Source organism: Salvelinus alpinus, chromosome 36 (assembly GCF_045679555.1).
Source record: "Salvelinus alpinus chromosome 36, SLU_Salpinus.1, whole genome shotgun sequence".
In the NCBI taxonomy this organism is placed as follows: domain Eukaryota; kingdom Metazoa; phylum Chordata; class Actinopteri; order Salmoniformes; family Salmonidae; genus Salvelinus; species Salvelinus alpinus.
This window is the reverse complement of record NC_092121.1, coordinates 5100698-5153553: the sequence shown is the minus strand read 5'-3', so window position 1 is coordinate 5153553 and position 52856 is coordinate 5100698. Positions and strand designations below refer to the sequence as shown.

General features: G+C 44.5%; 2 protein-coding genes across 4 annotated transcripts in view; one reads left to right on the top strand and one right to left on the bottom strand.

Moving 5' to 3' along the window:
* Positions 1-5022, top strand: part of LOC139564930 (WAS/WASL-interacting protein family member 2-like) — a 7215-nt gene extending 2193 nt beyond the window's left edge. The window contains exons 3-9 of one of the 2 annotated variants that reach the window (XM_071384856.1): positions 1-83; positions 348-455; positions 924-1601; positions 1986-2183; positions 2305-2406; positions 2572-2608; positions 2924-5022. The exon at positions 1-83 is cut by the window's left edge and continues 50 nt beyond it. In XM_071384856.1, the coding sequence (XP_071240957.1) occupies positions 1-83; positions 348-455; positions 924-1601; positions 1986-2183; positions 2305-2406; positions 2572-2608; positions 2924-2951 (1234 nt within the window). In that variant the 3' untranslated portion in view covers positions 2952-5022. Of the gene's footprint in view, positions 84-347; positions 456-923; positions 1602-1985; positions 2184-2304; positions 2407-2571 lie in introns of both variants that reach the window. The other variant, XM_071384858.1, reaches the window with a different exon arrangement.
* A 7026-nt stretch (positions 5023-12048) lies between these two features.
* LOC139565538 (rap guanine nucleotide exchange factor-like 1) lies at positions 12049-42495 on the bottom strand. 2 transcript variants are annotated; one of them, XM_071385981.1, is made up of 15 exons: positions 41862-42495; positions 29823-29901; positions 26754-26904; positions 25956-26053; positions 23987-24099; positions 23546-23713; positions 23089-23186; positions 22764-22886; positions 22434-22612; positions 22105-22195; positions 21753-21803; positions 21442-21529; positions 17089-17153; positions 16867-16921; positions 12049-14256 (listed from the first exon to the last, which is right to left on the bottom strand). In XM_071385981.1, the coding sequence occupies exons 1-15, from the start codon at positions 42241-42243 to the stop codon at positions 14132-14134; spliced, it is 1866 nt and encodes a 621-aa protein (XP_071242082.1). In that variant the 5' UTR covers positions 42244-42495; the 3' UTR covers positions 12049-14131. The 2 variants fall into 2 exon arrangements, with proteins under 2 accessions (XP_071242082.1, XP_071242081.1); XM_071385980.1 differs by having other exon boundaries at positions 23987-24102; positions 41862-42379.
* Positions 42496-52856: the final 10361 nt, after the last annotated feature.

Here is a 52856-nt window from a genome sequence, read left to right as displayed (position 1 = left end):
AGCCCTGCTCGGTGACATCCACAAAGGGGCCAAGCTGAAGAAGGTCGGCGTGGTAAATGACAGGAGCGCACCCATCTTAGAAAGTAAGGCCACAGCGCACCGCTAAGGTTCACCCTTGTCTCAGATCTACTATTCTGGTGGTGTTCTACTGACTAATCTGATTGGATGGAAGTAAGAAGCACAGAACTGATGATGCTAGGGTACTGCATGGAGCACACACTCTGGGGGGGGTGGGGGGTCAATGCTTATTTCACAGGAGTGGAATGGGAGACCATGAGGGTAATTATACATACAATAGGTTACTATTGTAATGCATGTCATTTAACCTTGTTTTCTTCCTTGTCCAGAGCCTAAAGGAGATGGTGTTAGTAATGTAGGCGGAGGAGGCTCGTCAGGGGTCATTCAGCCGATGGGTGGTCTTTTCCAGGCAGGTGTGCCTAAATTGCGACCAGTCGGCAAGTATTTAATGTCTTAACTGTTTTTACTAATGGTGTCTCTTACAAAGATTTCCAAAAACAATCTGGACCGCTGAATGAGTGGTCTGTCAAAAGTTTGGGAGCGAGCTTCTTTGTCAAAGCACGATTGCAATTGGTTGAAAAATGAGCACTGGTCTTTGACTGCTTAGACGGGGCAGAAGGTCAGGTTTCAGTGTTGTCAGAGGGCAGGGCTGAAGGAGATTTTCTGATTCACAATAATGAGTTCCCTAACCTGCACGTCTGCATTAGTCTTAGATTTCATCATATGAAAGGCCTTACCCTCTGTCAGGGGAGAGAATATTAGAAAAATGGATTATGATGAATAAAACAACCAACAACAATACATTTCTGTTCTGTAGTAACTCTGGACTGAAATGTCCTAATGTTTCTCTGTTCATGTATAAATTCATCTTCATATTTATATATATATATATTTTTTTGGTGCAGATGGTTCGGTTGGCAGGTCAGCCCTGACGCCTCCTGGCGGGCGCCCCGCTGCTCCTCGTCCCCCCGGACCCCCTGTTCGCCAGGACAACACAGACTGCTCAGCCCTACAGGCCTCTCCCCCGGAGCACTCCCGATCCCAGAGGCCCTCCCTCCCCGACCTCTCCCGCCCCCTCAGCGGAGGCAGCCCTAACAGTGGCATGAAGCACAGCTCCTCCGCCCCTCCACCTCCTCCCCCTTTCTCTCGCCGGGGCAACGCACCCCCTGCCCCGACTCAGAAGGCGCCACCACCCGCCCCCTCCTACAACCGGGAGAAGCCCCTCCCTCCCACGCCAGGACAGAGGGGGACTTCCCCGGTGCCGACCCGCAACAGTGCCCCTCCACCCCCTTCTCCCAACAACAACCGGCGGCCCCTGACGTCAGGGGGCTCCTCTGCATCCTCCTCTTCCTCCTCTCTGGGTCCTCCCCCGTACCGCCAGCCCATGACCAACGGCCCCTCCAGCCCGGTTAACGAATCCGCCCCGGAGCTACCTCAGAGACACAACTCCCTCAGCAAGAAGCCGTCGCCCGGACCTGGACACACTCCAACCCGTGGGCAAGCGCCACCCCCGCCTCCCTCCCCCTCTCCGCCAGGCGGCCGCCCACCCCCTCCAGTCCGTGAGCCCCCCGGTAGAGGAGCAGGTATGTTGCTACTAGTGCTCTTCTTGTTCCTCTACCTGTAATGGAGCTGGGTTAGGGACAGTCCCATTTCAAGTCCATTAAGTTCTAAATATTTTTCTCCCTGTGCTGTGTCACAATTCTTGTTTTGCCTCGATCTCCTCTTGTCAATCACCTACCATAATGTGAGGCGAGGAGAGGTGATTGTTTATTAGTGTAGACATTTTAAACGAGTGTAGAAGAAGTAGTGTGGCAAGGCGTGGCGCTACAGTCAGGAAGGTGGCGTGTCTTGACAGGCCTACAGTGTTTTTCTAGCGTTCCTGTCTTGCTGTTGTTTTGTAATGACTGATGGTTAGCCAGTGTGGCTGCTCTATTAGTCCTTAATGACCGTACCGTTTGTCTGTACAGCTCCACCCCCGCCTGGGTCGACTCAACGAAACGGTGGTCGGGATGCCCCCCCTCCACCACCCCCCTACAGAGGTAGCCCTTCAGAGCCTCATAGCCGTGGCAAGCCCCCCCCTCCTCCCTCCCGTACCCCTGCCGGACCCCCGCCCCCTCCCCCACCTATCCGCAATGGACACACCTCCATTTCCCGCTCCTTCGTAGGTGAGTCGTCTTCCCCATACTGCATCACCTGACCTCAAATTTGTTTTCCCTTTACATTGACTAACAAAATGAGAGTTGGTTATTGGAATGTATAATCTTCCTAACCTTCTCTCCCTTACAGATGACTTTGAGTCCAAGTATTCTTTCCACCCTCTGGATGACTTCCCTGCTCCAGAGGAGTACCGGCACTTTACCAAGATCTACCCCAGCAAAGCCAACAGAGGTGAGGGCTCACTTATCAGTGTGACGCAACATGCCAATAAGTAACGTACACACAGATTTTCTGGTGCAGAGTAAAAAAAAAAAAATACATGAAAGGAATATCAATATTTTCCCCGTAGGCATATAGTTTATTGTAACCGCTTTTCATTGTTTTGACTTTTGGCAGTGATGAGGGGAGCTCCTCCTGCACCACCTGTGGGAAGGTGAACACTGAGACTACGTCACTTCTAGTGTACAGGAGACAAGGGACACACACACACACACACAACTTTCTCACATGGAACCTACAGCATATAACATATACATGCTTCTCATTTGACAACATTTCACTTAAGCTCCATAACCATTCACTCACTCGCTCGCCCTTAAATTGCCCAGGAATTTTTTCTATGGCAGTCTCACTCCATTTGGAGGTGGAGTTTGGCAGCTTACTTATGCCATTCCCAGCCTGTGTCCGTGTGGGTGAACTTGCCCTGTTTTATCACAAAGGCATACTTACCCATTCATAGTGTTTCCAGGCTCGTGTGTGGATGGGGAACACTTTGACACCGGTATGAAAGACATTCATCTCCATACCACGTCAGAGTATGCACTGTGATGAGCCCACATCACGATGAAACGGGAGAACACCAGTCAGTCGTCTACCTGTAAGAAGAAACCAGTGACTCTACAGCCTGGTCCTAACAGCAGTGACTCTACAGCCTGGTCCTAACAGCAGTGACTCTACAGCCTGGTCCTAACAGCAGTGACTCTACAGCCTGGTCCTAACAGCAGTGACTCTACAGCCTGGTCCTAACAGCAGTGACTCTACAGCCTGGTCCTAACAGCAGTGACTCTACAGCCTGGTTCTAAGTGTCTAAAGGTGATTGACTTTTGGGGACCACTGTACCCCTTGCTGATGGAGGGAACTGCAACTGTTTGAAAGTTCTCTCAGGTATATGGTTTGTGGAACAGAGAACTGGAGAAGACGATAAGAGGTTCTTTCCAAAAGTGCCAACTGAGTCGGAACTGAACTGGGAACAGCTCATATTCCCCCCCCCCATCCTGTCTCCCTGCTGCAAGGCTGTCATGGGGTTCTCTTATGACTGGTTGGAATGATGGCCTGACAAAAGCAATAGTTCCATTCGTTCTCGGTGATGGTTGGCAGTAATCAACACCTGTGACAATCGTTGGTTTGTGGGAGAAGTCTTCCTGTTGAGAATGATATTGCACATGTATGGGATCTTGGCAGCAAGGAATCTCTCCCTCCCTGCTCTGCGCATGTTGTTTTTCTTTTTCAGTGTGTCTTGACAAAATGCATGAGGGTGAGCTTGTTAGTTGTCCTAAATGCAAAGCAGAATGTTATTATGCCTTTTAACACTAGTCTGGGTCACTGAAACCATTTCCCAACTAACTCATACGAACACTACAACCCTCACTAGCTTAAAAATGACAGAGCTTTTCAAATGCATCGCATGTTACAGGATGCTGCACCATTACATTGACACTAAAATACTTAACCTGAACCCAGGCAATGAGTCGGAAGCAGTCCAAGAATTTATTGTTCAAAATTGATGGGGGGGGGGATTATGTTGAGGGTTAAGTAACTGGATACAAACCTTATCCTGCTGATTTCATATGTTGATACCCATAATAGCCACTTGGTGGCAGTATTTTATGTTTTTCCATAGGGAGACGTGGGAGTTACATGCTTGTGATGCAGTACCCCTTCAATTTGTAATAAATAAAAACAGTTGTGTATTATGGATTTGGCCAGTGTTGAGCGAGAGGGCAGTGCAGATCTGTGTCTGTGTACCAATTTTGAGCTCTTCTGCTGAGGGTTGAATGGACAAACTAGTGATTTAACAGCCATGTTGTTCATCTCAGTCATAGTTGTCCACATTCTGTCTTTGAAAGAAATCTCCTTGATTTCCAGAATAACATTTATGTAATGTAGTCCCTACATTTTCTTTGCTTAATGCACTTGACCACAAGCCTGAAACAAATGCACATTGTTACACAAGGGAGTGAAACTTTAAGGCTGGTACCTGTGATTGGTTCCTATTGTTTGTTGTCAGGTTAGTCTTATTCCTCATTGTAAAACGGCCCTGCACCGTGACAGAACCCCCTTGAACCGTCACTCGCTGTTCTCTTTTTATTTCAACCCTTTGCTGGTCTTTTGCCTTATTATAAGCATTCGCTGTAAGTCAATTCAGGATTTGTAAAAAAAGAAAGCAAAGCTAAGTCATTAAGTGTATACACCTCATGGGTAATACGGTAGTCATAGCTATTATACTTTTTAATATGTATAAAGCTTGTAATATAGTGAATAAAACTGGGATAGATAACGGCAGGCTTTTGTCAGAAACCAGTGACTAACTGTTAGTATTTCCATATGTCTTTCTCTTGCCTTCTGTCGTTATTTAGATATTCCCTCTCTGTGTCAGAGGGCCTGTGTTGCCATTTTAACAGGAGCAGTATGCACTCACATTGAGAGAACCTCCTTGTTCATGTCTTCTCATCCCTCCATTTCATACTTAGCTTAATCCAGGCCCTGTTTCCTTCTGTACATTTCACCCTTTTGCGTCAGACATGTTGTACCAAATCAATTAAAATGTCACTGATGGAAACATGTCAACTTTTCCTGTCTCTGTCCAGTCCCTTGTCTGTTATTAGTGACATTATGCAATAATGTGCCACAGGCTTTGGTTAAAAGGATAGTTCACCCACATTACACAATTACATTTGTTTTCTTTAAGGGGGTAGATTGATGGAAGCTACAATGTAATTGTCTGCATAATTTAAAGAATGTTTCTTTTTATGTTCCCCAAATTGGTGTAAACTAATAGACAATAACACTTAGCTTTAACACTATATACACAAGTATGTGGAGACCCCGTCTAATTAGTGGCTTCGGCTATTTCAGCCACACCTAATATCGAGCGCACAGCCATGCAATCTCCAGACAAGCAGTAGAATGGCATACTGAAGAGCTCATAGGATGCCACCTTTCTGCCCTGCTAGAGCTGCCCCGGTCAACTAAGCTCTGTTATTGTGAAGTCGAAATGTCTAGGAGCAACAACGGCTCACCTGCGAACTGGTAGGCCACACAAGCTCACAGAACGGGACTGCCAAGTGCTGAAGCGCATAAAATAGTCTATACTCAGTTGCAACACTCACTACCGAGTTCCAAACTGACTCTGGAAGTAACGTCAGCACAAGAACTATCTGTCGAGAACATTGCTGAGGAGCCACACACAAGCTAAGATCACCATGCGCAATGCCAAGCGTCGGCTGGAGTGGTGTAAAGCTCGCCACCAATGGACTCTGGAGCAGTGGAAACACGTTCTCTGGAGCAGTGGAAACACGTTCTCTGGTGTGATGAAGCACGTTTCATCTGGCTGTCCGATGGACAAATCTGGGTTTGGCAGATGCCAGGAGAACGCTACCTGCACCAATGCATAGCGCCAACTAAAGTTTGGTGGAGGAGAAATAATGGTCTGGGGCTGTTTTTCATGGTTCAGGCTAGGCCCCTTAGTTCCAGTGAAGGGAAATCTTAACATTGTGCTTCTAACTTTGTGGGAACATTTTGGGGAAGGCCCTTAACCTTTTCAGCATGACAATGCCCCCGTGCACAAAGCGAGGTCCATACAGAAATGGTTTGTTGAGATCGGTGTGGAAGAACTTGGCTGGCCTGCACAGAGCCCTGACCTCAACCCAATCGAACACCTTTGGGATCAATTGGAACGCAGACTGCGAGCCAAGCCTAATCGCCCAACATCAATGCCTGACCTCACTAATGCTCTTGTGGCTGAATGGAAGCAAGTCCCCACAGCACGGTTCCAACATCCAGTGGAAAATCTTCTCAGAAGAGTGGAGGCAAAGGAGGCTCGACTTCATATTAATGCCAATGATTTTGGAATGAGATGTTCGACAAGCAGGTGTCTACATACTTTTGGTCATGTAGTGTACATACTATGTACAATTTATGAACACAATGTATTTTACATGAGTTATCTTATATTTAGTCCCACCCTTCAACCCCTCCCCATCTCTCTTAACACCATCCAGTTTTGATTTCTATTTTCCATATATTTTAACTGTGCTGTGATGTTTCACAAAAGTTGTGAACCTTTTCTATTCTCATAGTTTCTACAGATTGTAAATTTAAAGAAACATTTTAGCTAAAGGTATTATTAATCGATTGACTATGACTTTTCAAATCACCCAGCAGTGCTATTTTCAGAGTTCCCTCCATGTAAATTTTGCAATTCTTCAGCCATTTTTGAACCGGTGTCCAAAAACAAGGTACATATGGACAGTACCAAAACAACTGATCGAATGATTCTGTCTCTGCAGCTAAATCTGCAGAGCTGGGATGGTTGTATCCCCCATAATACAGTGCATTCAGAAAGTGTTCAGACCCCCTTGATTTCCCCCCACATTTTGTTACGTTAAAGCCTTATTTTAAAATTGAATAAATAAATTATTTACAAGGCTGTATTTTAATTTATTTCCACAATTAATGAATAATATGTGTAATATTGTTACCTATAACCAGGATTGCCATTACAAGCAATTATTGTGATTCATCCTATATTGTCCTTAACATCATTACTCCATAGCAACAGATGTGGGGGGGACACACGCACACACACACACACACACAAAAACAAAACGGGTAGGAGCGTTGAGTGCTGGATCGAATCCCTAAGCTGACAAGGTAAAAATCTGTCAGTCTGCCCCTGAACAGGCAGTTAACCCACTGTTCCCCGTGCGCAGAAAACATGGATGTCGATTAGGGCAGCACCCCGCACTTCTCTGATTCAGAGGGGTTGGGTTAAATGCGGAAGACATATTTCAGTTGAATGCAGTCAGTCGTACAACTGACTATGTATCCCCCTTTCCCACAAACAACCACAAGCTCAGATGTTCAACAGTTGTTCCATCCCCGAGTGCAACTCAAGAAAAGACTTGATGTGCGAATGCATAAACAGTTGTAGCTGTTTGAGAGGCATGCAAAATTGAGCAAGAATGGGGAGATTTGATTAACCAATGTCAAGTCCTAGATGATGGCGCTCAGATAACAAGGTTGATGAGATCAGGGCAAGGGTTTCTTTCCAGAGACATCAGGGATTGTAACATACTCTGTTTCACGGAAACATGGCTCTCCCGTGATATACTGTCGGTGTCGGTTCAGCCATCTGGATTCTCAGTCCATCTCGCCGACAGGAGTAAACATCTCTCCGGGAAGAAGGGCGGAGGTGTATGTTTCATGATTAACAACTCATGGTGTAATTGTAATAACATTCTGTACAGGAACTCAAGTCATTTTGTTCACCCAAACTAGAATACCTCACAATCAAATACCAAGACGGTCATCAAGGAACTTCACTGGACTTTATGCAAACTAGAAACCATATATCCTGAGGCTGCATTTATTGTAGTCGGGATTTTAACAAAGCAAATTTGAGGAAAAGGCTTCCTAAATTCTATCAGCATATAAACTGTAGTACTCACGCTGGAGTGAGTACTACGAGACATATGTGGCAGGGTCTACAGATAATCACGGACTACAAAAGGAAAACCAGCTACGTCGGGGACACTGACACCTTGCTCCCAGACAAGCTAAACACGTTCTTTGCTCGCTTTGAGGATAACACAGTGACACCGAAGCGGCCAGCTACCAAGGACTGCTGGCTCTTCTTCTCCGTGCCATACACTACTGGTCAACATGAGCTACCAAAATGATTCCGATGTGTGCCAGGCCTTGCAAATGTAGGAAAGCAATAAACATTTCAGAACAACTACTAGTCGAATAAGACATGGGAGAGATTACGAATTTTGGAAAATATTTTTATTTATAGACTAATACACTTTAAACAAATAGCCAAACCGAAAACTGCAGACATTACTAGTGCCTCCCCCGCGATCAAACCGGAATCTAAATAAAATTAAACACAGCCTAACGTGATCAGAAATCTCAACTAGCAAACAAGTCGCTGCAATGAAGAATTGAGTGCGTGCGCGTTCACGCGAAGGGGGGGGATTCTGACAGTGGGGAGATTTTCGGCACAACACCCGCCCGTATGCGGCCCGCGACCTGATTCAATACCGCCTGCGGAATCATGCTCAGATCACATGAAGAATTTGCGGTAGTAAAGTTTTGAAAAACGTATTTGTTATTCAAATTAAAAGCCTAATGAATACTCGCCTTTGTGTAATGATTTAACTCTCACAGCTTGTGGGACATTTATTTTGAAGGCACGTATAAATAACAACTGCACGAGAACGGACAGTGACTGACAGGCTGACACACACGTCACATTTACAAATAGTAGCTAGCTAGAAATTGCGCAAAAATTTGTTTTTCAAAGAAAATAAAAATAGACAATGAATGTAGGGTGTGTTTTGGCCTTTTTGTACATCAGATGCAGATGTATAGCCTTGTCAAAGCCTTCAAGGGAAAATTACTCCTCCTGACCCGCCAAGTAGAAGCCAACAATCTCACCCACCTCCCGACACTACCAGTCTGTTCCCTATCAGATGACCAGCGGGAGAGGTATACATCGCTGCTGCGTGCTTTCGTCGTTTTTGAGGATTTCAAAATGTTGGAAAATGACATGCTGTTGGTTTCCTTTCCTTTCACCTTCAATGTGGATAACGCTCCCACTGACCTGCAACTTGAGCTTATCGATTTTCAGTCTGATGCAGTGATTGGAGAGCTATTCAAAACAACGTCACTGACGAGGTTCTATGCATCTCTCGATGAACAAAACTTTCCAAAGATTAGGAGTCATGCTCAGAAGATGTTTGTATTGTTTGGGTCAACCTATGTATGTGAACAGACATTTTCAGTGATGAAATATAACAAGTCAAGGCACAGATCATCTCTTAACTGACTCTCACCTCTCAGCAATCCTGCGCCTAGCGACGTCAGAAACTATACCTGACTTCACTGCTCTAGTCAATGCCCATCAGAGACTTACACTGATTGAGTAGTTTAAATGTAATGTTGAGCTCTTTCTCTTTCTTGTGTTTTTGTGCATACCCGTTAACAAGAGTTCCGTCCGTGGTTAACAAGAGTTCTGTCCGTGGTGCTGAATGCACCGTGTACGTTTCCTCCGTGTAGTTAGTTCATTGCATGCTTAGTAATGAAAATACCTACCAAAAGGTGAACATGGATGTGTTTTTTTCCGGGGCATGTTAAAAAAGTCAAGTAGCATATCTGGATGTGATTTACAGTAGATATATCTGTCAACACAGTCATACACATGTATAATCCTGTAATATGATTCTGGCCTGCGATGGCAAAAATATATTTGAATGTGGCCTTCCATTGAAAATAATTGCCCAGGCCTGCCCTAAACCCACTCCAATTTGCTTACCTCCAAAATAGATCCACAGACGATGCAATCGCCATCACACTGCACGCTGCCCTATCCCATCTGGACAAGATGAATACCTATTTAAGAATGCTGTTCATTGACAATAGCTCAGCGTTCAACACTATAGTACCCTCCAAACTCATTAAGCTCGAGGCCCTGGGTCTGAACCCTGACCTGTGCAATAGGGTTCTGGACTTCCTGACGGGTCGCCTCCAGGTGGGGCCACACAAGGGTGCGTGCTCAGCCCTCTCCTGTACTCCTTGTTCACCCATGACTGCGTGACCATGCACACCTCCAACTCAATCATCAAGTTTGCAGAAGACAAAAATAGTAGGTTTGATTACCAACAATTACGAGACAGCCTACAGAGAGGAGGTGAGGGCTCTGGGAGTGTGGTGTCAGGAAAATAACCTCTCACTCAATGTCAACAAAACAAAGGAGATGATCGTGGACTTCAGGAAACAGCAGAGGGAGCACCCCCTGATCCACATCGACAGGACACCAGTGGAGAAGCTGAGAAGTTAAGTTCCTCGGCGTACACATCACCAACAAACTGAAATGGACCATCTACACAGTGTGGCGAAGAAGGTGCAACAGAGCCTCTTCAACGTCAGGAGGCTGAAGAAATGTGGCTTGTCACCTAAAACCCTCACAAACCTTTATAGATGCACAATTGAGAGCATCCAGTTGGGTTGTATCACTGCCTGGTACGGCAACTACACCGCCCACAACCGTAGGGCTCTCCAGAGGGTGGTGCGGTCTTTACAACACATCACTGGGGGCAAACTATCTGCCCTCCAGTACACCTATAGCACCCGATGTCACAGGAAGGCCAAAATGATCATCAAGGACAACAACCACTTGAGCCACTGCCTGTTCACCCCGCTATCATCCAGAAGGTGAGGTCAGTACAGGTGCATCAAAGCTAGGACAGAGAGGCTGAAAAACAGCTTCTATCTCAAGGCCATTAGACTGTTAAATAGCCATCACTAGCACAGAGAGACTGCAGCCTTCATACAGACTTGAAATCATTAGCCACTTTAATAAATGGAACACTAGTCACCTTAATGTCACTTTAATAATGTTTACATATCTTGCATTACTCATCTCATATGTATATACTGCATTCTATACTATCTACTGTATCTCAGTCTATGCCGGCCAGCTCTGACATTGCCCATCCATATATTTATATATTCTTAATTCCATTCCTTTACTTAGATGTGTGTATTAGGTATGTTGTGAAATTGTTAGATATGACTTGTTAGATATTGCTGCACTGTCAGAACTAGAAGCACAAGCATTTCGCTACACCCGCAATAACATCTGCATGTAACAAATTCAAATCAAATTTGTTACACTCCCTTCCCCTGAAACACACACGCTGGTCCCCCGTTGTGACCATTTCCACAAGCATCTCTATGCAGTCAGACCTTTGATTATTTTATGCCACAATAATTTGCCCCCTCTCTGATTGTCCAAGTGTGACCCCTCCCCATGGTTTACTGCAGCTAGTGTTGCCAGCACTGCCACTACCTGGGTGGGGGCACCCCACCGGCTAGGTACAAGGTCGTCAAGGTTCTCATTAGCAGCTGTGAGAAATGTATTTTATGTTCACCCATCCGGGGGCTTTGGCTTTGTAAGACCAACCCTGCCAGGCAGGCTCAGAATCTTGAGGGGGCGGTGCTTCTTTAATGGGTCTCTGACTGCATTTATCTTTTTGCCTTGGCTGCATATAGGCTTCTTGCCGTAGGCCTATAAAACACATGAGGACTTCTCAGTGTATGGGTCGCTCAGGTGGGTGTCTAGGGTATATGGTCGCGGACCGTTCCATCACGACAGGACAAAATGTATAATAACATTTTCAAATGTATATCCCATATCGGCTCAAAATTAAAAGCCCGCTGTCATATTGGTTTACTTACCCTGTAAGCAGTTTATGGACAAGGTGTGACCATGCTTTGGTTTTGTTTACCCAGCCACTGTATCAAATGCTAACTTTTTAGCATATGTGGCACAAATCCAATGAAAGTTAATGCTACCTATATTAGCATTTTCGGTCTTCATGTCCAAATCCATCCATGATTAACTCAATTAAGTTACTTAAATTAGTTGGAGGAACTGATACATTTGAATTGGTTAAAATGAGCTTTTCTAAACCCATGCTCTGTATGTGTGGCTGCTCTGTGAGCCAATGCTGTATGTTTTAAGTGAAAAATTGAGAAAGAGGCAGTAGCCAAGGTTAAATGACAGAATAAACCAACAGCACACAGGTGTCATCAGAAGAGGCTTTATTTAGGTGCGTGGTAACGGAGGCCAGAGTGAAGGGCCTCCCCATGGTTAAAAAGAGCAGATCGACTCCCAAACCCTCAGCCCCAACCTCCTAAACAGGTGATAGGTGTAAGCAATATAATGTAGTGAAAATTCCATCTAGCCCATCACAGGGCAACGTGGAGGTATTACTACATTACCACCTATCCAATTACTCCAGATCTACACATTGTCTAGGGGTTAAGGGTGGGTTTGATACAACGGCTCTGATATAACCTTGGGCCACGTCTAATGACACATCTGAGTTTCAGGAGAGATGACTGTAAACACTGACTTCTGTACAAAAACAAAACCCCACGCGAGTCAAGATCCCCCCCACCCCACCCCAGCCCACCCGGTCTCGCTTAAGAAAACCAACAAAAAAACAGAAGAAATATGCTGTACAATTCATCAATTCACCTCAACTACAGTAGCAGACTCCATTTCTGTCTTCCATTTACACCCGTTCTCAGATTTACAAAACAAATAAAATAATCTCCTTGCATCTTACATAAAATAGAGTCTCCATATTATTTAGCTATTTACACATAGAATATTTACATTACAGCTTTATCGTACAGGCATTGCCAGGCAGCCCTCCGTGAAGGTCGTGACCCAGGGATCCTGAGAGAGTTGCAGGCGAACAAGTGTTGTCAGCGTCACTGGGTCCAGTTGTTCAACTCAAGCAATCAGCATATTAGAAACTATGGTGCAGTACAAGTGGCCATGATGATGGTACCATGCCTATAGAATAAAACGGGCCTTGGATCTTTTGTTGAGAGTTATGTGACAATGGCTTTGTTAAATTGCGATAAAAATTATACTGAACTGAACTATACTGAACATTTTGTACAATCACAAACAATTCTCATGCTGTACTTATCCTCATTGAAATGTACCCTGAGGTCAGGCAAAAGTGCTTGGTTGATACAAATATGTTGGCTGCCATCATCTGTACTGTACATAAAGAGGGGTTTGTCTTGTGATGGTGAACCTGAGGCCTCAGTCTGAACCCCCCCAAAGGGTGGGATTATCAAGAGCTGTCAATCAACAACTGACTCAGCCAATGCGAGAGATCTTTGATGTGGGGAGCCAATAAGCCTGCAGCACATAATGGGGTTCAGAGACTTTTCATTCCACCATCACCCAGAATACCACATCTTCTTGTGACACGGTGGAAGCTTTTGTTCAGAGGTATAAACTCTGGGTTTATTTTAGCCCAGAAGTACTAGCATAAACTAGTATAGGAGTATATTTTCTATTATCCAACTGTCGCTGACTCGTTGAGGGCTGCCACTGAGCTGTTGGTGGTAAGTGCCCATGTTGGCTGGAGGGGAGGGGTCAAGAGTTAGGTTAGAGGTCACGGGGTTAGATTGTCTCACGTCTGAGTAGTTCACAGAGAAAAGGTGGGACAATAGCAGGAATACAGTCTGTCTGGGGGTCAAATGCCAAAGAGACTTCAGTTCAACTGGTCTAGTAAAACAAAGCCGGCCTTTCCCCATTTGGGCTAACCATCCTGGTTTGGGTAAGTTCAGAAAAGTTCAGTTGGGGAAGGGGGTTTGGTGGCAGTGCAAACTGGACAGGCTTCACTTGGACGTGAAAGCAGAAGCATGACTTGGTGTTGGGGAAACAAAAACAAATCAATCAAAAGTCTACTATTCATTCATCCTCTGCACAAAATGGCTGTCCAATCTGCCACTCAAGTCAGTCCTGAAACCTCCTGCCCTCCTCATACATCAACATGCTCACAAAGTCACACGCACAAGGCTTCAAAGAAAAGAGTTCCAGTCATTTTTCTCAGCCGTTTCCAGCAGTCTGAGTATTGTACACAAAATCAGCGGTGGCTCGTGACAAGCAGACCGGGAAGGATGTGGGAGGAAGCCATGAAAACACAGAGCATAGCAAAGTTACAAAAATGGCTAGCTGATTCATCCAATCAGAGTTGAGGCCATTGAGGAGGGCAGATTTGCAGTGGAGAAGGGGGGGTAGGGTGAGTATGGGGGCGATCTCCCTCTTTCTTGTCCCTCTCCCACTCATTCGCACTTTCTCTCACATGTCTTTGGGCTCCAGCTTGCAGGACATTTCAAAGAGCAGGTTCTGATTGTCGATGACCTGCAGCTGGCGAATGTAGGCCTTGGTCTGGAGGTGAGAGGGGGAAGGCTCTGCATCCAAAGCTACAAGAGAAAGAGGTCAGTTCATTAGTTAATTATACCCCCAACAAAATAATTTAAGCAGTAATTTCACCACCTAGATCAGTGTCCCTCAACTGGCGTCCCGCAGGTCAAATTTGGCCCGCAGGTGGTTTTATTTGCCCCCCCCCCCCAAGTTCTTAGCACAAAAAAATATATATTTTGGTATAATTAAAGTCTGTAAAAACACCAGGAAATAAGCTCCAAGTTATAAAAAGATAATTGAAACCCGTTCAAGTATTCCCACTCATTATAGAGAGGCACGTGATCGTATTCAAATATAGGCAAGGTTTGAAATGATTATGTTTAGTCAAACATATGTTTGGGATACTTTCGGTAAATTTGCAGTCTACATATTATTTGTAATTATATTCCCGCCCCCCGACCAACCGCTCAAAAAAATAAAATAATAATAATTAACCCGCTGCTAGTTCCCTGCGCTATATGGTAGTGTAACCCCCAGAGAAGCTGCTGTGGCGTACAATGTCCTGATCTCACCACCGGGCGGCGGCAGATACCCCACTACTTCCACTTGACCTAACTAGAGGATCGTAGCAGCATCTGCTCACGACGAGCCCACACAATGCAGCAGGCAAAGAAACTGGTTTGAATCAGTTCTAACCAACAGCAAAACACTTTGTCAGGCAGGCTATCAATAGCCTCAACTTGTCCTTTCCCATTCTGGGTGCAGCAAATCCTCCTTTGATGCATTGTTATCCTACTCTGTGCCACCATCACAACAGCAACAGCAATCTATAGGATTAGATGGCCATTTACTACTGAGCCCAAAGGGCCATTTTGAAGCTATTCCGTTTGGGGGGGGGGGGCGTTTGAATGGGTTTGTGGATGTGGTGTATGCCTGAATGTAGCCTATACCTGTCGGAGAACACAGGGTTAAATGTGTGCTCTAGCTCGCTAAGCAGAAGTAACCTATACTTAACGGAATGAGATGACCATCGTCAAAGTCACTCAGGTGGAAAAAAAGAGATGGGGAGAAAGAGATGATGAAAAATAGAGGGATTGAAATGAGGGGGTAATTCAAGAGAGACCCTTGCGGTCATCCAACGAGGCACTTTGTGATACATTCCATACAGTCCATTAGGATACAGCGGTAATCTCAGACAACGTACCGCCGTAACTAAGCCCTCTAGGATTCATGCATCTAAGCACAGATTCATTATAGCACTGTGTACCATATAATACAGCTCTAAAAAGGGTTTCAGCACTCCCTGCAACTGGTCTGAGTATCCTGAATGAAGACTACGGAATATTTCAGAGTGAAAACCAACCCCATTTTGAGAAACCCAGAGTAGAAAGAAACCCTATTTTGCCACTTTCAGGTAGAAGCTATTCAACTTCAGGTTCTACCCACCACAGTTTACGTCAAGTCTCGTTTGTGTTCTTTATACATCAAAGGAGCTTAAGCCTTGGCAGCCAGGTGAATTAACTTGTCATCTAATAGACAGAAGTTGTAACTAGATCTAAAGTCAAATACAACAACAAAAAACATTAACCCAGCCCTGGCTTAGGCAATTATGCACTGATTAAGGTCATGGTATGATGTGAAGCAGTGAGGCTTGGCTCTGGTCTCTATGTTGCAAGTTTTAACATCACGTACACAAGTACAGTGAAATGCCTTTCTTGTAAGCTCCAAACCCACCAGCAGTAAAAATAAGGTACAGTACATTATGTTACTTTAGTGGTGTTTAACATTGTGCGGCGTTTGTCATTAGCAAGTGCACTGTGTCAGTAGTGTTATGAGGAATATTCACATTTTTGCAAATATCTATATGTAGAGTATTTTCCTACATATAATATGCTTGTACATGGGAAAAATCGTCAGCTGGTATAAACCTCTATATGTTGTGTTGTATTGTAGGTAAGCCAAGTTGTTCATCTGCTGTGAAACCTCTCTTTATGCCCCATGTCAAAAAATACGCCAAGATAAGAGGGTGGCGAAAGCCAACGTTCTACTGGGTTACCGGGCGTCTTTGCGTAGTCTTATATTATGTCAGCAATCTCTCGTGCGTGTCGATCGTGTAACAGCGTCGGCTGGATATGTGCCAAACATCAATGATCTTAGGGGATGCTGGCTCTTAAAATAGTGGACCAGGCTGTGAGATATGTTATGTAACAATGATAGTGATATTATTGAGTGTTCAGCATGCTAGACTATGCGACTATGCGAGTGTTTAGCATGTGATGCTACGTGATACTAACGATATTGAACATTTAACATGCTAGGCCGTGTGATAGCCGTATCGCGGCGTTTTGAGCTGTACTCTGCGCAGTGATTTCATGTTAGTGGGCGTTTATGCACACTAGGCTATGTAATGAATGATAATGTCAAAGTGTTTAACTCAACATAATGGAGTGGTTAGCAAGGCGGTTTGTCAGACAGTAATATGTGTGTGTGTGTGTGTGTGTGTGTGTGTGTGTGTGTGTGTGTGTGTGTGTGTGTAGTGGTAGTGAACGGCGGGTGTGTGATTGAACGGCCCCGAGGGCTGTGCTGTTCTAAACAGATGGCAGGGTGGAGCTCGGCTCCTTCAAGACTATTCTTAACAGACAGGTGTGCCTGTGGCCATTAATGCTTACCTAGTTGGGAGCTCCTGTATCGTCTGATGCTCCTCACCATCTCTGCAACTTTATGCTGGAAGAGAGAGGAGACGCGTGTAGTAATGTGTAGTAAGACAGTAGTCAGGGAAATCAGAGGGGGGGGTGGGGTAACTGGTTGACCAGGGAATCACGCTGATTGTGCCGAATAGAAAATACATGTATTTCTTTGGCTATTCTGTCAATGGCTGAACGTACACTCACCATCTTCTCAAAATTGACAAGCTCCCCATGAAACGACTTGCAGCTCTCGTGGAGGAAGGTCAGATCTGAGAGAGGGCGAGACAAGAAAGAGGGAAAGAGAGAGAGAGAAAAAGAAAAGAGACATGGAGAGAGAGAGAGAGAGAGAGAAAAGGTAAACACACAGTGAAGGCAGGGAACAGTTAAGTAATGGCTTGTCGACACCTGCCCCAGCGGCTGCCCTTGTCTACCGGTGCTTTAGCCCATAGACGGAGGACAGGTAGGACCGAGAGAGAGAGAGAGAGACAAGCCAAAGTGTCACAATCCGTGATCCCTCAATAGGAACTGGAATTTGCGGGTGCTGGGTGAAGGGGGGGCATGTTTAATCGAGACGCTACGCCCAGTCAGGAAGAATGTTCTGAATGCTGCTGATGGCGCTAGACCTGGGGAGGGAGGGAGGGTGTTTGTGCGTGTGGTGGAGGGAGGGAGGGAGGGAGGGAGGGAGGGAGGGAGGGAGGGAGGGAGGGAGGGAGGGAGGGAGGGAGGGAGGGAGGGAGGGAGGGAGGGAGGTGATACGCTAATGTGACCTTTTTCACCCCTGGACTAAAGATGCTAGGAGCTGAGCTTTATGAGCTGCACATTGGACAGCAGGCACACTTTCTCTTCCGAACCGACACACATATTTAAAAAACACACATACACAGAGCAGATGCACTTTGCTAACCAACTCTCTATCACACACACAGCAAGCATATGCATCTTCCTCCCTCACTCCCCCACCACACACACAGAGAGAAGTCAGATGCATCTTACTCTTCAACATACACACGCCTGCTTGAACTGTTAGTTATTTAACCACAGAGATGAACGGCCAAAGGCTATCGTTCTGAACCAGCGAGCGTGGTACCAGAAAGCCCTCACTGAGCGGTCAGGTTACGCACAATAATACACTCCTGCTATAACATAACGTCCAATAACATTTTGAAAATGCATCACCTTGCCACCCAGGTCTGTGATATCACAGAGAAGGATATGAGTTTGGAATAGCATTTAGAAGGTGCTACACATAGAATTTCTCAGAATTTCTCCCCCATGTGGAAGCTAGGGGAATTGCAACAGCAATAGGCTGCATTCAAAACAAAATCTCCCACTCTTCCAATTGAGCTTTAGTCTTTTACTTTCGGTTTTGGTCCAAACAGCTGTAAAAACTATTTTTTATAATTGAAAATATATTTCACAGCGATTTAAGTACAATGATTCGCTACAGTATCCAGTGCTTGTTTTCTCAATCTGAAATTGAGCTAACAGTGTAGAATATTAGTAACCAGGACGTGACGGAATGATTTCTACATGGCCACTCGACCTGGTTTCCACTAGATAACACAGCCAAAAATCAGCTTTCCCATTTTGTCAACAGATGCCGCTCCTACGGGAGAAGTCAATAGACGAATATCACAGCCAATCACAACACCGGTGGGTAAGTTCTACTGTAAAAAAACAATCATTCCACTATTACTGCAGACATATTATGGACATTTTCTGATGCTGATTTTTTTTCAAATCCTATGTGTTGCACCATTAAGAAACATTCAGCAATACATATAGCAATGCTTATGCAGTATGGTTGTTAAGCTGCTAGCCAGCAGTTGTGTCCTACCCATAGAGAATGAGAGTACTCTAGTGCCCAAAAGCCTGTTTTAGCATGGGCAGGACTTTCAGCCTTTTGTAGTCAACTGGGTGGGACTTCCTATGGGTTAAAGGGATAGTTCATGGATTGCTGTACCTTGTCCATAGACTGCTTACAGGCTAAAGAAACCAATGTGTTATTTCTTAATTTGGGTGAACTATCCCTTTAAGGAAGGATCACATAATTCTGTCTAGGTCATCAGGAGGGATCAGCCAATTAATTATACTTGTGCACAAACATTCCATAACTGCAGGTGGCAGTAAATCGCCAACCTTGGCTTTATACCTGTTCAAACAACACACTCCAGGTGGCAATATGCACCATTTCAGTTTGTTTACCAACTGATAAAAACAGTACAAGAAAATTGACAACTACAAAATGGAGATGGCCTCAATTGCGCTGCCCGTGCGCTCACAGACGCCATAATGGGACAGACACAAAGATGAGTCCTCTATCATTCTCTATGGTCCTATTATGAAAATGTGGAAGCATCTAGCTGTGAAAGGAGTCGACCTGGTAGCCGTAGGAGTTGTTTTTTTACAGTATGTACATTGTCTTGTACGTTTGTCTTGTTTAAGTTTATGGTCCTCTGTAGCTCAGTTGGTAGAGCTTGGTAATTGCAACACCGGGATAGTGGGTACGATTCCCGGGACCAGCCAAACGTAAGAAATGTACGCACACATGACTAAGTCACTTTGGATAAAAAGCCTCATTATTATTTCACATGAACATTTTAGTCATTTAGCAGACGTTCTTCTCCAAAGCGACTTAGTCATGTGTGCGTACATTTTTTACGTTTGGCTGGTCCTGGGAATCGCACCCACTATCGTACCCACCAAAGCGACTGAGTGGATCGTGTAAAAAAAAAATGTTGGTCCCTCGTGGGAATCAAACCCACAACCCTGGCGCCGTGCTCTACCAACTGAGCCACATATTTCATTTACAGTCCCCAAAACCATTCTGTGATTCTATTGGACCATTGGTGGAAAACAGCCGCATAAAATACTACAATGTTAGATTGAATTGATCTTCAAAAAGGAAGAGACTTGAGAGCTTGCAGCCCTGTATAGGGAACTAGGAGCTGGTGTTATTCTTAGCTTGACATTATATTGGAGCCTGGTATACACAGCATTCAAATATAAAAATATTCCACACATGTTTTTGGTGTCTAAGTGACATTGACAAGAGGTATGACAAGGAGCTTTTATACTCAAGGGGGAAGGAGAAATGGACGGAGAGAGAGAGAGATAACGAGAGAGAGAGAGAGAGAGAGAGAGCGAGAACGAGACAAGCACACACTTAAGTGTAATATACTACACATTAAGGAAATTGCACACACAGTATTATGGTGTAGAATGATGTAAGTACATAACCAATCTATTATCACCGTGATGAATACAGCTAGCCTATATAATAACGGGAGTGATATTTTGTTGATCCAATTCCTGAACAGATCAAATTCTTTGTTAATCTAAAAAATATGAGATATCCCTTGCCTTGAAATGATTAGATTTGAAAGAGGAATGGAGAGAGAAAAAAAGGAGTTGACACAAAGCAGGATACATGGCAACGGCGGAGGGAGGGAGGTCAGGGTGGAAGGAGGGGGGGGGGGGGTAGAGCTCATTACGGAGCTGATCACCTGTGGAGGTGTGTGTTCTCGAAGCAGAGAAATGAATGCCACCTGGTTATGTTGATAGACAGGGTCCCCCATGCTGAGTTAAAAGGGTGTGCGTGGGAGAGAAAGGAAATGAAAGAGAGAGAGAGAGAAAACGTGCTTTTCTTAGATAATGAGGGACTTCAGTTGTGAAGTTGGAGCGGTAGGTTATGAAGTGCCTCAATGCTGATGTGTGTGCCTCAAGCCTGTGTTCATGTTGCATGTGTGTGTGTGTGTGTGTGTGTGTGTGAATATGCTGGATGTCTTTGTATGTCTGGATATGTAAGTGTATGACTGAATGTACAGCAGTCTTTATTCACTCCTCAAGAGGATGTAGAAATATGTTACATGAGGACTCCAGCATCGGCTACATCTAACATGAAACGAGTATGATCGTCACATACTTGTGTTGCCCAGCAAGGAGACAGCATGCTGAGCTTTGTGTGTGTGCAGGGTGGAGGTAGCCTGAGCACCATTCTCTTCAGCTAACATTCCACTGCCATTCCAAATGACAAGGAGTGGAATGTTAGCTAACGAGACTGGTACCCAGGCTAGGGTTGAGGGAGATGGAGAGATTAACTATGGGTGTTAATTAGCAAGGCGGGGCTGAAAGGCTGCCTTCTAATCAGCATTGTGTGTGTGTGTGTGTCTGAGAGATGTTATGAGCTCACATCTGGACAACATCTGGGGGGTAGAGTGAGTGTGTGTTTGAGGGGGGTTGTAGAGGTTTGTGCCCCTGTTTTCAGCACCACACACAAACAGTGTAGCGTTTCCTCAGCTGTGGTTTGTGTGCGTGTCCATGGCCAGAGAAAGACCCTGAGTAGCGGCCCGGCGTCACTTATTTAGTCTGTGGTTTGAGCCAATGGCAGCCTGTGTGGATGGGGTGTGTGAGGGTGTGTTCTGTATTAGTAAAGATGCATCTTTGTGGCGATGAACATATGCATTTGGGTAGTGGAGAGAGAGAACTACAGTGTTTGTGTGAATTTACTTGCTGTGTGTATAGTGTACAGTGAGTGTGTATGTCTGTCTGTCTCACCTTTGAGCAGCAGCGGTGTGAAGGGGATGAGAGGGGGCCTGAGGCTGCCCATCAGGTCTCTGTAGGACTTATGGTTCCTGGATGGATCCTGAAAAACAACAACACGTTCACTCACTCACCCTTCACTAAATGTGCCTTTATAAATGAACCCGTGGCCACATACGGATTGGGGTAAATTACTTTGAGGTCAGAAGACCCATTTTATAATTGTTGACTGACAAATGGAACTGAGCCCAACCCTGATATACAGTAAGCCCATATTATAGGGGCTCCATTAACTGTCCCCTTGGAGACCCCGAACAGCCACTCACCGCAATGCTCTCAAACTGCTGGAACTGCTTCCTGAACTTCCCAGGTAGGCCCTGCCACAAACCACAGACAAATAGTCCCCAGAGTTATAAACAAATCCCTACGCCAGTGTGTTTGCTGACGTGTCAGCCTTATGTGCATGTTGACTGTCTGCATAGAGGGGTATGTGATCATAGGAGGTTGGTGGCACCTTAACTGGGGGAGGACAGGCCTGTGGTAATGGCAGGAGTGGAATGGTATCAAATACGTCATTCCATTTACTCCTTTCCAGCCATTATTTGCCGTCTCCCCTCAGCAGCCTCCACTGGTGTGTGTGTGTGTGTGTGTGTGTGTGTGTGTGTGTGTGTGTTTTACCTCCCAGGTGAGGCGAAGACGGCTGACTGCAGGGTTGTCCAACCCCAGAACAACAGCTAGGAAGGACAGCAGGTCCTGCTGCTGCTTACACCTGGAGTACACACACACACACACGTTAGATAAGACTAGACAATAACACACACTTCACCATAAACTAAACGCCATAAAACATACTGTTAGGAATGATCAAATAATAACACTACTTGGCACTATTTTAAACTATTATTGTGGCCACACACACACACACACACCATTAAAACGCATATCATCAATACAGCACACCTAGTTGTAATACAATTCAATAGGTCTGACAGACACCCAGAACTCACAGAGCTGCGATCTTGATGAACTTGCGGAGGAGCTGCACCCTCTTGGGCAGCGACTGGCACTGCAGGATCTCGGTGGCGACCCAATGCTGCACCTCGCTGCATCGCTGCAGTACCAGCTCGAGGTTGAGGGGGCGCCAGCGAGCCTGCTCGCCGTGGAACACATAGCACACAAACTCCACCTGGACATACCAATGAAGAAACGTACAATAAGTCTACAGCATCGAAAATGTAGGTAGACCACACACAGCATGTCCTTATCATGGAGAACTTTTTTTTGCAATTATTTGGCAGAGGTTCCGCCCAGTACTAACAGCTCCACCAATCACTGACCTCATGCACGCAGCTGAAGAGCTCCCAGTCAAACACCACCAGCTGAGTGGCTACCTCCTCAGCACTCATGTCATGGAGTTTACTGTCGCCGGGCGACCAGTGGATCTCCTCAGGTAAGGGAAGCTAAAGAGAAACAACAACAAAAAAGTCTTACCAGAGAAGCTTTGGACTAAAGCGACTTCATTGTTTCATCTCCTTAGCATGTTTTTGATAACTTTATGAGAACAATAATGACTCAAATGTGAACAATGTTGTTTAGAGCTATCCAAAATGGCCACCAGCCAGGGCTCCATTGTTAAGTGATGACTCGTGCTCTAGGACTCACCAGGCTCTCCAGCTCGGAGGGCTCGCAGGCAAACAGGTGAGTGTTGACTCCCAGGGTGGTGAAGACCGCCTCGTCGCTAGGCCGGAAAGCGGTCTTCTCTGAGAACACAACAACACAGATGAGACCACACATCAGCACGCACGCAATGGGTTAGTAGAGATTCCAGCAACACACCAGAACATCAACAAACTGTTTTCATCTCCATAGAGTCAAATCACTTTGGCAGCTTATCTCCGAGCAGTGGTGGGTAGTCATTTGTGGATTTAAATCTAAACCTCTTTGTGGATGTAAGCATCGCTGTTCAAACAATCATGTCAAAGCTTGCATTGTCTGATTGGGTGTTTTGGTTGTTGATGTGTTTTGTTTCCTGCAGAACGCCAATCAAAAGTAGGTATGGCGAGAAGTAATCGTAGGTTTAAAGTATACTGTATCCGTGTGTGTGTGTGGGTGGTCCTACCCCCGGCGGAGGTGACAGCCACCAGCAGCAGGTTGCCAGGTTGGGTTGGCTGGTCTTCGCTGTACTGCAGCTTCTCCCTGACTAGCGCCAGGATCTCCCCCACACGGCACGACAGACGGCTGCGGATCGTCACATACGAGTGGTCCGGCGTGTACACCCTGCAAAAGACTACGCACACACACACACACAGCCTTTTTAACTTCACTGACATGGCTTTAGTGTGTACAACATCTGTGCCATATCCTCATATCGGTTGGCCTATATCTGAAGACCTTAAAAGGATAATACCACTCAAAAACAATCTTTGGGTATTTTTCATTCTTCATTAGTCCACTGTTGATACAGTCCCAAAATGTTTTGCATGTGAGAAATGCAGTTTTTTTTCAAGATATAGAACTTTCAAAATACAGAAAGTGTCACAGTATGATGTGTCTCACTCACTCTCATCTGAGCCCCGGAAGGCCTCTCTGGGCTGCAGACAGGCATCGATGCGACGGAAGTGGCGGAAAAGAGGGCGGACCTGCTTCTTCCGAATCTCCTTGTCCTCCTCTGAGCTGCTTAGGGAAACACAGTAGATGGTCTTGTCAGTCTTTGCATCCTTTCAAAGGCAGCTAGTTTTGAAATTGGGTGTGACTGCAGTGGGATGGATCCAAAAGGTCTGTATGTACCGTCGCCTGCAAGTAAGTAGATTGTAATTAATAGGGGCCAGAGTTCTTCCTTAGAATGTCAGGGGAAACTCCTAGCCCTATTTATAGGGGAAGGCACCACAATGTGTTAGATAAGCCAGTGTGAGCTAGGAGGCTAAAGGAGAAACCAAGGCCATTAAATCAACCTACAGTGGCTTGCGAAATTATTCACCCCCCTTGGCATTTTTTTATTTATTTTGTTGCCTAACAACCTAGAATTAAAATAGATTTTTGGGGGGTGTTTGTATCATTTGATTTACACAACATGCCCACCATTTTGAAGATGCTAAATATTTTTTTTATTGTGAAACAAACAAGAAATAAGACCAAAAAAAAGAAAACTTGAGCGTGCATAACAATTTACCCCCCCCCCCCCCCCAAAGTCAGTACTTTGTAGAGCCACCTTTTGCAGCAATTACAGCTGCAAGTCTCTTGGGGTATGTCTCTATAAGCTTGGCACATCTAGCGACTGGGATTTTTGCCCATTCTTCAAGGCAAAACTGCTCCAGCTCCTTCAAGTTGGATGGGTTCCACTTGTGTCCTGCAATCTAAGTCATACAACAGATTCTCAATTGGATTGAGGTCTGGGCTTTGACTAGGCCATTCCAAGACATTTCAAATGTTTCCCCTTAAAACCACTCGAGTGTTGCTTTAGCAGTATGCTTGATCATTGGTCATTGTCCTGCTGGAAGGTGAACCTCCGTCCCAAATCTCTGGAAGACAAACAGGTTTGCTTATTTCTTTCTTTAAGCAATGGCTTTTTTTCTGGCCACTCTTCCATAAAGTCCAGCTCTGTGGAGTGTATGGCTTAAAGTGGTCCTATGGACAGCTACTCTAATCTCAGCTGTGGAGCTTTACAGCTCCTTCAGGGTCATCTTTGGGCTCTTTGTTGCCTCTCTGATTAATGCCCTCCTTGCCTAGTTCATGAGTTTTGGTGGGTGGCCCTCTCTTGGCAGGTTTGTTGTGATGCCATATTCTTTCCATTTTTTAATAATGGATTTAATGGTGCGCCGTGGGATGTTCAGCGTTTCGGATATTGTTTTATAACCCAACCCTGATCTGTAGTTCTCCACAACTTTGTCCCTGACCTGTTTGGAGAGCTCCTTGGTCTTCATGGTGCCGCTTGCTTGGTGGTGCCCCTTGCTTAGTGGTGTTGCAGACTCTGGGGCCTTTCAGAACAGGTGTATATATACTGAGATCATGTGACAGATCATGTGGCACTTAAATAAAGTCCACCTGTGTGCAATCTAACTAACTATGTGACTTCTGAAGGTAATTGGTTGCACCAGATCTTATTTAGGGGCTTCATAGCAAAGGGGGTGAATACATAAGCACGCACCACTGTAACTGTGCTTATATTTTTTTGAAATAAGTTATTTTTTTTCCATTTCACCAATTTGGACTATTTTGTGTATGTCAATTACATGAAATCTAAATAATAATCCATTTAAATTACAGGTTGTAATGCAAAAAAATAGGAGAAACGCCAAGGGGGATGAATACTTTTGCAAGCCACTGTATTACACTAATTTGTGAGATAAAAAGGCGTTCAGACTAAACCAAGAGGAGTGACACAGCAACATCCAGCTGCAATGCCTTTCACAGCCCCAGAACACCAGAAAAGCTGTCCCTAGCAGACTGGTGCGAAACGGCAAGACTGTGGGCTCGATGTGTGTGTGTGTACATGTGCGTGTGTATCTGGCTGGGATGAACGTGTGACTTACGGGCATTGGAGGATCTCGGTCCAGCGCTGAAGCTTCAGCACGTCTTCCACGAGCTCGGGGAACTGACTGAGTTCTTGGACTGCACACATATACAGCTCCTGAGGCAGAGGAGAGAAATTACATTCAGAGAGGGAGTGCACTTTGTGCCTCTGTCTGTGTGCTCGTTTGTGTCTACCAGCACTGTGTGGGGCAGTTGCAGTTCGTCACAAGATGTGCTGCTAGACGGACTGCATCTACAGTATTCCAGAAAGGACGGAGAGATCGAGAGGGAGAGAAATAAAGCGAGACAGAACACCAGAGAGATAGGTAGACGACAGTGGAGACAGAACACCAGAGAGATAGGTAGACGACAGTGGAGACAGAACAGAGCAGTGGTAGAGGCCAAGGGGTCTGTGTGAAAGAAACGGACAGAGATGTGTTTTTAATGTGAATATAGAAGGTAGAAGCGCCCAAAAGCCTCACTTCCCAAGGTGTGCTCAGCTGAGTCAGTTCCGTCACCATGACAACCTGGGCGGCCCTAACAGGCTGCTGCCAAAATCAACACTCCACACAGCTCCCACCCAGAGAGAACACCACAGCACACGGCCTTGATGCCAGGCTGCTTGGATGGAAGAGCAGGTGTGTGTGCTTGTAGTGTGTGTTTAACACTGACAAGTCATTAGATCTCACACCATCATCCTGCAGGATGGCTATTGTGTGTGTGTGTGTGTGTGTGTGTACACATACATACATACATACATACATACATACATACATACATACATACATACGTGTTCCATGTGTGTGCTGGACCAGTACCTTGGGGAAGCTGTTGGACCTCTCGCCCTCTTCCTGCAGCAGTTCTCTGTATGTGTCCAGGTAGCGGAAGGCAACACTCAGCACAGCCTGCTTCCTCTCTGCCCCGTCCCAGCTGGGCCAGCCCTCCCCTGCCTTCCCCTCAACACCAAATCTGAACCCAGAGTCAAGGAGAAACACCACAGAGACAGACAGAGAATATCTACTGATGGCTGTCATTAGGAGATTGATAGAGATGGTGGAAGAATCATTTGGAGAAAGCTATTTTCTGGTACTTGTTTACTATACACACACCAAAATGATTTATGTCATACTAGCACAAATTACACTTTGTAATTACATCATAGTTGCACAACATCGGTTGTGAATACCTTCACGCACACACCACACTGACAGAAGGCACACATTAAAATTACCACTCACACAGACACTCAAAAACATCCTGTAGAAACGCAACTAAACTCACTGAAACACACAGCTGGAGAACCATGGTCACCTGACACGCAGATGGAAAAACACAGTATTTCAGTGCAGTGTTCAGAGTCAAACAAGCAACTAGTAATTACAGCTTAGCCAGAGCAGAGAGCCGTGTGGTGAAGGCTCTCAGACACACCCATCATTGCCCACACACACTCTCCTCTTTCCTCCAGCTCCCAGCACAACAGGAGGAGGAGAGCATCTTAGCAAATAAAGCAGTAAAGAGTTTGACGAGCTCTGCACAGCGCAGCACAGTCTTTCCACCAGAATTAGTGTGATATTTGGATTTTTTTTAATTCTGTGACTTGAGGTATGCCATCATGCGTCTGTGTTGGACTCACCACCAAAGAGTAGTCACACATGCACACACCTGGGGAAAATCTGACATCCTATTCTAAATATGAAAAGGGACTATCCACCTGACTTCATGGCTGAACTTAAGGGGACTATCCCCGACACCCTCCTCTATTTCAGACCACAATCCAAGTCCACCACAGGCCTGTGACCTACAAACTCACACACTGAACAGTATTTACCAATGCCTTGAATGACATTCCAGATCTTGTATTTCTATATCTATGATCCCCTATTCGCCTAATTCTCCCAGCTCCAGAAACAGCAGCCTAACCCCAGCTGCTGGGTTTATATTGCACTCCAGTTTCTAATTCTCTCGGTTCTGTTCAATTGGGTTGTGTTCTATTGCTGGTGTGGGAGTTTGGCGCCAGTCCCCACAGGGCTCTTCAACATAGCCGGGGTTCTGGGCTTTGATCGCTCAGCCACTACAAGTGTAGTGTGTATGTGTCTTTCGAGTGTGTGAAGGGTCTGGGATGAGTTGCTCAGGGAGAGTGAAGTGTGAAGTAAAGGGAAGAACTCTCAGTTTTCCTAATGGAATTGGAGGTAGCTTTTGTTTGCATTTCCAGAAGGAAGCCAAACACATTTCCACAACTAAAGATCTGATTAGGCTGAATGAGGGCCAGCGAGACTGAAGGAGAGGTGTGGATGGAGAGAAAAAGAGGGAGAAGAGAAAAAGAAAGGGTGGGAGGAGGAGAAGGTTAAGAGGTACAGTGGAGAACAGGCTGGATCATTGATCACTTGGACTGAACAGACATCACCAACGAAACACAGTGGCAACCTGCCTGAGAGCCCGGCATACTCCCCACACACACACTGGGGCGTCCCACTAGGGCCCAGACAAGCTGCATTAAGGGCAGCGAGGCATGCGGACGGTCTTTCCCAGAATGCCTTTGTGTTGCAGTCTCCGTCGAGACGCCCATTGTCGTCTGGGGGGCCGCTCAGGCCTCTAAAACACACACACACAGCCAGGATCTTCCGTGAGGGAATGTAGGTCAGACACACTGAACAGGGGTTCTGGGATAAAAGGGGATGTAGTGTCTGTCCACCCTCTTAACAAAAACGCACAGACAGACACTATCCCTTACACACAGACGTGCACCGACAAACTCACAAACGCACACAATATCTGGTGGAATACATACCGTCTCATCACGAAAGAGGAATGTCTTCACTTACAGTACATAATGGGTACATAAAGCGAGCTATCATAATGGGGGGAAAGGAAGTTATCATAATGGGGGGAAAGGAAGATTCTAAAACCAGAGATAGGCAGGATAATATCATTGCTCTAAATATGTTCATTGTAGATCGGCAAAAGCCAAATATCATATCCATTGGTCCACTGTAGTGTAATAATATGGGAAACGGAGTTAGCCACTAGGCAGACGTTAAGTAGCAGTGTGGCTCATTGCCAATGAATGCACTACTACTGCGACCCAAATCCCAGCTCTGTGTCGGGGAACGTTGCTCAACTTTACTGAACCCCCTGTGGTGGTGTCAGAACAGAAACACTGTTCGTTGGCTTGGTGCAGACGGGAGCCAGTGGAGTTGTTGTTACTAAGGGGTTTTCTGGTTCTTAAAGCCTTTGGTCGAGCGCTCCTGCCAAGTTACGAGCAACAGCACTGGATAATCTTACTCAAATTGAGCGTCGGCCTGACTGAGTAGCCTAATATGGCTTTGATACTGTAGAAATATCAATATTCATAAAGAATAGGATTTTTATTTATTTTTTATTTTAAATCGGCTAATTTGCAAGAGATTTTATTTGAACACTTGTGTGCATGTTCCATGAAAAACAACCCTTGCTTTTAACACAGCAAATATCATATGCTAGGCTACTTACCATGTTGCTTCAAATGCCAAAGAGAACCCTTTCTAAAGCACAAAAACATGTTGTCCATGTCCAAATAGGTGTCAAGGCTAGTTCAGTGACATTGTTTATATTAGCCTAGCGAAGTAGCGGCGTTGAACAAAACAGCATTATCTTGGCGCCAACGAGCACTTGGACAGGAAACCAGAAGTGGGCCACCCTCGCCTTGCATGGCGGATGGAGTCTTCCTGCATCCCAATTCTTCCTGGGGATGTCTGGGAAGGGTGCGCAGGTGTGTGTGTGTGTGTGTGTGTGTGTGTGTGTGTGTGTGTGTGTGTGTGTGTGTGTGTGTGTGTGTGTGTGTGTGTGTGTGTGTTTACACATTGGGGCTCCCAGGCTAGGCCAGGAAGGAAAGGGAAGGTAAAGGATACTGCTGGAGTAGGACCTGCTGGAACCTGTCCGATGCCAGGAAGATGGGGTGTGTCAACATGAAGTCATCCAGGAGTGTTTCTGTGGAAATCGAGAGAGAGAGAGAGAGAGAGAGAGAGAGAGAGAGAGAGAGAGAGAAGAAAAACAGGCAGGAAAAGAAAGTGAGAGGAAGAGGGAATATTGGAAGAGGAAGAGAGCGGGAGAGAGAGAAAAACGTGTTAAATTATGCATGGCTGTGCTTTTACAGCCGTTGCAGCTGTAGCTCCACTGTACTTGTTTAACCGGTCATGCTCCCAAAAGCTCTAATTTGATTATTGTGTCAGAGATAAAAACGAGTGTCTGAAATCCCTTAACGTCACCTTTGTCTGCTGTTAAATCCCTGGCCCTGGCGCTGCGCGGGGGCTTCTGCTACTGGGCTAAGATAAATCCTGTCTCAGTGAAACCGCCACCTGGTCCTCTGTGCTCCAATTCAGTCTGCAGTCTATAGCGCTACACCAGAGGGGAGGCAATGTGGTGGCCTCTATTTATAAACCCTGACTAGGAGTCGCAGACCGTCTGGACTGCGGTTAAAGTCGCCCCCAATCCCACTAAATCAGATGAGATTTCAATGACTCGTGCTGTGTTATTACTATTTCAAATGACAACAAACGAGGCGGATAAAATTGGAAAGTGTAGGCCCATTTCCTCTCTGGTTAGGGGAACTTGTTATTCTGGACAAGCGGTAGACGGAGTGTGGAGGGATTGTTACCGGTGACATGCGATTGTGACAGGATAGACTTTCCCTAGTTTACTGCTGGTATTATGGGGACAAGCAGGCTAGTGGATACCTGACTTCACAGGGTCAAACATATGGGATAAAAGTGTTGTATTTTACAGACAGGTATTAACACACTAATCATCAACAAGACACCACACACACACACACACACAGTAGGGGTGTGAGAATGTTGACAATGTAGGCCTGCAGACGTCTCTGTTCAGGATATGTAAAAAAAAATATATATATATATAAAGGTTTTAATGAAAATTACTAGAAGCTGCGACACAAAGAGTGGCGCCTCAAATTCCATTACCCAGAGTGCATCATTAAGAGCGCACTCACTAGCCGTGCTAATCACACCGCCCCCATGCTCGATCCCAGACTGAGACAGTCACAAACGGAACCCACTGACCTCTGAGGGTGTGTGTGAGTGCGCCTGTGACAGAATTTGGCACACGTTGGAGCGGGGCTGGGACAGTGGAATGGCAATACCTGCTTTGAATTCATAAAGCGTAGACAGCATGGAGGTGTTGGCTGTTACTGTTCAATCACTACTAGATTAAGAGCTGTTCAGACCGCTCTTCCTCCTGGCTATTCTAACAGAATCCTTCATATTTCAACAGGAACGAAAAGACAAATACTGTGTGACATTGGATATAATGAATAACTTCAGAAGCAATTCTCTGCGTGTGATTCTATTTCTAGGGTCTATGCATCATGCTTGATTGTAATAGAGGCTTCTGATCCACTCCCTGCCTAAAGTATCCACTACATATGGTAATTATGCTCTTCCAATGAATGTAATATATGGTGTCGGTGTCCATGTGTGGATGACATTTAATGATGTATTGTGTGGTTCGACTGTGCATGCTAGCGTGTGTGTGTGTGTGTGTGTGTGTGTGTCTGTAGTCTTTGCGTGCTGCAGTGAGTGAGTCCACGTATTGTCGACCTCTTGGCAGTACTGGTTTCCCCACAGTTGCCTGGGAGATGCCACGTTGAGTGGCTGCAGTGAGACCGAGCCCAGAAAGAGAGAGAGAGGGAGAGTGAGGGGAAAGAGCAGCAAAAGTTGAGCAGAGGAAGCAAACAGAACAATATGAAAAGTCGGGAACAGACGGGCAAAGCAAAAGAGAGAGGAGGGGAACGAGAGAGCGAGAGAGAGTGTGAACGTGGGTGGCGGAGGAGAAACAAATGGAATGCAAAGGAGAGAGAAGCAGAGGAAAGTGCATGAGAGCGAATAAGAGAAGTGAGTGAGTGGGTGAGTGAGGAAGAGGGGTGAAGGGACGCAGGTCTCAATCATCTTCCCCATCATTATTCCCCTGGAGCGGTGTGTGTGTGTGACCACAGGAAAATAGCACATCCGTTCAACTCCATACCTGCAAAGAAACAGCAGGGCGCTACAGAGCTAGCTATGAAGTGCAGTATGGCAAATGAGACCATAGAAACAAATAGCATAGAGAGGACACATTCCTTGTTTGTTTCATGTGGAGCTTACATTCTAAAGTCTCATAGTAAGAGGCCAGCATAGATCTGAATGTGAGAGAAGTCATCATGTTTGATCCAATATGGCTGCCGGGCTCTCAGGCAGGTTGCCACTGTGTTTTTTGTTGGTGATGTCTGTTCAGTCCATTCATGTTCTAGATGAGGGGGAAGACCCATTTTGACAGGCTCTTGGATCCACACAGTGGTAACAGGGAGAGATGGCCACTGATAATCTCCCTGCTCCTCTGTCAAACTAACACGGTGTGTCCAACTTCCACAGCAAAGAGAAAAATAGCATGTGCTGAAGATGGATCGGCGCACGGAACAGGGTGAGAAGACGTTTTCCCTCTCACCAAAGCCTGTTCTCTCACTTTCTCTCCTCCCACCATGCATTTTGCTGAAGCTTAAAGTGCAGAAAATCTCTGGCTCAGATTAGAATTGAGCACACCGCTCCACATGACAGGAGTGGGAGAGGAGCACAAATCCAACTCCCACATAAACACAGACACAAAACACATACGCCCAGAATCTCAAACATGTGCACCCCCACGCGCACGTTGTACATGTACACATAAACGTGCATACCTACGCACTCATGCAAAGGTAGATTATTTCAAAATGGACACTACACATACATATAAACTCAACTCATTTACAGATGACAGACTCTCTCATTCAAAACACCTGGTGCATAAACAGAAAATAAACACATTCAAAAAATAAAACACTCCCTCCCTGCCCACCTCCCACCTCCCTCCATCTGTGCCTGCATCCAAACGGCAAGAGGGCTGTGGTGGGAGGGGGGGGGGTGAAGGCCATGCATGCGTGTTTGAGATTTGGAGTGGGCAGAGCATACAGCCTTGAAGTACACCCTATCCCCCTTTCTCTCTGGCCCTGCAGGAGGCACAACGGCTGGGAGGGGAGGAGTGCACACTCCCTTCAGGGGTGGAAAATAGGCAGGATGGAGACATGGAAGGAGGTTGTGGTTCAAGTCACAGCTGTGGACCGCCTCATACCAAAGGGGAGGAGATTTAGCCTCATAACAACACAAGGTCTGGAGACCGTTCATAAAGCAGCAGCTGTACATGTGGTTTGGATCTGGATGTGAACCAGTGGGACTGATTCAAAAACAAAATATTTACTCGGGAGGTGCCGACCTGTTGCACCCTCTACAACCACTGTGACCCTGCTGGTCCTTAAATGGCCATGTACTCTTATAATCTCAACCCGGCACAGCCAGAAGAGGACTGGCCACCCCTCAGAGCCTGGTTCCTCTAGGTTTCTTCCTATGTTCCTGCCTTTCTACAGAGTTTTTCATAGCCATCGTGCTTCTACATCTGCATTGCTTGCTGTTTGGGGTTTTAGGCTGGGTTTCTGTATAGCACTTTGTGACATCTGCAGGATGTAAAAAGGGCTTTATAAATACATTTGATTTAATATTGGAGAGACAAAAGCAGATTTCAGCCCATCCCTAGCTACTAACTGAACTAGTCTGGTATGCAGTTATATAAAACTGTGATACGTATCCCGTTTCTATGGTGACCTTCTCTTTTTGACTGTACTCTACCTTACTATGCGCACACACACCCTCAGCTCTCTCTTAAGTGTTTGGGTTTCAGCAAGAAGCGGTCAGATGGAGAGGTAGAGAGTGTGTGTGGGCGAGTTTGTGTGTGTACTCAATGCATCTGCCTGTTGGCGCTTGTTCCACTTATCTGGTGCATCTCCAGCCCTCTGCCCATCTTCCCCACGCCAATTCTCATTCTCCACCTCCAAACACACAGCCATTGACATGCAAATGAACACCAGGGCAAATATAAAAACACTAGCGCACACATACACAATCCTGCATTGAAATGGCAGAGGAAAAATTAAAGCACACACACAAAACAGATATGCACGGACAATCTGGATTTAGTAAGTAACCCTAAAGCAAATGGTGACAAACATAAACACAGACACGCAGCATTGGTTCCCTGCTGTTCATAGTGAGCGGCAGCCCTCTTCTCTGGTTAACCCAATTCAAGCTGCACCCATGAGCTACTCTGAGGCATTCCCTCCCCAACCACAACCCTCCATTTTTGGGCAGTGGAGAGACTCGTCTGGCCACTCGCTCCAGTGGGCTTGAAGAAAGGCTCAAATATGCATCCGAGGGCAACCGACTTGAGGAAATGCCTGTGCCAGTCACATAGCATTATCCACACTTAGATTTTAGATTCTTCAAAGTTGCTACCCTTTGCCTTGATGACAGCTTTGCACACTCTTGGCATTCTCTCAACCAGCTTCATGAAGTAGTCACCTGGAATGCATTTCAATGAACAGATGTGCCTTGTTAAAAGTTAATGTGGAATTTCTTTCCTTCTAATGCGTTATACAGAAGAAAGCCCTATTTGGTAAAAGACCATAAAAGTCCATATATGAAAAGAACAGTTCAAATAAGTAAAAAGAAACAACAGTCCATCATTACTTTAAGACATGAAGGTCAGTCAATCTGGAAAATGTTGAATAAAATTTTATTGGTCACATACACGTGTTTAGCAATGTTATTGCGGGTGTAGCGAAATGCTTGTGAACTTTAAAAGTTTCTTCAAGTGCAGTCGCAAAAACCACCAAGCGCTATGATGAAACTGGCTCTCATGAGGACCGCCACAGGAATGGAAGACCCAGAGTTTCATTAGAGTTACCAACCCAAATAAATGCTTCAGAGTTCAAGTAACAGACACATCTCAACATCAACTGTTTAGAGGAGACTGTGTGAATCAGGCATGGCTACCACAGCATTCTGCAGCGATATGCCATCCCATCTGGTTTGCGCTTAGTTGGACTATCAGTTGTTTTTCAATTGGACAATGACCCAACACACCTCCAGGCTGTGTAAGGGCTATTTGACCAAGAAGGAGAAGTGCTGCATCAGATGACCTGACCTCCACAATCACCCGACCTCAACCCTATAGAGATGGCTTGGGATGAGTTGGACCGCAGAGTGACGCAGCCAAAAAGTGCTCAGCATATGTGGGAACTCCTTCAAGACTGTTGGAAAAGCATTCCTCATGAAGCTGGTCGAGAGAATGCCAAGCGTGTGCAAAGATTTCATCAAGGCAAACTTTGAAGAATCTCAAATATATTTTGATTTGTTGAACACTTTTTTGGTTACTACATGATTCCATATGTGTTATTTCATAGTTTTGAAGTCTTCACTATTATTCTACAATGTAGAGAAAATTGTAAAAAATAAAGAAAAACCCTGGAATGAGTAGGTGTCCAAACTTTTGACTGGTACTAATATATATATATATATATATATATATATATATATATATATATATATATATATATATATATATATATATATATATATCCAGATTTGGAAACACTGCTCTACTGTTTATTATAGGTCCACTGTAATAGGACACTTCATGCACATTGTTATTTTCCCAAGACACTCCCACCAAACAACACTAGGGGTCACGCCCCAGATGTCTAAGCGATACGCCCACATGGCGTCTCCCACTAGTACACGCCCCTGTGACAGAGCTATAAAATAAGTGCACATGTACAAACACACATGGCTGCCATGGGAAACACCCTTAATCAATAGACTTCGCCAAGAAAGAAAAGGCTAAGACGTTTTTCCTCAGTTTAGTTTCTTAGCACACGTCTTTGCCCTTCAACGCAGCTGCTGTGACCTTTTGTCTGCTATTCACACATTTAAAAGACCATGTTGGAGCTGAAGGTTGGGATTGACGGGTCTCTGTTGGAGCCCTTCTTAACAGCAGAACTCAGGAGGAAATGGCTACTGCAAACATATGCCTTTCACCTTTCCTCCATTTCTCGTCACTGACGTTTCCTTCGAGGTTCTGAAAGAAAAATCGACCGCACAATGCTTTCGTTGGCAAGTTTGAACTGCGAACATTTTGCTCTACACAGTGTGTGGTCAGAGGATACTCTAAGTAACAATGCACCTGCCATAGTGGCTTCATGCCTTCTCCAAATCCTCTCAGTTTATCATCATGTAGCATGTACATCTTCCTCTGGCGCTTATGCTGGGGACCATTCTGGAGAGCCTTAAAATGTAACCTGACAGTTTTCCATGCTAGTCAATTCTCTCTAATACAACTGTTCCCAAATCAGATTCCTAAGCCCGTCAAGTTGATTGGTCTACCATCCCCTGCGATTAGGCCTGTTCCTGGGTCAATATTTAGTGTTTCAGAGGGAGGGACGGAGAGACGGAGGACGAAGGGTTGTTATTACTGCCTCTGGCTAGCGGCGTTTCTCCCAGCGTGCTCGGGGCCATCTGTGTGCGAGCGTGTGTGCCTAACGTGGCACGTCGCACGGCAGAGAAAACAGCCACTGCTCCTGTCACATCAAAGGATGTCAAGTGGCGTAGCAGTTCACCAGGGTAAGCCATAGTCACTACCCGGCTGGCAAGGCTGCTGCAACCCGACTCCCTCTGGATGGTCAACACTCGTTAGTACCAAACTGCCAACAGAGAAAGAAGCCACTACACTGATCTACTTGTCATCAGCCCACCTGGATAGGCTAGCAGATAAAGACGTGATGATTCGATGAGAACATCCTTACGATACAGAAGCCAGTTAACAAGTGTCTTTCGCTCGATTGCTCTGTCCCCTTCTTCCTCCCACTGGCTGGCACACTGTCCACATAGTTTATGAAAGCTCTATTCCCTCTCTCCCAAGTCTCATGTTCTCAAACACTCAACTCCTTCCTTCCTGCATTCCCTCTGTTTCTCTTCCTCCCACTCCTCCTCTTCCTCCTCCTCCTCTTGCTTCCATGCGAGTGCTGGTTGCCATGTGAACTGGTGCTGTGCTGGAAGCCTCTTTTCCACGCCGGCACATAGATAGACAAGCTCCAACCCGCTCTCGCACACACATCCAAGCACACACACTTATGCAAGCACATAAATGCACACATCCATCCAAGCTAAAAAAGTACAGAAATCCAAACACATGCATCAAAGTGCACACACACACGCAAAAAAACCTACAGAGATTCACACACACACACAGTAAGTAAGGCAAGTCAATCAGCCCTGGAGGGCCCCATCGTGCTCTCCTCTCCCCAGAGTGGTCCAGGTGCGTGGGCTAAAGAGAGGAGAGTGCAGGCATGTAGAGAGGAAGGAAGTGGGGGGGGGGGGGGGGGGGTCAGCCATCCCTCCTTTCCTTATGTAAAAGCATCCAAAAGGAGTGGGCACTAGGCAGCCGCTTCTCTTTTAATCCCTCTTTCTTTACATAAAAGAATCATCAGAATCCCTCCCACACTGCCCAACGCAATCCCATTTTCTCTCTGCACTTTGTCCCTTTTCCTCCGCTCCCTTTCGTTCCACAAGACTTTGCAGCTGCGTGCCTCAGAGTCTCAGAACAACTGCCTAAGGAGTGCATCTCCGGATGTGGAATGTAAAGCAATGAGAGCATCAAGCGAAGTCAAAGTCTAGTTTAAAACATCCCACTTGGCTTTGTGAATAACTGATGTGGAGCTTGACACAAGACATGTTCCCTCTGCATTGGACGCGTATCAAAGCCAACGTCAACCCCCCCCCCCCCCCAAGTCCTTGTCATTCTGCTGCTGCAACACAAAACAACCATGTAATGTAATGTACTGTAAGCAACTGCTGCAGCATCTCCAATGCCCTGACACCCTCGTCTGTATCGACCATAGCTATTTTAACCCATTACTGTACCCATGGGTGACTGGTCTAAATCTCTTCTACTTGTTTAGTTTCGTGCTTCTACATGCAATACTATAGCATGCCGCTTTGTTATTATGAGGATAGTCTATTCCATCTGTTTTCGTCAGACAATAATAGTGGGACTGGACTGTAGACATGTGGTTCCCCAAGTTGAAACACGTATCACGAGTCAGACGTGGCTTCACTAACAGACTGTTTTGATTTCGACTTCCACTGTAACTCGGAGACGGTACACACCTACAAAATTGCCTAACCCTTGCCTCAACACGCCTGTTCCTAGAACCAATAGTGTTATTGGACGAGAAATGAAACCACAAGGCAAAACAGGGTTACACAAGAGCAGGGTCGTTGACCTTGAAAAGGACGGGACTTTTTTTTAGATAGGGGGCTTTCAAAATGCTTCTGATCTGTCCTTTACCTGCGGCTCGGTCTCTCTCTCTCTCACACACACACACACGCAAGCAGAGGGCAGTGACTCAGAGGGTTTATGGTGTTTGGAGCTCCACTCAGTCAACACTGATCTGGGACCACTGATATGGACAGCCTGGTGCATAGTATCTCTGCGAGAGCACTGTGGTATGCGGTGGTAAAATGTTATAGGGTGTGGTGTACTCACGTCTGTCAGGTAGTGTGTCAGATAGGAGTGTGTGAGACAGGGAGTCATAAGGGGCAAGGGGTTGGGGAGCACGCAGTGTTTGGGTCGATGTCAACAAGGTCCACTACGTTTCACCATAAACACATTTGCATCCAACAGACACACTTCCTAATTAGAAACATTCAGACTATATAAACCAGGATCAAGATCCAACCTGGATCCATAATCCAAAGATTCATTTCTGCTCCACATGTAAGGGTGGGCAGGTCCGCTCAATCTGGTCCGCTATTGGTAACTAATCCTGGATTAGTCACGCTTTTTCAGATTTTCTACATATTCTAGAACATCCCCATCCAAACAGCAGCGAGCTCGGCCCTCCGAGAAACAGGTTAAACGAGATTAAACATATTTAAAGCTATCTTGGTTGTAGTTCCCTAAGTGTTTATAACACCAACGCAGCTCGCTGGAGTGAATTAAGTCAAAGAGAAAAATTAGTCCGAGAAAAGAATGAAAGTCAAACAAAATAGTGACCTTTTGGAATGGACCAGATGAACTCTCATGAACCCTCTTCAGACGTACGACAACCAAGTTCTCTGTATATTTAGTTGTCCAACTCAAAGCGTACATAGATAAGGTTTAACTTACACCCATTTATCAATACAATCTCTCATTTTGATTCATTCGGAATCAGATATGCATTCTGGAATCACACCTGCTGTCTCAAACAAGACCATTGGCTGCTATACAAAGCCAATTTAATCTCGAGCAATACTACGCTGCTTATCTCTAATGAACGATGCAGTGGAGATATGCCATTTCCTCTGGAATACAGTAGGGGGAAATTGACAAAAAAAAAAAAACAAGAGCAAGAGAGAGGAATTCAAGCATGCTCAGTCAGTTTGACAGGATGACATACAGGATGACCCGGGGGAGCAGGTCAGCGAGGTCAAGGGGTCATCGGACAGGAGGTACACTGGCTTTACAATGCATAATGGGGGATGGTTGCCCGCAAGCAGAATAGTTCTGTGAGAATCTGCTGGAGGTGCATTGAAACCTCATGCACTAAAATAACCTAGGTAGAGCAGATTCCTCCTGCAACAGAGCAACAGGAACTGATGTGAATTATCACTAAACAGTGGGTCTCAATAAGAGTCCCCCACACAGTTAATTGCAGGTGTTCATTCTGAGACATTTCCTGATCATATTCTTTTGAGCTGTACATTGTCGCCCGTAATAATGCCTGTCACAGTAGTACGTCATAAATCTATTGGATTTTCCAAAGAGACCTGGCAATAGTGTTACAGTGTGCGAAACCCACATCATGCGCCAATACAACAGATAAATTGAGCAGAATTCGAGGACTGGCTGGGAGGAAAATCTGCATGTTACACAGGAAGCCTTGGCAATCCACCTTGGAAAACTCTGTTAAATCCTGTTACTGCAGGACTTGTTGAGATAAGCAGTGGAGGGGGAAAAATCTCACAATGAGATATGGCAGTGGCAAAACTGCATAGTAAAAATGGACATACTGGAGGCTTCACTCAAAGGTAGACCTTGACAGCGGGGGTGTCATCTAATGCAGAGTATCACTCACCAACCATCCCCCACAGGATAGGCATACATCACATCATAACCACTAACCTACTTGCCTTCAACGACAACTGCTTGGGAATCTTCTCTGGCACCATTCCAAGAACCCATCACCAGCTCGCATCACATACATATGTTTACGGTTGCTATACTACATCGTATTCATATCTGGGCTCAGTGTTGCGTAGGTTGCTTTCTAGTTGTAATCCGTTACCTGTCCAAAATTGTAATCAGTAGCCTAATTTTTGGATTACCGAAACTCAGCAACGTAATCCGATTCAGTTTAAGATTACTTTTCCCTTTAGAGGCATTACATGCAAACCTCACTGGCCACATTGGCTAAAGTAGAACTTGGTTCTATTTGAGACGCCCAACGCGCGCTGCAAGTCCCCTCTTTATTGGATATCGGGAAGTTTCAAACCCAGGTGGAAGCTTGAACGACAAATGAGGAGAGATGAATTAACGATAACGGAGTCAGAATCGATAGGTGGAACAAATTTAAAACCTTTTTCAATGCTAAATTGAATGGAATGTTTTTTTAAACCGCAAATATGCTTTCTGAATTTCAAAGTAATCATCTAGTTTTACAAAAGTATCTGTAATTTGATTCATAGTTTTGCTGGCAACGTAGCTGATTACAGTTCATTTTTCGTAATCAGATTACATGTAACTGATTAATAATCAGTTACTCCCCCAACCCTGTCTGAGTTTAATTTAAAAATTGGTCACAACCGCCAAATTTCAATTTGGAGAGTCTAAAGGGCAGAGTCAATAGATCTATGACACACACACACAGAGTGGCTATGCATCTGGTATCTTTGACGCGAACGATACTAATTCATATTTGTTATACTCACAGGAAATATGGAGAGAAATGCTACAGATATGTAGGGTGCGGATATTATTCTTCTTTAAAGTGTGCAATGGTGTCTTCTGGATTGGTTCACAAAATGTTCAACATACTATTATTTGAATTCTGCATACTCATCTCCTCACAATCCCTTGTGATACAAAATAATTTTGGATCAAACCCTTTAGGATAATAATGTAGGCCCAATCCAGAATAAAACATTATTAAACCCATTGTATCGTCTGCTCTTTAGCTGCCAACAGAAACATTGTATTTTAGGATGAGAATCATGACCTCCTTTTTAGAAATAAATAAATAAGTGCACAAGCTCGGCAGCCAATGTGCGAAGACTAGCGCGATCCTCCATGACCGATCATGAAGCAGCCAGAAAGACATGCTGCTACTGTAATAGACAAATGCACATGAGCTCAAATCAAAATGTTATGTTGAATAAACTGGACCCTAGAGGCTATACATTAGATTTTGGGAGAGTTTCGTTTTGGGTTTTAAGTGCCGCTAACACGTAAATATGATTCAATGTGCGAGGTCTTCTTTTCTGAGGTGTGAGAAACATCTGGAACCATCCCTTTTAATAACAGACTTTCATTTTTTCTTAACGAGGAAAGCCGTTCTTATGTAACCGTTGAATCAGATAATATAACAAGGCAATGATGGGAAGGAACCCTTCTGCACCAACCACCGACTAATCCCTAATTCTACAGCCTGGAATAGATCGCTGACTGATTATTTGGGGTTTCTGTTATTGTTATGAGTAAAAGGAGAAAATAAGCAAAAGCTTAGTTATTTGCAATTGCCTATGTAGACCTATAGACTAGGATATAGCCTAATCAAGGACCAAATGGTAGTTTTGGGTTCCTGGATAGACTACATTCCTTTGACAAGTGAATTGCTTGGCTAATTTGCAAAAGTGAAAGTCAAGAACACCATGATTTGGTGTGAAACAGTTGAGGAATTAGTCAAACCACTGAGTGTGATGATTGACAGGCCAATAGGTGGATGCATTGTGTTGCATAAATGCGGTTGATTGACTAGGTCCATTTACCTGTGCAGTTGCCATATCGTTTGCCCGCCACACTGTCCAGGAGCGCCAGCGCCAGGTTGTCCGGTGTGTCCGCAGGCAGCGGGGTCCAGCTCGTGTCCAGACTCGCCTCGGAGCTTTGCTCATCGCTAGACAGCGACGGGCTCCTAATGTCCGCAGTGGCCGAGGGCCAGCAAGGTGCTTCCTCAGTGTCCGGGCTGAACACCTCCCTGGCCGGACCGCTCTCTGGAGAAGTCTCCCTGAAAAACGGAACCACCCGAGACAGGCTGGCTCGCCGCCGAGAAGCGCCAGTGCCAGTCGCCTTCTCCCCAAAGCCACCAGCTCTTGTGAGCGCCGTTGTCTGTTTCTTCAAAAACTTTTCCAGGGGCTTCATTCCCGCCGGCATTTTGATACAATACCGCAAAAAATGCTTTCTTCGATGGTTATTGATATGAACTGAATACCTCTGCAGGAACTATCGTTGTGTGACTACATTATACAAGCATCCATGCGTACTTCTATTGACCTGTCTTCGTAGTAGGCTCTTGCATGGAAATAATTAACCCATTTGTCAAATCATGATTTTAAAAGATCAGTGTAATATATCCGATTTGTGAAGCAGCAGTCTATCGACCTCGGCGACAGCGTGCTCACAGACGACTGCACGTTTTGGCTGAGTGGCATTTATCGCAAAATATCCAAACCTGCTCCACAACAATCTGCAGACGTTTCGGGCGCGTCAAGGAACAATGTTTGTCAGTTTCAAGCAGCGGCCAAAATACACTGGATGACGAACGCAAGGTGCCGAACTCACTCTCAGCAGAGCACAGTGCGATAAACAGAAACAAAATAAGGATAACAGCGTGGGGTGGTAAATAGGCGCCCCAGTAGCTTTTTACCAGCGACAAATGCGACGCGTCTCTGCCGCATGGCGTATGTCTTGCTGCTGGCGTCAAAGCAATCTACTGCAGTAATATCGCCAGTGGGAATGGCCTCGGCCCCTCAGCATGTGTGGGAGCTTGTTCAGATAAGTACCAGTGTTTCCCTCTCCCCTTCTCCGTTTGAATGCTTATTGAATGCAGTGGTTCTATCTCTGTGTGGACAAACACACACCCACGAAGAGTGTGAATGTGTTGTATTTGGGACCGCTGCTATATTAACTCGCCCACTCACTCCCTCCCTTCCTTCCTTCATCTGCAGTTGCGCGTTTGTTGCAGTCAGTACTCCTCAGTGCCTGCTGAATGGCAGCTGCTCACTCCCACTGAAAACCAGGGCCGGCCCTAGGCATACATGATATAGGTGGTTGTCTAGTGCCCCCGGCCGCTAGGGGGCCCCGACCAACAAAAACAAACGTTTACATTTTTTTGAAGGGGGAACTCCGTTGGGGTCTAAACTTACTGTTTAGCGTTAGAATAGTAGAATACACAAGGTGCAATTTCGAAATGTAGTTGTGCATCAGCAGTTGCCCTCTAATTATGTCATTCACTGACAATCACTCAATTAGCCCATGTCAGCTAAACCTTCTTTGATTGATAGGTTAGTTTACGCAGCTATCTAAACGTGTAGTAATCATGGCCGAATTACCGACCCGGCACTAAGGGTACGTTTCAAGCAGAGGGACAGGTGATACTGTATCAGTCGACAAGTCACATAGAAACGGTGATCTTGTACAATGTCGCGTGGAGCAGAAATGGCATACAACACCGTGCTACATTTTGACAATAGCCAACTACTTTACAATACTTCTATTTCTGAAGATTTGTCCTATGTACATTATGTACTGTATAAGGACAATGAAACTCTAAGATTGACATATTTCTCAACATGCTCACAACCTGCCATTGGATACAAACATTTTTTATGGTGTATGTCAAGTTAGTCAAATACTGTATAGAAAATTACACTGAGTGCACAAATCATTAGGAACACCTGCTCTTTCCATGACATAGACTAAACAGGTGAATCTGGTTGAAAACTATGATCCCTTGTTGATGTCACCTGTTAAATCCACTTTAACTAGTGTAGACAAAGGGAAGGAGATGGGTTAAAGAAGGATATATATATTTTTTTAAATCCTTGTCAATTGAGGCATGGATTGTGTATGTGTGCCACTCAGAGGGTGAATGGGCAAGACAAAGGATTTAAGTGCCTTTGAACGGATATGGTAGTAGGTGCTAGGCACACACATTTGAGTGTGTCAAGAACTGCAACGTTGCTGGGATTTTCACGCTCAACTGTTTCCTGTGTGTATCAAGAATGGTTCACCACCCAAAGGACTTCCAGTCAACTTGACACAACTGTGGGAAGCATTGGAGCAAACTTGGGCCAGCGTCCCTGTGGAACGCTTTCGACACCTTGTAGAGTCCATGCCCCGACAAATTGAGGCTGTTCTGAGGACAAAAGGGGGTGTAACTCGATATTAGGAATATGTTCCTAATGTTTTGTTCGCTCAATGTATATTTACCATTTACTATTTGTTATATTCAGTGCTTCAAACATAAACTTTGAAATGTGCCCTGTATTTTAGCTATTGGATTAAATGGTAGTTAAAATTACGAAATGGAGACTAAATAGCCCCACCTGTTTAGCAAAAAAAAAAAGATTGTTGTTATTTTGGCATTAATACATGTCACATATCGGTTTGCAAACAATGTAAAAAAAAATATATATGTTTTTAAAGCATTGAGTTAATAAAGCCACATACAAACATGGTCTCTTTTCTGCTTTCTTGATCAAGGCAGCTCCAAAATGCAGGCGTTTCAGCCTAGCTCAGTGCTTTCTGTGGCGGTGGGGCAGCCAGCGGGAAAATACGGAGCGTAGGGGTTGGTAATGTTCTCTAGTTGCGCCGTGATTGGTTCAGTGTTCTGTCACTCATGTGGACACTACATCACCGCAAAATCTACGGGGAGAGCTAGAAATGTTAAGCCCCTTGGGTGCTGCCATAGAGTTACATTAGAAGTGTCCATCCAAGAAGGATCAAGGTCATTGGCCACAGATAAAATTAAGTCAAATCACATATCTACGGTAGCTTTGATTGGACTGATCATGTCAACATCATACTTTCAAAATCTTAGCTAGCAAGCTAGCAGTCATCATCATGAATCAAGTCGACAATCTACTGGCAAATCCTTTCAATCCTTGTCATATGAAGAGAAATTATAGATAAAACATATCGGTGCTCATCTGCCATTGGACATAAACATTACACAACTAGTTGGAAATCGCAAATTCAACAATGAGTGGTTTGGAAGGAATCAATGGCTAACTTTGTTTCCCCTAGTTCCCAGTTGTCTTGAAAGCAGCATAAATCCTGAGAATGCCAGTCTTTGATGACAACGTTTGATGCCAAAATTTGCCCACGAAGGACCTCCGCGCCACCATCCTTTTCAAGTGAGCACAGCACAACAAGGTGACTCCAAAAAGGTATTGTATGCTGCTGCATAAATTATGTAATATGCCAGGGAGATATGTATACTGTAGCTAACAAAGTAGTACTAAGTGTATGCTGTGTAGTAAGCCGTTAGTAGCCCATGTGCATTACCCTAATAATTTGGTCCCTTTCGCCTTCACAACTTAGCCTACTGTTCTGACTTGGTGGTGCACATATAGCCTGTTTTAGAGAAATGTAATCATCAAATATTGTAAGAGCTTTCATTGTCTGCTTATATTCCCCCTTTATTTATCCTATGGTTCTGACTTGGTGTACAGGGAGAATAATGTAAGAATGCCCATGTTCTGAATTCTGTCGATGTACATTTCAACAGTGCTGAACAAATAGTTATATTGACTACATCCGTCCTAGCTCGCTCATTAATGTCTTAATCAAAATTACGGATTGCCTCTTATCCGCTCATCGTCCCCTTATGCCATAGTTTGTACATCTCAATTGTCAGTAGAAACCACATTTGTTTAAGCAAGTCAGCCATATCAGCTATGTTTTTAACAGTTTGTGGGCATCGTTTGTCATCATTATAATGCAATTAATGTATTGTTTTGTGTTGTGGCTTTGCTGGCATGCATCGAAAACGTTTTTTGAGGGTTTGCTCCACCAAGATTTTCTTACTAAAATCACCACTGGATGTGTTGGTCACTACACTAAATGTTCTCATGGTATTTCACTGACAACTTTGATTTTGTATGAACGATGTGTGAAACCCCAATGAAGGCACAATCAAAGGTCCTGAACATAAGATATGGTTTCGAGTTTGTACTTAGTTTGGAAAATTCACCACATACTTGTGAAAAAAGCACCAAAAATATTTAAGTAACATGGCATAAATCATGGCAAAATGAGTAGAATTTCATGAAATTGCAACATTTTATCTCCGCCCCATGGCAAAATGTGTAGAATTGCAGTACATTTTTTATCTCTGCCATCAAGAGAGGGGCCACTAAAATGTTTTGCCCACGAGGTGAGGGGGGCCTTCAAACCAAATCTCGCCTAGGGTCCCCAAAAGGCTAGAGCCCTGCTGAAAACACACGTGTGTGGCAGGTTAACCCTTTATACACACCGGTCAAGAACAAGACCGTTCTAAATGTCCGTTGTAGAACAAGACCGTTCTATATGTCCGTTGTAGAACAAGACCGTTCTATATGTCCGTTGTAGAACAAGACCGTTCTATATGTCCGTTGTAGAACAAGACAGTTCTATATGTCCGTTGTAGAACAAGACCGTTCTATATGTCCGTTGTAGAACAAGACCGTTCTATATATCCGTTGTAGAACAAGACCGTTCTATATGTCCGTTGTAGAACAAGACCGTTCTATATGTCCGTTGTAGAACAAGACAGTTCTATATGTCAGTTGTAGAACAAGACCGTTCTATATGTCCGTTGTAGAACAAGACAGTTCTATATGTCCGTTGTAGAACAAGACCGTTCTATATATCCGTTGTAGAACAAGACAGTTCTATATGTCCGTTGTAGAACAAGACCGTTCTATATGTCAGTTGTAGAACAAGACCGTTCTATATGTCAGTTGTAGAACAAGACCGTTCTATATGTCAGTTGTAGAACAAGACCGTTCTATATGTCAGTTGTAGAACAAGACCGTTCTATATATCCGTTGTAGAACAAGACAGTTCTATATGTCAGTTGTAGAACAAGACCGTTCTATATGTCAGTTGTAGAACAAGACCGTTCTATATGTCCGTTGTAGAACAAGACCGTTCTATATATCCGTTGTAGAACAAGACCGTTCTATATGTCAGTTGTAGAACAAGACCGTTCTATATGTCCGTTGTAGAACAAGACCGACCGTTCTATATATCCGTTGTAGAACAAGACCGTTCTATATATCCGTTGTAGAACAAGACCGTTCTATATGTCAGTTGTAGAACAAGACCGTTCTATATGTCAGTTGTAGAACAAGACCGTTCTATATGTCCGTTGTAGAACAAGACAGTTCTATATGTCAGTTGTAGAACAAGACCGTTCTATATATCCGTTGTAGAACAAGACCGTTCTATATATCCGTTGTAGAACAAGACAGTTCTATATGTCAGTTGTAGAACAAGACCGTTCTATATGTCCGTTGTAGAACAAGACCGTTCTATATATCCGTTGTAGAACAAGACAGTTCTATATGTCAGTTGTAGAACAAGATAGTTCTATATGTCAGTTGTAGAACAAGACCGTTCTATATGTCAGTTGTAGAACAAGACCGTTCTATATGTCCGTTGTAGAACAAGACCGTTCTATATATCCGTTGTAGAACAAGACCGTTCTATATGTCAGTTGTAGAACAAGACCGTTCTATATGTCCGTTGTAGAACAAGACCGACCGTTCTATATATCCGTTGTAGAACAAGACCGTTCTATATATCCGTTGTAGAACAAGACCGTTCTATATGTCAGTTGTAGAACAAGACCGTTCTATATGTCAGTTGTAGAACAAGACCGTTCTATATGTCCGTTGTAGAACAAGACAGTTCTATATGTCAGTTGTAGAACAAGACCGTTCTATATATCCGTTGTAGAACAAGACCGTTCTATATATCCGTTGTAGAACAAGACCGTTCTATATGTCAGTTGTAGAACAAGACCGTTCTATATGTCCGTTGTAGAACAAGACCGTTCTATATATCCGTTGTAGAACAAGACAGTTCTATATGTCAGTTGTAGAACAAGATAGTTCTATATGTCAGTTGTAGAACAAGACCGTTCTATATGTCAGTTGTAGAACAAGACCGTTCTATATGTCCGTTGTAGAACAAGACAGTTCTATATGTCAGTTGTAGAACAAGACAGTTCTATATGTCCGTTGTAGAACAAGACCGTTCTATATGTCAGTTGTAGAACAAGACCGTTCTATATGTCAGTTGTAGAACAAGACCGTTCTATATGTCAGTTGTAGAACAAGACAGTTCTATATGTCAGTTGTAGAACAAGACAGTTCTATATGTCCGTTGTAGAACAAGACCGTTCTATATGTCAGTTGTAGAACAAGACCGTTCTATATGTCCGTTGTAGAACAAGACAGTTCTATATGTCAGTTGTAGAACAAGACCGTTCTATATGTCCGTTGTAGAACAAGACCGTTCTATATGTCAGTTGTAGAACAAGACCGTTCTATATGTCAGTTGTAGAACAAGACCGTTCTATATATCCGTTGTAGAACAAGACAGTTCTATATGTCAGTTGTAGAACAAGACCGTTCTATATGTCAGTTGTAGAACAAGACCGTTCTATATGTCCGTTGTAGAACAAGACAGTTCTATATGTCAGTTGTAGAACAAGACAGTTCTATATGTCCGTTGTAGAACAAGACAGTTCTATATGTCAGTTGTAGAACAAGACAGTTCTATATGTCCGTTGTAGAACAAGACCGTTCTATATATCCGTTGTAGAACAAGACCGTTCTATATGTCAGTTGTAGAACAAGACCGTTCTATATGTCAGTTGTAGAACAAGACCGTTCTATATGTCAGTTGTAGAACAAGACAGTTCTATATGTCCGTTGTAGAACAAGACCGCTCTATATGTCTGTTGTAGAACAAGACCGTTCTATATGTCCGTTGTAGAACAAGACCGTTCTATATGTCCGTTGTAGAACAAGACCGTTCTATATGTCAGTTGTAGAACAAGACCGTTCTATATGTCAGTTGTAGAACAAGACCGTTCTATATGTCAGTTGTAGAACAAGACCGTTCTATATATCCGTTGTAGAACAAGACAGTTCTATATGTCAGTTGTAGAACAAGACCGTTCTATATGTCAGTTGTAGAACAAGACCGTTCTATATGTCCGTTGTAGAACAAGACCGTTCTATATATCCGTTGTAGAACAAGACCGTTCTATATGTCAGTTGTAGAACAAGACCGTTCTATATGTCCGTTGTAGAACAAGACCGACCGTTCTATATATCCGTTGTAGAACAAGACCGTTCTATATATCCGTTGTAGAACAAGACCGTTCTATATGTCAGTTGTAGAACAAGACCGTTCTATATGTCAGTTGTAGAACAAGACCGTTCTATATGTCCGTTGTAGAACAAGACAGTTCTATATGTCAGTTGTAGAACAAGACCGTTCTATATGTCCGTTGTAGAACAAGACCGTTCTATATGTCAGTTGTAGAACAAGACCGTTCTATATGTCCATTGTAGAACAAGACAGTTCTATATGTCCGTTGTAGAACAAGACCGTTCTATATATCCGTTGTAGAACAAGACAGTTCTATATGTCAGTTGTAGAACAAGACCGTTCTATATGTCCGTTGTAGAACAAGACCGTTCTATATATCCGTTGTAGAACAAGACCGTTCTATATGTCAGTTGTAGAACAAGATAGTTCTATATGTCAGTTGTAGAACAAGACCGTTCTATATGTCAGTTGTAGAACAAGACCGTTCTATATGTCCGTTGTAGAACAAGACAGTTCTATATGTCAGTTGTAGAACAAGACAGTTCTATATGTCCGTTGTAGAACAAGACCGTTCTATATGTCAGTTGTAGAACAAGACCGTTCTATATGTCAGTTGTAGAACAAGACCGTTCTATATGTCAGTTGTAGAACAAGATAGTTCTATATGTCAGTTGTAGAACAAGACAGTTCTATATGTCCGTTGTAGAACAAGACCGTTCTATATGTCAGTTGTAGAACAAGACCGTTCTATATGTCCGTTGTAGAACAAGACAGTTCTATATGTCAGTTGTAGAACAAGACCGTTCTATATGTCCGTTGTAGAACAAGACCGTTCTATATGTCAGTTGTAGAACAAGACCGTTCTATATGTCAGTTGTAGAACAAGACCGTTCTATATATCCGTTGTAGAACAAGACAGTTCTATATGTCAGTTGTAGAACAAGACCGTTCTATATGTCAGTTGTAGAACAAGACCGTTCTATATGTCCGTTGTAGAACAAGACAGTTCTATATGTCAGTTGTAGAACAAGATAGTTCTATATGTCCGTTCTAGAACAAGACAGTTCTATATGTCAGTTGTAGAACAAGACAGTTCTATATGTCCGTTGTAGAACAAGACCGTTCTATATATCCGTTGTAGAACAAGACCGTTCTATATGTCAGTTGTAGAACAAGACCGTTCTATATGTCAGTTGTAGAACAAGACCGTTCTATATGTCAGTTGTAGAACAAGACAGTTCTATATGTCCGTTGTAGAACAAGACCGCTCTATATGTCCGTTGTAGAACAAGACCGTTCTATATGTCCGTTGTAGAACAAGACCGTTCTATATGTCCGTTGTAGAACAAGACCGTTCTATATGTCCGTTGTAGAACAAGACAGTTCTATATGTCCGTTATAGAACAAGACCGTTCTATATGTCCGTTGTAGAACAAGATAGTTCTATATGTCAGTTGTGGTGTCGTCTTGCTCTATCTTCTCTTTTGTTGTGGATATGCCTATTTGCTCAAATGGCCCATGGCCCATTGTTAATTGTGGGTGGATGGGTGCTGTCTATATGGACAGGTGCCAGTCAAAACCAGTGACAATAACAGGAGAACACATTGTTCCAAGGCAGGCAGCTAATATAATGCTCCACGGATTATTGGGTTGTCATTTTTCAGTTCAGTGAGGTTCGATGGACATGGTAACAAATATGGTGAAGGACATATAGTCTATCTGTTATGTTGAAGAATTGAATACATTCATATTGCAAGGGCTGAAGCATCAACGAAAGAGCATAGGCTAACTGACTATTTGTTTAGAAGTTAGGGGTTGGATGGAAGCCAATTAATCAATTATTAAAATCCCCATTCACTTATTAGATCTAGTAGTTCATTAAAGACATAACTCAGGGATTGATTAATTATTCATCTAAGCACAATGTATTTGACCTTATTTCAGAGAAGGCCTTTCTTAGTTAAGTTTCATTCAAATTTAATTGGCTCTGTTTAAACCAGCTACGGCCATTTGAACAGTAGTAGTGACTTCATTACTCCAGTACTTGTGGCTGGTGAATGAAAATCATTCAGGATGTATTTTTTGAATCACCAATTGAGTGATATTGATTGTGGTAGCCTATTCGATGGATATTAAGTTATTAAGTTATTAAGTGGCAGACCTTTTTATTAAATGTCAAATAAACAAGGTCTCTGATAGGTTTAGAGAACGTCAAAGAAAGAGAGAACTTAACGAGGCCAATGAGTGGAGCTATGAGTGTATAACAACAGAGCGTGAGGTGTGAACAGAGAACAGCAGCCGAGGCTCTCGTGATGAAATGGAACCTTATCAGGTGTCACTTATGGTTTCACCACCATCCCGTTGATCAACTGGACTGCAGGAGGAAACTGTATACTCACTCTGAGCTGCCGCATACTCAATACTTTGTTTCAGAGTAAATACGGGATCCGATTCCGGCCACCCACGGCTGACTGATCCGGCTCCATGCCTATGCAAGAGGTCTTTCCAAACAGCGAGCACACAGGTGCCATACAACACATGTCAGAGTGAGAGAGCTCATGGCTGGGGATATTGAAAAGCGTGGCTTCTCTCCTCAATAACATGCACTTGGGGGCATCTTTTCTCTCTCAACCTACTGCGTACTGACTCATTCAGGCGATTGACTGGACATTGAGGCAGTGTAGAAATATTTTAATAACTGCTAAAGTTATCAGTGAGTTTCTTTTGTAGTGAACGGCAAGCAGTGTGGTCCTCTATAAAAATGTCAAACAAGACAGTGCCTGACAGTAGTAGTGAAGCCTACCTCGCACACAACCAACCACAATGTCGTTGAGTTTTTGGCTGTGGGATCGTGCATGGATTTGCAAGCGCCCTGAGACAACAGTTCTGATTGTCTGGTCTCCTTGAGGAATGACCTCATCCTTGTCACTGGTTCCTTTAGCTCATCCACACTATCTGTCTCTATTGACACAAGGCACTAGCTCCCTAGCCACTAGCTCTGTGAGTGACAGGAGCGCTTACACACAGAGACCACAGCCTTCCGTCACAGCTGGCAATATGCCAAGCTCAGCAACGTCTGGCCCGGAGCTGTAGGGATGTCGATGGGGAGAGATGTCGATGGGGAACGTGTGGAGTGAGTGACTTATCTCCGGGAAACCCCTCTTCCCCACATCACTGACACAGGAGTGGAGTCCCCCACTCACTCACTCACACACAGACTCTCGCTCTCTCTTCTCTCTCTCTCTCCTGTCTCTCTCTCCACTGGTCACATACTGGTTGAATCAACTGTTGTTGCCACATCATTTCCATGAAATGACATTGAACCAACGTGGAATAGACGTTGAATTGACTGAGCTTGCAATTTTGCATTCTATCCTGAAATTCCAGTCTTTTATTTAAAAGAGCAAGATGGTCCGTGTCCTCTTTAAGGCTTTGTTCCTCTAAAGTTGTTTTTAGGCTTTTCTTAACGTCACATACATTTTCTTACTGCTCTATTTCCAGAAATGCCCTGAATGGAAAAAGTATTTACACCAAACAATAACTCCCGTCTGTAACTATGGAAATGAGGTTTGACCACAAAACTATGACGCAGAGCTATGTTGCGTAGTAGTGATTGCAAGCATTGCCCTCGGTCACAAGGTCATTACTAAATGAGG

Coding starts and splice junctions, on each gene's coding strand:
- LOC139565538 (XM_071385980.1), bottom strand. CDS start 42,243: ATGCCGGCGGGAATGAAGCCCCTGGAAAAGTTTTTGAAGAAACAGACA. Junction 29,902..41,861: donor ACGATATGGCAACTGCACAG/GTAAATGGACCT, acceptor CGATTTCCACAG/AAACACTCCTGGATGACTTC. Junction 14,257..16,866: donor ATACAGGAGCTCCCAACTAG/GTAAGCATTAAT, acceptor TTTCTCTTGTAG/CTTTGGATGCAGAGCCTTCC.